The sequence below is a fragment of the Ictidomys tridecemlineatus genome, chromosome 3 (genome assembly GCF_052094955.1).
Source record: "Ictidomys tridecemlineatus isolate mIctTri1 chromosome 3, mIctTri1.hap1, whole genome shotgun sequence".
NCBI classification, from domain to species: Eukaryota; Metazoa; Chordata; class Mammalia; order Rodentia; family Sciuridae; genus Ictidomys; species Ictidomys tridecemlineatus.
Window position 1 is genome coordinate 23,662,960 of NC_135479.1, and position 60,948 is coordinate 23,723,907.

Consider the following 60,948-nt stretch of genomic DNA (forward strand, 5'->3'; position numbering starts at 1 on the left):
TAGAGGTGATCGTAGGACTTACCTCACAGGGTAGCTGTGAGGAATGAATGAATGATTTAAAAAGCACAGAATAATTGCTGTGGAAATGCTTGTTTACACAATAATAGAGTTTTTGTGTGTTGAAATCAAATCTCAGAACCCCAGAATCCTTTATGCCATTAATAAAGGGACCCCTCATGGGCTTATAAGTGCAATAAGGATGGAGCAGAAATGGTGGTGGAACTTCTTGAAGGTAGAAAAGATATAGTGAAATACCTCAGGTATCCACAAGAGGGCATCCCTATTAAAAACAAAACAAAACAAAAAACAGCACAGGATGGAGCCCTGTGGGATGCTAGGACTTCTCTTACTTCTACTGTACTTGAGTATTTTTGTTTTGGTTTAGTTTAGTTTTGGTACTGGAGATAGAACTCAGGGGTGCTCTATCTCTGAGCTACATTCCAGACCCTTTTAAGAAATTTTTTAATTTTTTGGCACTGGGGATTGAACTCATGGGCACTTGGCCACTGAGCTACATCCCCAGTCCTATTTTGCATTTTATTTAGAGACAGGGTCTCACTGAGTTGCTTAGTGGCTTACAGTTGCTCAGGCTGGCTTTGAACTCACAATTCTCCTGCCTCAGCCTTCTGAGCTGCTGGGATTACAGGTGTGCAACACTGCGCAACTGTGCCCAGCTTTATTTTTTATTTTGAGACAGGCTAAGTAGTTGAGGGTCTTGCTATATTGCTAAAGCTGACCTTGAACTTGAGATCCTCACTCGTCAGCTTCCTAAATTGATGGGATTACAGGTGTGCACCACTGTGCTAGGGTACTTGGGTATCTTTATCAAAGCAGGATCAAGCAAAACCACAAATGTGTGATGATGGCTGAAGGTACTGCCCAGTGATAATCAATAATTCATATATAACTATCTCCAAACTTGGGCTTTGTGCATTTAAAACATAACCTTTGTACCCCCCAAAGACTCAGATATCCCCAAATTTTAACACTGTCCCCAAATCTACCACTCTGAGGGCTGTTGTGATAGTGGGAGAGGGGGTGTCAGCTTCCTCCACATCTGAATATGCTGGTTACCTCACCCCGCCCCCATCACACCCATGGGGGTCAGGCCCCTCCACTAGTCTTACCACTTGGGCCCTCATAATCTGACTCTTAAGCCACCCTAGACTCCTCTCCAATACCTCTTGCTTCCCCAGCTACCTGAACCTGACCACAGTCTGGGCTGGGTCACCTGAATCTAGCTCTGGTCCTTACCTTTGCAATGGGATGGGAGACAGATGGTGAGATAGAAGATATCCGTCTGAGAAGGGTAAGTATTGAGGTGGCCTAGTGCCTGATTCAGCAGAAAACCCATGACTAACAAGGGACCCTACTGCTCCCCCTAGTAAAGAGGAGAGAAGGCAAAAGATTGGGAAGGTAGGTCACACAAACCCTCCCTCTCACAATACAGGCTCCAGACCGCCCCTCCTGCAGCCTGGAGGGATGTAGGCCTGGAGGGTCATATGGCAGGATCACTCACACGCCCTTCCGGCCCCCTCTCACAGCTCCCACAGGTTGGGCGGGGGCGTGCAGAAGAAAGACCAATGATGTCTATGGAAGACCTGGATTCTTAGGCCTGTCTCTGCCATTTTCTGCTGAGGATGAGTTTCCTCATGGATAAGTTGGGGAAAGGATGCCACCCAACTAAGGGGATGGAGTGGCAGATTGACTTCTGCATATAACAGAATCAGAATTTGGAAGGCAAGAGAGATAAGCCAACTGTAGGCGGGAACCAAACATGATTCCAAAAATTACCTAACAATTTAGTTGAGGCAAGAAGACAATAGTGAAATCTAAGGTCCATCACCATCCTCCCAAAAGATGGGATCCAAAAGGAGAGGATGGTTTCCTCACCATCAACCCCTGAGGCAGAACACCTCTTTACATCCGTCAGCTGACTGATCCCACGGAGTCCTGTCCCACCCGCCTCAGACATTCAACTTCTGGAAGGACAGGAAGACCCAGATTGGCAAACATGGAGGTCAAGAAGATGTGGACACCTGTCCCCAGGCATCACCTTCAGCGCGAGCTCTGGGACCGACAGAGAGTGGCCCAGGAGGGGATGTGGCTGGGGAAATGCGGACCGCGCGATGCCTTCAGGCAGCCAGGTGGGGCACGGCCTCCAGGAGCAGCAGGGCAGGGCCTGGCCCCTGGCCCCGGGCACTCGCTTGGGTGCAGCAGGCCAGCTGGCCGCGGGGCGGAGCCCGAGAACCAGAGATGCCTGAGGAGGGAGCTGGCGCGCCGCGGCCTTGGTCGCCTGTGCCCACGGCGGCGCTGGCCCGGGCTTCCCTGGGCTGCTTGGCTCAAGGCGCATGCGGAAGGCAATCTTCGGTGGCTGTGCCCGGACTCAGTCCCCCGCCGGCGGGGACACCTGGCTGGGACTCGGGAAGGAGGGCATTTAGAGCCCGAGCCGGGCGCAGGTGTAGCTGCGCAATCTAGGTCCGCTTGGGGACATCAGTACCGGGCGCTGCGGAGCCCGGGACCGAGACCTCAGCCTGCACCCCTCACCCTGCAGAGAGAGCGAGCTCCGACCGCCTCCCGCACACCCTGTCCCGCGCGTCCGTATTTCCTCTGCAGGTTTTAGGAGGGGACCGACTGGAGATATTTGAGCTGGGTACAAGGGCGCAGGCGGTTGTAGGAAGCGAGTGGAGGAGAAACTGGCTTGAGGAAGGTGCAGCACTGGCCACCCAGACCTCTGCGCTTGCAGGTGCTAGCTCAGGGCCATCTGTAGTGGGCTCTGGGTGTTTGTGGAGCTGCAGGGAAGCAGGGAATGGCCCCTTCTAACAGGGATCCTGATTTGCCTGGGGAGCAGAAATTGGTTCCCACAGCAGCCCCATTGCATTCTGGAGGTCCAAAGACCCAGCCCTGAACTAACTCACTCTCTCTCTGACTCAGCAGGGATTGAACTCAGGGATACTTAACCACTGAGCCACAACCCCACCCCTTATCTTTTTATTTTATTTTATTTTATTTATTTTGAGACAGGGTGTCTCTAAATTCCTAGGGCCTTACTAAGTTGCTGAGGCTGGTCTTGAACTTGTACTCCTCCTGCCTCAACCTTCTCAAATTGCTGGGATTACAGTCCTATGCCACTAGCCCTGGCTATGAGCCTAATTCTTTCTCAGTATTTCGCACCTGGGGGCCCCTCACTCCCTGTGCCAGTAGAGGCAGTATTCTATGAAACCCTCCCAGCCCTGGCTCTGACCACTCCCCAACCTGCCCTCCAGGCCAGAATCCTTTGGGAAGCCTCAGTTGAGTCTCATCATGCAACACATCTCTGGGCCTAATTCAGGAAGGGGGTTCAGTAAATTTTCTGACACTTAGAATCACAATTGAGAGAACCTAGTTTGTGCCCCTGGGGATGGCAAGAGCCACCATCGCTGGGTTGTATTCTGGTGAGAAGACAAGAAGACAGATAACAACACAGAAAGATAAGATGTCCTGGGCTGGGAGGATCATTGGCCTGGGTCTCCAGGGTCTTGATTTCTGCTCTTCTCTTGTGTAAAAATGGAGTCATAGTGTGTACCAGACATGTTATCACAAGGATTTGGAATTTGAAAAAAAAAAAAAGTCTTTTTAGGTGCCTGCTTCCCTCCCAGAGTGTCTCTTTCCTCTCTGGGATGTTTTCCCATCTGTCACTTGAAGCACTTTTAGACCATACCCAAGATAGTGCTGTAGAGATGTAAGTTATTTAAGTTGCATGTTAACAGTGGTGGGTCCTATGAAGTGGGCTCCTGACTAAGAAGCCCTGCTCCAGACCTGAGGTCAGATTTGACATCCCCCCTAGAGTGGGACCTCACTCAGAGTCAGTCCCTGAGCAAGTGACAGCAGGTGTCAGCCCACTCTGCTCCTAATTAAGTGCTCAGCTATTATATCTTAGGTACCTAAAATTAGAGTTAAATCCAGGACTGGAGGGGGGTTGTTCACTGTCATAGCAGTTATATTCTATTTGGTGCCTACAATGAATCTCCCAGACATTTTCCGTTACTTCCCCTCTATTCTTTATAAATATTTCTCAGGTAAATACTTTTCCCAGTTTACAGAAGAGGAACATGAAATTAAAGGAAATTCAGTAACTTGACAAAGAAAAATCATTTAGCCACAGGTTATGGACTTGGGACTCACTTTTTTCATCTCTATTTTTTAAAAAAAATTCTGAAAGGCTTATGTGATTCTTTATAGATTTAAATTATAAGATGATCACTTTTCCCTAATAGGAAAATAAAAGCAAATTGCTTAGAAACCCTGGGAAAATGAAAACCCACATAGGTTGTCATTTCTGAGATGTTAACCCTTTTCCTGAGAATGAGATCAGAGATAATCTAATCAAAGATTGTTCTCCCTGGAGTCTTCTGAGAGGAAATGAACAAGTTAACTCAAAAGGAAAGAAACTTAAGAAATCTCAAAGTGGAAAAGAGTTTTGCATTTTTAAATAAAATTCAACAAACACCAAAGGCTCCAGCAATCTCACTCCTGAACATTTATCCCAGAGAAATGAAAACTTATGTTCTCACGAAAACCTGAATACAATGTTCATAGTAGCTTTATTTATAATAGCTCCAAACTGGGAAAAACCTAAATGTCCTTTCATGGGTGAATGGTGAAATAAACTGTGATTCATCTATACCATGGAACACTACTCAGCAAGGAAAAGGAATGAACTATTATCACGTGCTGCACCTGGATGAATCTCCAGGACATTATGCGAAGGGGAAAGAAGCCAGTCCCAAGGTCTCCAAGGTTTTAGAGCTCCAGAAAAAGTCCCCAGATGTCTCGAAGGAGATGGCATCAGGATGCAGGATTTGGGGAGAGGGGATATTGAAGGATTCTTTTATCTGACCAAATGGCAGACCTTGTTCTCTCTCATCTAGGGAGGGATTGATTTCTCCCAGGAAGGGGACTCCTCCTATAAGGCCATAAAAATAGCAGAAAGCTTTGTTATGCTTTCACTTCAAACTAATCTTTTTGTGTGTGTGTGTGGGGGGGTACCTGGTATTGAATTCAGGTGCACTCAACCACTGAGCCACATGCCCAGCCCTGTTTTGTATTTTATTTAGAGACAGGGTCTCACTGAGTTGCTTAGTGCCTTGACACTGCTGAGGCTGGCTTTGAACTCGGGATCCTCCTGTCTCAGGCTCCTGAGCTGCTGGGATTACAGGTGTACACCACTACACCCGACTCAAACCAATCTTATTGGATATTGTGGCCCAATGTCTGTACCTATTTTATCTTTATTTACTTTTAATTTAATTTGTAGTGCTGGTGATCGAACCAGTGCCACTCTACCTCTGAGCTCCATCCTTAGCCCTATTTATTTTATATTCTGAGATAGGGTGTCCTTAAGTTACTGAGGCTGGCCTTGAACTTGTGATCCTCCTGCCCCTGCCCCCCAAGTCACTGGAATTACAGATATACACCACCACACCCAGTCAGTCTGTCCCTAATTAATTAATTAACGTTGTGGTTTAGTTTGGTTTGACACTGGAGATTGAATGTAGGAGTGCTAGAAGAAAATCTTTGTGACCTTAGGCTAGGCAAAGATTTTTTTTTAGAGACAACACCAAAAATCTGGATTCATGAAGTTAAAAAGTTGCTAAGTTGGATTTCATCAAAAATGAGCAGAAGTTTTAAACAGACATTTCACCAAAGAGGGCAGCATGTGAAACAATGCTTTACTACAGCTGTATCTGTCTTATTACATCTCTTTGTCTGAACTATCTCCTCTTCTACATCCTAACTCCTTTTCTAAAAGGAGATGCTATTTATTGCCTCTTTGCTGTGCCAGAGGAGGTTTATTTTCTTCTTATTTTTGTTTTTTGAAAACTTTTCCACGATGAGCATGCATTAATTGCTATCAGCAGCAAAAGAGACTTTCATTTTTAAAATCGACCACCTGTATGATGACCTCTGTCACTCATCCATCAGGCGCTCCCTTGCCTGTTCTTGTCACTTCCCTCCGGGCTTCCAAGCCCCACGCCTCCTCAAGTCAGTTTCTCTTCTGCTTTCTCCTTACAACGGCCCCCGGCCCGCGCGTCTTTCCACAGTCAGGCATCTTGAGGTCCCTTTCCTCTGGACATAATGACAAGGTTGTGCGAGAAATCATGTGGGATTGGGGCGCCCCGGACCCGCTCACTCTCTAGGGTGAAGGTTGCAGGCTGAGGTCACGGTCCCGGGCCCCGCAGCGCCCAGTACTGATGTCCCCAAGGGGACCTAGATTGCGTGAGCAGAAGGAAAACGCAGAGACGCAGCTACACCTGCGCCCGGCTCGGGCTCCAGGCGCGCTCCTTCCCGAGTCCCAGCCAGGTGTCCCCGCCGGCGGGGGACTGAGTCCGGGCACAGCCACCGACGATCGCCTTCCGCGCGCGCCGCGAGCCAGGCAGCCCAGGGAAGCCCGGGCCAGCGCCGCTGCGGGCACAGGCGACCAAGGCCGCGGCGCGCCAGCTCCTTCTTCAGTCTCTGGTTCTCGGGCTCCGCCCTGCGGCCAGCCGGCCTGCTGCACCCGAGGAGTGCCGGGGACCAGGGGCCAGGGGCCAGGCCCTTCTCTGCTGCTCCTAGAGGCCTGTCCCCACCTGGCTGCCCTCAGGCATCTCGCGGTCCGCATTTCCCCAGCCACATCCCCTCCTGGGCCACTCCCTGTGGGTCCCAGAGCTCGCGCTGAAGGTGATGCCCGGGGACAGGTGTCCACATCTCCTTGATCTCCATGTTTGCCAATCTGGGAATTCCTGTCCTTCCAGAAGTTCCTGGCCCCTTGTAGCTTGCTTGTCTTGAATGTCTGGGGCAGGTGGGACAGGACTCCCCAAGCCAGGCTCCTTAACGGGGTAGTGGGATCAGTCAGCTGACGGACGCAAGGAAGGTATTCTGTCACAGCAGCTGATGGTGAGAGGACCTTAGAGATGAGGGATGCTGCTCCTCCCTTTCCACCAATGCCAGAGCTCCCCACCTTTTTAGAGATGTTTTGTATCTTCCTATTGTTGACAAAAATACTGGGAAATTGAAGGCCCCAGCTGGAGTCTGCAGGCCCACACTCTAAACTCTGCTGTTTCTCTCCTGGAAGACTGGCTGCTGCCGGGGGAGGGTTCCCCAGAGTGGGGGCAGCACAGCCAGAGATGACTCAGGCCCAGGGTGCTCCTATGGAGGAAAGAGGCTGCCCTAAGCCTACAGGACTTTGCTAAGAGAAGTAGGGAGGGAAGTCAATGGGACCGGCCCCTGCAACCTCCCACCTTTTCTTCATTCTCAGGGGTCCTAGATGAGACTGATAGGAAACAGAGAGACTCAAGTGGTGGGAACATGAGTTTAACAAATAATTCTATAAAATGGGCCCACTGTGCTGACTGACCCCCACATGCTTTTTTTTCTTTAATTTTTTTTTTACCTGCAGCCCTGCCTGGCTGAAGTCCATTCCTCAGCAAACTACCTGTTATCTGCAGAAAAAAATGCAGGCCCTAAATGCCAGTAAAAAGGGACTTTTGTGAACATTACACAGGCTGAATCCAGAACTCAGGGAGATAAGGATAATTCCCCCTAACCATGAAATCTGTAAGAACAGGTTCTAATTAGAACCGGCCAGCATGAGTCAAAGTGACCTAGAATTGTCATGGCAGTGGGGACTTGAAAGTCTGATGTCATCCTGCCCTCAGTCATAAGTCAAGAGGTAGACCTGGTTGGAATTCTCTGAAAATTTCCCTGGAAAACTAGAGGGCAAGAGATGCGGTGCTGTCCTTCTCCCTTCTAAGAGGACCCACTCTCTCCCTTGAGAGTGTCCCCATTTCCCCTTTTCCATCCCTTCTAATAAACTCACGCTTGTTATTCTGAGTCACATGTCTGAAATCTTTCTGACTTAATCACAAGAATTGGGGTTTGAAGGGGGAGGAGTCTCTGCACTGCCTCAGTTTCCTAGAAGACCCCAGACCCGTAACAAGATCACAACAGCCATGACTTTGCTAAACTAGTAGTAGCATAATGGATACCTTCTTTCAAGTTCCCATTCTTATCCTTCCCAGGAGGGCATAATAGATGTCCCCACCTCCAAATCACACATACATACACGTATGCTCCCCCCTTATGCTCCCCCCTTCAGAAGCACACAGGAATCTTCTCCAGCCAAGCCCTGACATTTGGAGAACCCCAGACAAGAGTAGAAATGCAGAGTGCCTGAACAGGGGTTCTGTCTGGATCTAAGGGTAATGTTCTTCCTGTTTCCTATTCTATCTGCCTTTCTCTTTGGAAGTCCAAAGTGGGATTGAAGACTAAATTGAGCCGGGTGGGGTGGCGCACACCTGTAATCCCAACAGCTCCAGAGGCTGAGGCAGGAGGATTGAGAGTTCAAAACCAGCCTCAGTGGAGGTGTGGTGCTAAAGCAACTCAGTGAGATCCTGTCTCTAAATAAAATACAAAATAGGGCTAGGGACATGGCTCAGTGGTCAAATGCCCCCTGAATTCAATCCCTGGCACCCCTCCAAAAAAAAAGGCTAAATTGAGGGGTACCCACACCAGTGTGTGATGGGCTGGCTCTGAGGACGCAGAAGCAAGAGAGACGTTCAGGGCAACTTAGGAAAACACCTAAAGGCTCCAGGGGGTGGAGGACCTGGACAAGTTGTCCTGGTGAGTCTGTTACCTGCAGTGAGAGGTCCTGACCACCTTCCTGCAGACCATCTAAGCAGCTTCTGGAAGTGGGTTGGGGACACCTAAGTCTCCCAGAACAGGGGTTTACCCTCTCATGAGAATTTTCTGAGTCATTAAAAGGGTAATGGTAGAGTGACTAGCAGTTGGTAGGAATGTGGGCTGTAAATAGTGTCTGCTGCTGCCAATTATTACTGCTGAGTTCACCCCAGCCATGGCCATGGGCTTGGGAGCCTGACACTCTGAACAGATGGTTGAAGCAGGCACCTGCCAGGTGGTGCTCAGGAAGTGACTGAATTGGTCTTTTCTAGGACCTCAGGCGCCCTCTTCAGGATTCTTGGAGGATTGCACCACCTTGTCTAAGACACACTTCCTGCTCTTCTTTCTCCTTCTTGCTCCTGCCCTAACTCTTCCTTTCTCTTCTACTCACACATTTCCATAGCCCAGCCTGCCTATCCACCTTTCATTCTCAGGACAGGTTTCTCTTATTAGGAATCAACAGGGCCCAGCATGCCCAGGGTTCTGGCACCATAGAGCTAATGGTTTGGACTTGGCCATATGAACCAACCCCTCTTTGAAGGTTTGGATGTATCTTTCAGCAACTCCAAGATTCTGAGCACTATGTGATGATATAATGAAACATGGGAAGCGCCCTAGAACCCCCACTCCCAGGGCCAACCTCTTCCAGCCCCTGAAGCCACCAGTGGAATTGAGGTCAGACTTGAAGACCTTTCAGTCCTCAGCAGCTAGCTCAGGCACTGCAAGTCCCCCAACCCCACTGTCCTCACTACCTTCCATTTCCCCTAAACAGAGAGGATGGGTACCCTACACACCTCAGCTAAAGGCTGCTCCACCCTGCACTGCTTCTTTCCACCCACGCCAGCCTCAGGGTTGCTCCCCACCTCCCCTCAGAGGGAATATGAATGCCCGGACCCTCCACAGACTCAGCGCTCGCTTCCTTCTCTGGTTTATTACACACACACACACACACACACACACACACACACACACACACCTCCCTTTATTCAGAAGATGCAGAGAATTTGAGGGTTAATTGCAACTAATCTTGCAATTCCGATGTCCCTGTCAGCTATTCAATAGTTAAATTAAAAATAGATCCATATCTGGAGCAGTTGCTGGGGTGGTGGAAGGTCCAAAGTAAATGAGGTGAGGACTGTGACACCTCGTGCCTCTTCCTCCCTCTGCTCCCATGATTGTGATACTGAAGACAGTAACTGACTCAGTGTCAGTAGAAACAAAAGCAAGTCAAGTAAGCATGAATACATAGGCAAGGCTTTATTGGGACTTCTGCTAGAGCCAGAGGGAGACACAGTGCTATGTATCAGGCTGTTCTCATAAAGAACATCCACAGCAGGGCTTGGTGGTGCACACCTGTAATCCCAGCAGCTCAGAAGGCTGAGGCAGGAGGATCACGAGTTCAAAGCCAGCCTCAGCAATGGCAAGAACCTAAGCAACCCAGTGAGGCCCTAAATAAAATACAAAATAGAACTGGGGATGTGGTTCAGTGGTGGAATGCCCCTGAGTTCAATCCCTGGTACCTGCCCCAAAAGAGAACATCCACAGTCAGGCCTGGTGCTACATGACTGTAATCCCAGCAGCCCAGAAGGCTGAGACTGGAGGACTGCAAGTTCAAGGCCAGCCTCAGCAACTTAGCTGAGGCCCTAAGCAACTTAGTAAAACCCTATCTCCAGCGGGGGGTGTGACTCTGCGGTAGAGTGCTCGCCTCACATGCGTGAGACCCTGGGTTTAATCCTCAGCATCATATAAAAATCAGTAAGTGAAATAAAGGTATTGTGTCCAATTGCAATTAAAATAAATATTAAAAAAAGACACTGTCTCAAAATTTAAAATAAAATAAAAGGGCTAGGGATGTGGCTTGGTGTTAAGTGCCCCTGGGTTCAATCCCCAATGCCAAAAAAAAAAAAAAAAAGGGACAGCTGTGGGCTGTGGGATAGGCAGGGACCCAAATGTCTTGATGTCACCACATATGGAATAGGGTTTTGGTTGGTCAGGGCTCTTCATCACACCTCTTCATGTGAAGTGTGTCTCATTACCATCTTAAGTCTCCACTTCAGGGTGCAATTTTTTACTATGCTAATAAAGTAAAGGCTAACTGTAGGTGACTTTGGGAACTATTCTATACATGCGTTTGCCCTTTCTCATCTGAGGAGACCCTCGAAGTCTGCTGACCACTTAACTTCAGAAGGCTGAGCTGACTTCCCCGCATCCTGTTTCCAGATGTGTTCTCTCTCCCATAGCCTTGAAGATAGATTCACTTTTCAACTCCTAGTTTTCTGTAATGTCTGTTGACCCCATAAGATTGAGAGCTAGCTTGACTCTGGCATTCCCCCAGGAGGTTTACCCCCTTAAACCTAAGGGGTTCTGTTGGTAATGGGGGTCCCTGATTGTCTCACTGCCTCTGCTTTCAAGCTCTGTCCTTTGTCATCCGGGGAAGTGGGACCTGGCTTGACGCACTGGTGTACTCCAAGCTGAGTCAATATTTATAGTGGGGGTGGCGGGCTGGGGTTGTGGCTCAATGGTAGAGCGCTTGCCTTGCACATGCGAGGCCCTGTGTTTGATCTTCAGCACCACATAAAAATAAACAAATAAATTAAAGGTATTGTGTCCAACTACAGCTAAAAAATAAATATTAAAAAAAAAAGAGATTTATAGTCATTAAGCCCACATACCTCCATGTCCTCCAAGCAAAGACAGGAGGTCTCACTGTGTTCCGGGACATCTGGACTAGGCTGACATGGACTTGAGATAGGGCCTCCTTCTCAGAGCACTGATTTGAGACCACCCACTCTGGTCTTCCCAGCGCCCAGGAGTCAATCACTGCCCTTTACACCCATTCACCCTGTGCCATTCACACCTTGTGCAGGAGCTCTGGCACCAGTCCTGAGCCCCTAGTGGCAATGGCCCGCCAAACCCTGGCAGGATGATGGTGGGTATTAAGAAAACAGTTCTTCTGAAAGGACTCTCCTTGGGGCTAGGGTTGTGGCTCAGCGGTAGAGCGCTTGCCTACCACATTCGAGGCCCTGGATTCGATCCTCAGCACCACATAAAAATAAATAAATATATTGTGTCCAACTAATAAATAAATAAGTATTAAAAAAGGAAAGGACTCTTCTTCCCCTGCTGGTCCCCAGCAAGGTGACAACAATCTTATCTTCCCATCCCGACCTGCAACGTTATGTTGACACCTGGGCAGCAGGGCTGGGAGAGGATGCAGATCTAGATGGGGCAAGGCACAGAGGGCTTGGTTCCTGGGCGGTGGAGCTTCTGGTCTTGTGTCTCCACTAGAAAAAACAACTTTGGGATTTGACCTGTTTCAAACTTCAGTTCTTAAAATACATAGAAGTTGGACACGGGCTGCTGTCAGGTGCTGCGTTGCTCTAGGGGATGGCCAGGATCCGTCGTGCACACTGTTTTTAACAGATCCTGAATGTGCATAGGTTTTGGTTGGTTTGAAGATGCACTGAGATTATTTTTGACACGTGTCATCTGGACAAGTGTGCTCATTTTGACTTTTTTTTTTTTTGGCATTACTGGGGATTTTTTTTATATTTATTTTTTAGTTGTAGGTGGACACAATACCTTTGTTTGATTTTTTATTTTTAGTTTTTGTATGTGATTCTGGGGATTAGAACCCAGGGTCTTGTGCACATGAGGCAAGCACTCTACCAACTGAGCCACAACACCAGCCCCATATTACTGGGGATTTAATTCAGGGATGCTACACCAACAAGCTCCTTTTTTTAAAAAAATATTCATTTCTTTATTTTTGATACTGGGGATTGAACTCAGGGGTGCCCTATCACTGAGCCACATCTCCTCTCCTTTTTATTTTTTCATTTTGTTAAATTGCTGAGTTTGTCCTCAAGCTTGTGATCCTCCTGTCTCAGCCTCCTAAGTCGAGTGGGGGCTCTCTCTGGCTGGGGGAGAGGGAGAAGAAAGTGACAGTTCTTGTCACTCCCAGAGGAAGTATGACTTTGGGTGGGGCGACCCACCAAACCAGAGCGGGGACAGGGGGATGTGGCTGCGGTGGGGTGGGGCAGGGGTGAGGCAGGCTGAGGGGCTGAGAGAGAAGTAATGAAGTGTGGGGACCAGGCTGTTCACAGACGTTTTCCTTTACGATCCCAAAGAAGCCCAATGATAGATGGAAGCATCTGAACAGAAAGGCAAGGGCTACTGGACCCAGGTCACTCGGCTGTGGAATAATGCCTGAGTGGACCTCGATGGTGGACCTTCAGCCTGCTGCTCTCCCTCCCCTCCCTTCCTGAACTCTCATCGATCTTGGAGTTGGGGGGACACAGACCCTACAACAAATGCCCACACCAGGGGAACAAGGACCATACAGTTTTCTACCTGCTTGAAGATTTGGATTTTTTCCACCAGGACCTGGGCAGCAATGGAGGTATTTAAAGCAGCAATGAAGAGCCACACTTTCCCTTTTGAAATCCCCACGAGAGCCAGCATTAGGATGGAAGTGACTGTAATAGTCCAGACAAGTGTCCGAAAGGGCCCTATCTGAGCCAGGTGCACAAAGAGAGACACCGGAGGTAGAAGTGAGAGTGAGAGCTGCCATAACAAAGTTTCACACAGTGGGTGGCGTAAAACAGCAGACATCTGTTCTGTCACAGCTGAGCCAGAGGTCCAAAAGCAGGTGTTAGCCTTGGTTCCTTCTCAAGGCTCAGAGCAGGGCTCTCTCCCAGCACCTGTCCACGCTGCCGCCTGGGTTCTGCTGGCTGCAGTGTCCTTGATGTTCCCTGGTTTGCAGATGCCTCACTCCAGTCTGTGCCCACCTGCCCACACGGCCCGTGCCACATGACCTGAGTTTCCATGGTCCTCTTCCCTCTGTGTGTGTCTGTGTTCCCAACTTCCTCTCTTTTTAAAAGGACACCAGTCATTGCATGACAGCCCACCCTGATCCCATATGACCTCATTGTAACTTTCTATCTGCAAAGACCTAGTTTCCAAATGTGTCACATTCCCAGGAACTAGGGACCAGGAACATATCTTTTTGAGGGGACACAATTCAACCACCTGCAGTGGCCTTCTCTGGTGCTTGGACACATGTTTTTCAATGAAAGATCACAGGCCAACATCTGGGACAGTCTTTATTGGAGCTTGGAATGTCATAGCAATTCACCTGACTCAGAGGCAAGAAAATGAGCAGCAACAGTGGTGGACACCCAGCAGAGGGGACATCCAGACTACATTAAGGACCCCTGCTTGCCTGCAAGCAGGACACAGTACGAACACGCACATGTACACACACACACACACACACACACACACACACACTCCTACACAACTTTACACTCACACCTGCTCACTCCTTCCTCGTGGGCCTGAGGCCAGGCATCTCAGACAACCCCCCTCCCCCAGCCCACCCGCCTCTGGAGAGGACTCATTCACTTTGGGGCATCTGCGGAGCCGAGACTGAGGGGAACCACTTGAGGATCAGGGACCAAGGAGCTGGAAGCTGCAGGCGTTTTGCAGTTTGGGAGGAGAGGATGCAGGAGGGTAGGGATGGTCAGGGACCAGCCACAGGAAACTGGAGGAGACCCTGCTGGACTCTCTCCAGGGCAAGGGGAGAAGATGCTGGAGACAGGGCAGGTGGAAGGAAAAGCTGTCTCCTCTCCTTCACTTGAACCTCGCAGCAGGAGCCAGCGCCCTGGGCGCAGGAAGCCTGGGGGGCATCAAGGGGTCCCCTGTGTCCTAGGAAGGCACTGAAATGGGGAGCAGATCCTGGGAGCCTAGAGTCTCCTCCAAGCACTCCAAGGGGGACAAGGAAGGGGGTGACAGAGCGAGAAGGGTCGCACATGCCAGTTGTTGAGGCAACAAGACTGGGGAAGCATGGATTCTGCTTCTCACCCCAACAGTGGGGCTGGGCGTGTGCTGAGTTGCAGCCCTCTGGCCAGCAGAGGGAGAGGGCTAGAGCCAGGGCATCCCCTTTGGTCTCAAGGGCAGTGAGGGGGAGCCCGGCCTCACCCATGTGTCCGTGGTCGAGAGTGGGGGCAGGAGAAGTGAGGACCAGGGCCTCCTGCCCCCAGAGCCAGGGCTACCATAGCACAGCCCCATCCAGGTTCCCATAGCCCGGCTCGGCGCGCAGCCTCCAGTATGTGTTGTTGGTCACCCACCACTCCTTGCCACTGCTGTCCGTCTGCCGCCTGTCGGGGGGAGAGGGCCATGGGTGTGAGCAGGGGACCAGCAGAACAAAGGCAGAGCCCTGAAGCAATGCATCCCAAGGTTGCCCTACCCCACCCTGAGCGGGAAGGGGCTTCAGAGAGGGGCAGAGGCCGGCGCGGCACCTGAAGAAGCGGGCCTGGTGGACAATGTTGTTCTCCTCCATCACTCTTCGCCTGTCTCGCTGGAGCTGCTCGATCCTTCTCTTCTGCGCCTCTGCGGCCTGGATGTTCCCCTCCTCCAGGTATCTGATGACCCAGATGGCCATAAGTGGAGCTGCCAGCCCAGGGACTCCCAAAGCCTAGGCCTGTGTCTCCTTCCCAGCTCTGAGCTCTGTCCCCCAAACAGGCCCCGTTTCCCTGAGGCAACTCTGAAGCACCAGCTCTGAACTTGCCAAGGCCCTAGCAGTGGGGAGTGGGCCCGGGGCTCCAGGGACACCCTGACTGGCACTGACCTCTGGTCAGGCCGGAGCCGTGTGTCCGTGGACGGCAGTGTCCGTTTCAGTTCGGCTGTCAGTTCGTTCAGCTCCAGGGCAAACTGAGTGAAGCCGAAGTTTCGCTCATGGTCTGGGGGCATTGAGTCTGGAGGAGAGGCAAGGGGCTGGGCAAATGGACTGTGCCACAGCTATCCCCACCCCTGCCCAGCCTTCCCTGCCCATCTCACTTACTGGGTTTCCAGATGCACTGACCACCTGGGGGAGGACCCCGGTACAGCCCCTCGTGCCACTTTCCAAATAGTCGGTGGAGGACACGGCCACTCCGGCTGAGCACGGCACCCTGCACCTCATGGACGTTGGAACTCCAGTACTTGGCCTGGGGTGGAGAAGATGGGGTCCTAAGGGGGTGTCTCTTACCTTACCCAGGGTAACCACAAAAGAAGAAGCTGCTAGGGGTGAACAGGAACGGTCAAGGTGACATGTCTACCTTGCAGAAGGTGATCTTGCAGTGGCAGGAGCTGTCCTGTGTGTTTCGGATAAGCACCTCCCCATAGTGCTCAATCCAGCGCTGGCCACTCAGGATGTTGTGAATGCAGGATGTCACCTTGTTCCATTCAAAGTGGTCTCCAAACCTGAGAGAGACAGGGCATGGGAGGGGAGTGGTGGCCCTGGGGAACAAGTGGCCAGAGGCAGGAGGGCACCTGTCTCTCTGGAGCAGGTCACTTGAGTCTGTGGAAGGAACCTCCAGGATACTAGTGCCAGCTCTGCAGTGAGAGATGACTTATCTAAAAAGCAAAGTCACCTTCACAGAATGCTTTCAGTGAACTTGACTCCTTTACGAAGCTCCTCAGTGCCTAGGTAATGCATATAAAAATACAGACAGGCTCCCTGTCACTATGAATAAGCCCCCTTCTTTCTGACTTCAGTACCCCACCTATAAATTGAGCTAGATGATGCCACATCCTCCTCCCTTTATTTCTTATTTAGAGACAGGGTGTTACTATGTTGCTTAGGGCCTTGCTAATTTGCTGAGCCTGGCTTTGAACTTGCCATCCTCCTGCCTCAGCCTCCAGAGCCACTGGGATCACAGGAGTGTACCACAGCTCCAAATGTGCTTTGTGACCCATCAGTCTGGACATCCCTTTAGGTTCCTCTGTGTGTGTGTATGCACTTACTAGCTTGAAGACTCAATGCATTTCTCACTATATCAAGGTCAAAAAATTGTGAAAGACACTGAGTCAGAGGACTCTGTGGGCCCTCCCAGCCTTACTGTCCTAAGGCTTCTCCCTCCTCTTCCTTCCTTTATGGCAGCTGTTGCACATAGAGCGGTTAAACCTGCACATAGTCACCTGCAGCAGCAGCAGCTTGAAGCCAGACCGTCCTTCCTGTCCTGAATGCCCGCCCCATTCCCATCTCCAGCCCAGAGGATACCAGCTGCTGAGAGTCACAGTACTCACCTGGGCAGGCTGACATTGACTGTCCCCACAGGCACAATCTCCAGGGATTTGCCCCAGAACTTGTTCTTCCACTTCATGTCTGCAGTTGGATTGGGGGAGGGAGAAGGGACAGCAGAAATAAGGCCAGAGAGTGTCCCAGACCCTCCCTGGCTGCCCTTTCCCCAGGTCCACCTGCACCTGCCCCCTCACCTTGCCAGAAGACGAAGTTCTCTGACTCTGCGTGGCATGCCGAGATGGGGGGGTGGTGGGAGACCTTGGAGAGCAAATAAGTTCCCTTGAGGCTGTCCCTAAGAAGCTTGGGGTCTGCTCCTGACATCAGGGTCCCTCAATGTCCCTTACCCCCACCCCATTTCCCTGTGAACTAGAGGATCAGTTAGTTCCAGGTCTCTTCATTCCCGTCATCCTTGGCTACCACCAAATCCACATCTTTTTCTCCCCACGGAACCTGTCTGTTTTCCCTCCTCACCCACTCACTCCCCTTGGGAGCTCTCCTGGCACCCTCTCTATGGTGCCCTTGAGAAACCCGGCTCAGACGGAAACATTCCCCCAACCATGCCCAGCAGAACCTCCACCCCCCGGAGGACCCTCTGCCCTCATCTTCCCCTCCCGTGGACGCTAATCACACCGTGCCCTTCCACCCCACTCCTTTGGACACACCTGGCCTCGTCCTCACTTGGGATAGCTCCACATCTGGGACCTTAAGCTCTAACATCCCACAGCCACCCTCCTCATCTCTCTACCCAGTCCTGTTGCCCATGGCTCCGGCCAAGACTTTCCTGTCCCCAAGGGCTCTGCTCTGTCAACCCTATACTGCTTCCCTTCCTCCTACCCATGCCTATACCTTGTCACCTACTGCCCTCAACGACCTGCTTCCAGCACTCACCAGGAATGCCAGCAGCACAGTGTCCTCTGACCTCACCCCCAACACAACCCTCAGTGGGAAGCTGAGAATCGACGTGCTTCTACCTCTGGCCCCGCATCCTCCAGCAATCCCACAAGGACCCAGGCCCAAGTCAGCCCCTTTGGACGCTTGCACCCCCACAGCCAGGAAGAACAGAGCTGAAGAAGACAACTCCTCAAGCCCAGGGCTGCCCACAGCCCCTCCCAGGCCCTTCTCCCTGGGACCTCCGCCACACCCCTCCCGCTCCCTCTTCCACACCTTCTGTCCTTCCCTCTATTTTTCTTCTTCTCTCTGAATAGAAAGAATCTCCTGTTTCTCCAATCTTAAAAAATAGTAAGCCTTCCCTTCCTAGACCAGCACATTTCTCCTTGTACCTGTATAAAACATTTCTGGGAAGATGTTAGTGGCAGATGTCCCCTCCATGGGTTGGGAAGGGACACTTGTTTCCTATTGTATTGTGTAAAATATTCACCACCTTTTTTTTTTTTTTTTTCAGTACAGGGATTGAACCACTGAACTATATCTCCATCCCTTTTTATTTTGAGACAGAGTCTCACTAAGTTGCTTAGGGCCTCGCTAAGTTGCTTGAGGCTGGCTTTGAACTTGTGATTCTCCTGCCTCAGCCTCCCAAGCCGCTGGGATTATAGGCATGCACCATGGTGCCTGATACTGTCTTTTTAAAAACCCTTAAAATCTAAACAAACAAGCAAATTGTCTCAACCTTTCATCTTCCCTCTAGTGGTCTCTCTTTCTCTCCTTTTTCCCTCATGGTGACATTTTTTGGAAATAGCCTATATTTTTCTCTACTTTTTAAAAAATATTTATTTGTTTTTAGTTGTAGTTGGACACAGATCTTTATTTTATTTATTTATTTTATATAGCGCTGAGGATGGAACCCAGGGCCTCGCAGGTGCTAGGCGAGCGCTCTACCACTGAGCCACAACTCTAGCCCCTCTCTACTTTTCTTCAAACCTTCACTTAACATCCTCTGTAATCCATTCACTGCCCCACCCTTTCTCTAAAACCTCCTTTATTCAGAAAGCTACTGATGCCCCCCAGGTCCCATGGACCACCCATTCTCCTGCCCAGACACACCATAGAGAGCCTGGGTCTTCTTCCGCCCTCTAAGCTGGTGACTCTCTAGTCTACTAGCTCTGTCAACACTTTCTGAGGAGCTTCAGGCCCACTGACCAGTTCTACTGGACATCTCTCTTTGGAAGTCGAGCTCATTGAAGATGATGATGAGGCTACCTAGCCTTCTCCCTCATTGGCCACATCTCCATCCCCTACTCATAAGAATATCTGCTGACTACTGAGTCCTGTCAAGAGCAGCACATAAATAGTTTTTGAACTTAATATGCCATAGCCCAAGTGCAGGCTGTCATCAGCTCTTATGAAGATGACTTTAATGGCCTCCTAATGGCCTCCACCAACCAGCATAGATCACCCTGGTGTTTTTTACACAAAGCAGCTCTAAGAAGTCACTTTACTGTTTATATCTTCCACGACTCCCACTGTCTTCAGGATTTAGAAACAAATGAAAAGCCAAACCTCTCCTTACCTTCACCAACAGGGCTCCTCAGGACCTGGCCTGTCTCTAACCTTCCAGCCCTATCTCTAACCTTCCTGAACAGGTGCCACCTATTCCTTTATACTGACTGGAACGTCCAGTCTCCTACAACCCCCACCCACACCTCACTGGTACCCATCCTTCAAGATCAAGTTCAAGATCACCCCTGAGGTGTGCCTTTCCAAGTCTGCAGGATGCCCCTCTACACCTGTTTCAGGTCCACTTCCCACTTGGAGTTGACAGCTCCCTAGCACAGAATCCTCCACCTGCCTGGCACAGGGACCCTGCCCCATGCTCCTCTCCATGTCCTGGCCCCACTGGCCCCAGCTTCTGGACCCTGAAGTACAGGTCCTCCCCTGCCCAGCTCCTGGAGGCTGGCCCCCTCACCCTGGGCCCACACCTGCTCGCTGATGAAGCGGAAGCCCCGGTCAGGCCGTTCACATTCATAGGTCTCGCCCAGCACAGGGTTGAAGGGCTTGCAGCCTGCTCGGTGGTACGTGGAAGAGTAGGCAGAGACGGCGAAGGCCGCAATGTATACCTGCAGGAAAGCAGGGGCAGTGTCACCATGGTTGGTGACTCAGAGGAGGGCCCAGGGAAGGGACACCCCTCTCTGCAAGCAAAGTCTGGGGTCTTGAGATGGAACTTCAGCAGCAAGGATCAGCCCATCTGGGATTTCTGGGGGACAGGGTCTCCAGGGAGGAAGAAGTGGCCCTGGGGCAGGTACCATGCGCTCGCAGGGGTCAGCCATGTGGCTGGCCTGGTCCAGGAGGCTGCTGTACTCCAGCTCCTCGCAGAGCCGCTGCAGCGTGTTGAGCGGCTCGTTTAGCTGCACGGGCATCGACACCTTGGACAGGTCTTTGCCGATGTTGTTGCGCAGGATGTTCCACAGGCTCACGTCAGCCCCCGGCCCGCTGGCAGCTGGCAGGCAGCGGCGGCGAGGGGGCCCTGCAGCTCTCGCTGGAACACACCCTCCTGGGGCCCATCCCAGCCAAGTCACTCTCCCTCTAGATACTGGCATCCCAGACGCACAGGCCCACAGGCCAGTCCACCAGTCCACACAGGATGCCTCCCAACCCTGGGGGGAGTTGCTGGGTTGTAGATCTGCTCAGTTCCCAGGCCCGGGTCTCCACCCACTGTGGGCTGGCTGACTGGGATCTGCTGACAAGCTCCCAGGGGTTCAGGCAGGGAGCAGGGCTTCGAACCACCCAGGGGGACAATTCCACTGCCAGACACTGTGCCCCAGAAACCATGGCCAAGTTACACTCACACACATAGACACACAACCTTTTATAAACACAGAAGCAAATGTCCAGACACAGACTATTCAGCCCCTTTTATAGGAGACAAAATAGACTCCAAGAAGCAAAATGACAGGTCCAAAAGTACTCTAATAAAAAGTGGCAAAGTGGGCTGGGCGGGGTGGTACACTCCTGTAATCCCAGTGACTTGGGAGACTGAAGCAGGACGACTTCGAGTTCAAAACCAGCCTCAGTAAAAGCAAGACACTAAGCAACTAGCGAGACCCTGTCTCTAAAATACAGGGATGTGGCTCAGTGGTTGAGTGTCCCTGAGTTCAATCTCTGGTGCCAAAAAAAAGTGGGACCTTCTGCTCTCTGTCAGGCCTGTTTGTAGGCCTTCCCAGCCCATAGGAACAGAGGCCAGCACCAAGTCTGAGCCTGGCTCTCCACCCTGAGCTGCTTCTGGAATATTTTCCAGCTTGTGGCTTAGATTTTCTCAGCTCAGGGGTCATGCTGGGGTCAGCACCCAAAGTCATTAGCCCACCCATCACCACAAGGGACTGGTCTGCATGAGTCAGAGAGCCACAAGCAAATGCAATTCCTCTACCCACCCACACCCCACATTCACATGCCCGCCTGGCACCTCTCTGATAGCGCTCAGCTCCCCTGAGGTCCAGCACCTCTTCGGACAGGCTGGTGGTAATCTCGCTGGTGCATGATTCTTCCTCTTCCTCAGAGCCCTGGGCCAGAAGAGATGACAGGCTGGGCAGACTGTGTCTCTCCGGGCAGCTGGGCAGTGCCCAGGGCCTGGCAAGAATCTGCCCAGCTAGCACTCTGATGGGAAGGGGAAGAGAAGGTATTGGGAGATGAGAGCTCTGAACCCTAAGACATTGCCCCAGGAGGACTGGCATTGTGGACTGTGCCCAGCTGCCTTGGAGGGACAGCGCCTAGCCCTACCACTGGTGAGGGTAGGAGAACTAAGGAACCTGGCAGAAGAGAAGGAAATCTGCGGACTGCTGAGATTTAGGGTGTAAGGAGACCTGGAGTCAAGGGGGTGCTGAAGCTGAAATGGGTCACAGGGAGATGACTAGGGTGGGAATTGAGGCAGCAATGTCAGAGGACCCAAGGGGGATAAAACATGCCAAACTCGGTCTCCAGCAGAGATTTCTGAGCAAAACCATACAAGCCCCAATAAATGTGGATGTGTTCCCAGAGACAGCAGCCAAGGTGGTGAGAAAGGACTCAGGAATCTAGATCCTAGTCCCTCTGGACTCACCCGTACCTTCCCAATTTCCCTTCCCCCTCACTGCCGGCCTTCCTCCTCCCTCACCTCGTTCTCTGAAGAACTGGCGGAAAGGAGAACTTCACAGGCATCGAAGAACTCCGTGTGGGAATCAGCAAGGGACAGGATGCTACTCTGGGACAGTTGGGGGGTCAGCTCTCGCCCCTTCATGTACAGAGCTTCTTGCTGTGGGAGCCAAGGGAGGGTCAGGCCATGGTGGAAAGCCAGGCAAGATTCACTTTTGCTTAACACTCCCTTGAGAGGGAAGCACTATGGGGACATCCACTGAGTCTGCCATCTGCAGAGCAGGAGAGGCAGGGGCAATGTGCAGGACGCAAGAGTATAGAGGACCAACCTCAGCTTCGGGGGAGGTGACCCGGTTCCATAGTAACTGCGTGCACTTCCTGGCCACCAACTCTGAGCTCTGCTGTAAATCCTTTTCCTGTATCAACCCACTCCATACTGGCACCCATCCTGTGCAAAGGTGCATTTTTTACCTCCACTTTGTAGGTTAGGATAGTGAGGCTCAGGCCAAAAAGCTGGCACGTAGCGGAGCCGGATTCAGACCCACAGAGTCCAGTCCCAGAGTCTGTTCAGCCTGGCCATAACTGTGGGAGACTGGGCCCACCAATTTGATTGTTTGGGTCTCAGTTTTGTCATATGGTAGGTGAGAGCTCTGAATTCAAAACAAAGCATACTACTTCTGTAAGGATGGGTCAAGGGTGGCCGTGTCCATATTGCGTGAAAAACGTTGGAGCCAGGACTTCTGGACTTTGTTTTCAGGCTAAAACCCAACCTTGCCCAACACCCTGGCCTTCGCTCCTGTAGTGAAGAAGGTGCAGGGGAGATGGCCTGAAGCCCGCCCTGGCTCCTCACCTCCTCGGGGTTGAGGGAACTGAAGGAATCCGCAGTGGTGTCTGAGGAGATGGACAGTGAGTGGAGGCGCCTCTGCCCAGCTGGGGCCTCAGAGACCTGAGGAAGAGGGTGGGGGGACAGGGTGAGGGAGGAGAAAGTCTTCCCAGCCCTGCCACCCTCCTCTCTGCAGAGATGGCCTCTGCCAAACCCCCAGCCCCAGCGCAGACCTGCTGTTGGACTGGAGGCCTGAAGTCCTCAGCCTCAAGCCCTGGCCCTGACCAGCTGCCCTGTCCCCAAGGCTCACCCCCGTCCTTGACAGCTCTGAACCCTGGTGCAGGTCCCTCAGTCGGTCCCGTTCGGTGGTGAGGGCAGCCAGAACACTGCTGAGGGAAGTGTGCACTGTCGGGGGCAGGGCAGGCCATCAGACTCCTCGCCCTCTACCTCCTGCTCCTCACCACCCCCTAGATTGCACTCACCCTTCTGGGCCAGGGCCCAGAAACTGCGCTGCAGGTGGGCATAGTCTTGGGGTGGCAGCCCACGGGAGCCAGAGGAGTCCCGAGACTCCAGGTAGCGAGACAGGTTGGGAACAGAGCCATGGAGACGACCAACCTGCAGGTGAAAGAGAGGGAGTAGATGGACAGCTTCCTCCCGGGGATCCCGCCCCGGCAACTGGGGCCCTCACGCCACCTCACCCGTCCAATGGTGTCGTCCTTGGCAAAGCTTTGTGTGCACCACATGCGGCTGGTCCGTTTTCCTTTCTTGGGTCTCTCAGTTGTCACTGAGGCCTTGCAGGTTGAGGAGGGAGAAGTTTCACTCACAGGGTGGGGAAAGGGGGCAACCCGGGAGAGGCAGACACCACAAAAGAGGGCACAGATCATGCTAGGCACCCAGGTACCATCCCCAGGGAAGTGACATCTCAGAGGAAGAAGCGAGGGGGGGGGGAAACTCCAGCAATGGAGAGGAAGGGAGGCCCGCCCCAGGGAGGTGATGGGGGTAAAGCCCTGTCTCCTCCCCCATCCTTACCTGGTGTGTGGGAATCACAGGGGCAGAGGGGATCCGGTGCAGGGACTCCAGGCTCTGGAGGAGTCTGTGTAACTCCTGGAGCTTCCCCTGACACTCAGAGAGTGCTGATGGAGAATAAAGGAGGACACTGCTCCAATGCCAGCCAGACCCCCCATCTGTCCCTCAGCTTCCTTTCTCCTCCAAAAATGTCACCAGCCACCACAGAGACCCTGACACTGCTCCTCTTCCCTGCTCAAGATCCCAAAGCTCCATGGTGTGGCCTCCCTGGTTTCTACCCTGTCTGCAGACAACCCCTCAGCTCCTCTAGCCACACAGAGGCCCTAGGCCCTGCCACTCTTCTCACTGGGTGCACACTTCCCTCCCCAGGCCAACACCACACCTCCCTATTGCAGGAACCCGATTCTAGAGGACATCCCCGCCCGGCACTACAGTTCACTGTCCTCCTTGTCAGGAATCCTGGTCATGCATCCATGTTTGTCTATGGGCCTAGGACACAAGCCCCACCATCCTTTGTAAGATTAGGGCTCCTCCAAGTAGGTTCGAGGAGACTCGACCACCTTGGAGGCAGAGGCCATCTCCCCCATCAGACTGGGGCTCCCTGGGGTAGGGATGGAGATACCATTTTCCCCTCCCTGCTGGTACCACCTAGACCCGACAGCATGGGTCACACCCACAGAAGCACTTGAGAGGGATCCCTCACCATGAGAGCAGCGGTCTAGCCCGTCACTGTCCCTCAGCCAGGAAGACACCTTCTCCCGAGGTCCAACTCCAGGTAGAGCTGAAGTGCTACCTGCTGTCAGAAGCTGGGTGCCAGGAGCCTGTGTGGTGAACCAAGGGTCAGGAAGGATGGTGCCCACCTCTGTGGGTCTCACAGTTCCCCGGAGCCACCATCTCTGAATCATCACATCCACCCTGCGGCCCATCATACCTTCCGATGAGTGGTGCTGGGCAAGTCCAGGCGCTGGGCCTGGCGGTGGGCACGCAGCTGGGCCACCCAGCTTTGGAACAAGTCCTGGGATTTGATCTGCAGACATGATGGAGAAGGGAGAGTATATTTGAAGGGAGGGCTACTTGCCAGGAGCTATAAGGACTCTGGTTGCAGGCAAATAGTGTCTGTCCCTATAGTGCCCCATTAGTGCAAAGCCCCCTTGCAAGCAGGTGAAGCACAGTCCCCTGTCTGAGCTCTTCGCCCCAGACCTGTTCACATAACAACCAATAGGGGTGGTCTGCTGTTTGATACAATGGCAACTTTCTTCTTTTCAAATTCAGGAAAAGACCTTGAGCTCCACAGACTCTCAGCCCCTATGTCTTCATGCCCAGCACCTCTGCTAGGCAGAAGGCCATAATATTCCCTGGTTCCCAGGATGTTACCTTGAGATGGTAGATGTTGTCCTCAGTGTCAAGGTCAATGCGCTGGGCCTTTTTGTTGATGGACATGACTGATAGGCGGACATCAATGGAGCCATGGAACTTCCCCTTGGTGATCTTGAGTGGAAGGTTGGTGAGAGAACTGGTTTTAGTGTCTCTGGGCCACAAAACTACCATCTCCCTAATACCCCTCTAGGCTCAAGGGTCAAGCAGTAATTCACCCCCAGGTCCAAGGCACACTATCAGGGGGGGTTGCCAATCATGTTCTATGTACAGAACCCTCCAGTAGGTCCAACCTCGCTCTGAGTTAGGAAGCCACAGAGCAAGGACAAATACTCTCACCCTGGGAATCTGTCTGGAGGAAGGTGGACCCCTCCCCATGGAGAACCTGGGAGTGCAGCCTTCAGTTCCTTGTTGCCAGTTTGAGAAAGGTGAAGGGGGAACGCTCTCATTTCTTGGGTAGTTTGTACCAAGGCCTCATCCAGAGGTCTCATGTGCACTATGCCCTTATCAAGAGGGCAGCTCTACCTGGAGGCAAGCATGCTCCCCATCTTAGTGAGGAGGAGGCTGAGACTCAGGGAAGTACAGTTGTCCCTAAGGTGTCTTTGAGAGAATGGTTCTAGAACCCCCATGATATCAAAATCTGTGGATGCTCAAACTCCTTATATAAAATGGCCTAGTATTTGCATGTAACCTATGCACATCCTCCTGTGGGCTTTATTATTTTTGTGTGTGTGTGTGTGTGTGTGTGTGTGTGTGTGTGTGTGTGGTGCTGGGGATGGAGCTGGGCAAATGCTCTCCTACTGAGCTACACACCAGCCTTGCTCCCATACACTTTAAATCATTTTCAGATTATCGATAATAATTAATACAGTGTCAATGCTGTGTAAATAGTTGTATTGGTGTTTAGGTAGTAGTGACAGGAAAACAAAACTGTACCTTTTCAGTACAGATATAATTTTAAAATACATACATTTTGTGGGAAGGGAGGGAGGAAGTGCTGGGGGATGATATTGGCCAAATTATATTGTATTATCACGTGCATGTATGAATATGTAATTTCAAACCCCATCATTATGTACTAATATCATGCACCAATTAAAAAAATGTGGAAAGAGAAAAAAAAAAAGTACATGTATTTTGATCTGCAGTTGGTTGAATCAGAGAATGCGGAACTAAGGATCCAGAGGGCTGATTATAACTGGCCAGAGGCTGCTCACTCAGCAAATGGTGTACCTGGGACTTGGACCCTGCTCTGGGTTATTCCAGAAACCCACTGCCTGCTCAGGGCATCCTGGGGCAGATTCCTCCCAGAACCCAAGCCAGGGCCCTGACTCACATCTTGCCGGGTGGTTGCATAGTGGAGGATCCCATCCTCGAGCACAAAGTACCTCTGTGAAGTCGCCCAGGAGAAGTAAGACCGCGTGGCCCAGAGGACAGAGAACAGAGAAGAGCAAACGCACATAGGCTTTTCTCCTCCATGTGCAAAAGCCTGCGTAGCCAGGCAGCCTCCCCATGCCCTGCACAGCCTACCTTGTGCCAGCCTTTCAGAGGCCACTTTCTCTTCTTGAGCAGGTGACCTTCCTGCCTTTCAGGCTTGACACCTTCTGCTCCCAGCCTGCCCCGAGGCTCCTCCACTACCTCCCACAGCTCAGAGGCCTGCAGTCCAGGGCAGAGGGAGGGAGCTACTGAGCCCACTGCATTGCCTCTGCCCCTCGGGCCCAAGGTAGGCCCACCCATTGCTGTTGCCCCTCAGACCTGCTGCGTGCTGCTAGGCTTCGAGGACTGAGTGCTCTCAGCCAGTGAGGGGGTGTCCCTCTCTTGGAAGTCCATGGAGGAGGGAGAGGCCACTCCCTGCTGAGGATGTAGAGCAGGTCAAAGGGGAAAGATGTCACCTGAACCTGAGGGGGCCCTTGAAACAAGAGAGAGACCCCATTAGTGCTGCCCTTGCTTTCACCTACCCACCTCTGATCCCTCCTGTGCCCTCTGGGAATAAGGGCTCACCTGCCATGCTTCTCCCCCACACCCTGCATCTGTTCCTATGCCACCCTGGGCGGGTCCCCTGCCTACACCCTCGGGTTATGGATGCTGCTTAGAGAGGTGAACCAGCACACTGCAGACAGGTTGGTGCTGGGAGAAAACCTTAAAAAGTGTGCCCAATCCCAGCTTGGGCACACATCCTGGGGCTCCCGGAAACACTAGGTGCTTTCTTGGCAGGATTCCCTGCAGGATGGTGATCAGAGGTAAAGCAGGGAAGTGAAGGAAGAGGCTCTAAGAAGAGACAGAGGGACTCAGATACTGGATAGGCAAGAGTTCAATCCAGCTGTCTCTTTCTCTAGAAACCCTCCACCCCCAGCGCAATGGTGTGGAGACTCCTTTGCCACTATCACCCTGCAGAACACCCATCAAACCCCGATTGGTCTCCATACCCGCAAGTTCTTGGACTCCTGTTTTCTGCTTGGGGAAACTGAGGCCTGAGATAGCCCCTATTTTCCCTTGTGCCTCCTCCCACAAAACATGCCTGTAGGATTCCCACCTCAGTCCCCTCCAAAGCTTCACTATCCTCTTACTACGGCTCCTGAGAAGTACTGCCCACCCAGAGAGAGCAGGACACTGGGCTGATGGAGACACTGTGGGCGGCAGAAGAGGTGGCCAAGAACATGCCAAGGTCCGCCCAGGACCCGCAGCAGTGCCTACAGGCGCCCTTGGCACGGGCCCTGGTCATCCTGGCTCCACCAGGAGATCAATAATGCATGAGGCTGTGTGAGTGTGTGTGGGGGAGGGGGGGAGGGGACTGAAGGGGTGAGGATGTCCTAAGGCTGGGGAAGCAGCTCGGACCTTCTTGTGGAGCTAGTAAGCACCTGAGGAGCTGAGGCCCCGAGGGGACAGGGATGTGGCAGGGTAAGAGTGGCCAGGAGATCGGGGCTAAGGGCCCAGGGTGCAAGATGCTGAACGGAGGGGAAACTCCTGCATTCTGCCATTGAAAGTTCCCAAACTCTTCCAGTGTTTGGGTATCTCTGTGCCCTTGTCCTGGCCTCTGGGATCCTGACCCCTCACAGCTTGCCTGCAGAGGGGGAGATTCTACCATTAGGAAGGAGGGGGTCCAGGGGAGCCAGGCAGGTACCCCCTTGCCACCTCCATTCCCAGCCCTGGATCCAGAGGAGCAGACCCACCAGCTCCAGGTGGGAGGAAGCCCTCCTTGGGAGTGTCAGCTTGTGTCGCGCAGCCCCCTTACCCCAGGGTCCATGGACGCCAGTGCTCCTTGGCCCGCGCACCGCTCTGCCTCTGAGTCACTGTCTCCGAGTCACCGGCTCCCTCCTCACAGAGCTGAGCAGTGGCAGCAGCTGCTGCAGGAACCAGGAAGGAAGGAGACGTCGGAGCCTCCCCTCTAGCCGGATCTCCCCACCTTCCCCTCCCCCCTGTCGCCTCCTCCCGCCAAGCTCCGGGCGGCCGCTCAGCTCTGCCCCCCTGCTCCCCGGAGGACTCAGGACTGAGTGGACCAACGTGGTTTGGGAATGGGGGCATAGTCCCCACTAGGCACAGTTCCAGACAGATTAGAGGACTGGGGAACTGCTGGCCTCAAGCCAGAGTGGTAAAGGATTTGTTCAGACTAGTGTGGCCTTGACCCAAGGGAGCGCCCAAGGCCATTTCCTTATTAACCCTGGCCTCTCATTTTACATCTGAAAATAGATTGCAAAATTTGGAGCTAGGTAAGGTATCAGGTTGACAGGGAAGGGACAGATGCCCCACTCCCGCCCCTGACACAATAGATAGTGCCAGGAGCATAGTCAGCAGTGCAGTCAGGGGTACAGGGGACAGTCCATTACCCCACACTGAAGCTGCTCTCGGGGAACAAAGCCCCACCATGTCTCTCCAAGAGGGTTCAGAAGTGCCCCTGAAGTGAGACAAAACCCCAGAGCAGTGTCTCTGGGCCAGGAGCAGGTCTGGGGCAATAACCCACCAGATACTAAAAAGGGAAGGCAATTTAGACACCCTCACCTGCCTTTCTGAGCACCTCTACCCTTCTGCTAGAGGAATAAGTCCAATTGCTCAAATCTAATTAAAAATTGGCTCTTGAGAAAGATCTAAAATTCATTCAAAAGGATTGACAGATTGACAACTTTAAGTACAATGAAGCAGCTTTTTGGAAAGAAGTGGGTTTTTAATGGTGGCGACTCAGGCAGGTGAAGATAGAATGTGAAGTTCTTTTACAGCCCCAGAAATCATGTGGGTTACTTATCTACCTCACCTTGTCCCCCTGTGGGCTTGGTCACAGAGTCCTGCATCTCTTAGTTACCTGCTGTTCTAGCTCCACAAAGAATCTCAGCACTACTCTAGCCTCCCCAGGACAAGGAGTGTTGTTAATAGCTGGCAGCGTTCTGGAGGCTGGGAGAGCCACTAAGCAGCCCTGGGCAGCACTAGCCAGACCAGCTCTCACATCTAGGAGCCTCAGGGGTCTTTTAATTCACTTCACAGTAATTGGACATTCCTGGGCACCCAGGACAAAATTGGGCACTGTGAGTGGTTGGTCCTGGTCCAGGCCATGGAAACACTGCTGCAGATTATCACTGCCAGATATACCTATCCAGGACCAAGGACATTGTGGCATTGCTCCAGTCTGGGAAGGAATGCCGAAGAGCCGCCCTCCAGATACATTCTTGGTTTCACCCAGGATGTGCTCCTATAAGGACAATAACAGGCCACTAATTCAGCTTTTTTATTAAGAATTTTGGGTTCCTCAAGACTGGGGGAGTCCTGCTAGAGTCCCCAGAACCCTTGGGTCAACAGAGAACCCAGCTACCTTAGTCCTTTTGTGCAGAACCACTTGAGAATGTTTTCTACTGGACACAGCTGTCAGCTGCCTTCAAAAGGACAAGCATGGAGGGGCTGGGGTTGTAGCTCAGTGGTAGAGTGCGTGCCTTGCACGTGTGAGGCACTGGGTTCAATCCTCAACACCACATAAAAATAAATAAAGGTATTGTGTCCATCTATAACTAAAAAAACATTTTAAAGAAAAAAAAGGACAAGCATGGAAGAGATGCCATTTATGGTGAGGGAAGAGGAAAAATCTTCTAGGAAGGGAAGTGAGGAGAGTCAGAGACGACCCTGAAAATAACCTTGTAAACAGCGAAACAGAGTCTGTAAAATATTCTTCATTTTATCACAAGCAGTGCTCCAACCTCTACAATATGGCACACACCCCCCAAGGGTGGAGCGTTAACATCAGAGCTTACCCCAAACCCATCTGGTGTCAAAATTCTGGGTGAGGTCATCAGAACAGAAAGTCTGATTTGAGTCCCTGTCTGCCATTTACTAGCTATTTGACCTTGTGCAGACTATTTAACTTCTCTGACTCTTCATCTTCTGTGAAATGGGGACAACATGGTGAGGAATAAACTGATATGTATACAGTCTTTACTTAGCTGAGCTACTGTGACAGGTTGTAGCCCCAAGAAGGTGGGCTGTGGAGACATATGCAGTAAAGAACTGTGGTAAGGAGGCAGAGGCAAGATCCTCATCTTTCCTGGCTCTTTGCCTTGTACCTGGAGAACTGACAGGCTTTGCACTGTCAGGTCCCAATTTGGGAAAACTAAGGACAAAGAGTGATTAGGGGCTGGGGCTGTAGCTCAGTGGTAGAGTGCACTGGCTTAAAAATAAATAAAGATATTGTGTCTATCTACAACTGGAAAAAAAAAAAAAGACAGTAATTAGCAGCCTCCATTCTGATATGGAATTCTTGTGTATCTCCAAGTGGCCCTGCCCCCAAGGAGGTCTTTGTTAATAGAAGTCAAGTCACATGACACTCTCCCACCCCAAATTCTTCCACAACTCTGACAGAAGACAGCACAGTCAACAGGAGCAGAGTATATTTATGGGCATGGCTTGGCAAAACAGGCTGGCTAGGAGTCCGGAACAGGGTCAGGAGGATCAGGCTTCCCAGTGGCCAAAGTGGAAGAGTCCCCCTCTTGCTGCTGTCTGACATGCTGACCCAACAGGGCCGTCAGCTGGACGGGCTGGTGCTGAAGCAAGAAGTGAGTCTGGGCCATGAGGAAGGCAAGCCCTCCTACCAGCTCCCCTTGCAGCAGGGACAGACTGGGCAGTTTGGTGTAGTTGATGAAGCCCTGTCTGCTGAGAATGGTATCATCGATGCAGCCACCTGGAAGAACAGAGAGTCAGCTGGGCTCCCCACAAATGCCTGTCTTCTCTAGAAATAATGTCCCAACCCTAGGAATTTGCTCTCCATTGCCCCTCTCTCCCCTCCCAGCCTGCCCAAGTCTGGGTTCCACACCCACTCCCATCAGTAGAGATCTTTACTCTCCCTTCCTTCCTTCTGAAAACTTGCATCATGCATCCAATGGCCCCAACCCCCTGAAGTCAGCATTTCCTAAACTTTCTTAAAAACAGAATCATGGAGTGGAGGGAAAAAACAGGGAGTTATTTGATAGAGTTTCAATTTTACAAAATGAAAATTAGGGGCTGGCTGGGGCTGGGGCTCAAGGGGGTAAAGGTCTAGTCTAGCATGTGTAAGGCAATGGGCTCAATCCTCATCACCACATAAAAATAAATAAATAAAATAAAGGTATTGTGTTCATCTATGACATATACCTATATATGATGAAAAGTTATGGAAGCCAGGACTGGTGGTACACACCTATAATCCCAGCGACTGAGAAGGCTGAAGCAGGAGGATTACAAGTTCAAACCCAGCCTTGGCCCTAAACAACTTAATTAGGCCCCTCTCAAAAAAAAAAAAAAAAAAAAAGTTATGGAGATGGTGATTGCACAATATTATAAATGTATTTAACATCACTATACTTTTTAAAATAGCAGGTGAAGATGTGAGGGGAAAAAAAAAGAAGTGGGTCACATTAGATTGGGTAGAGAGAAGTGATGGGAGGGGAGGGGAAGGGGGGAATGGAAGGACAGCAGAATAAAATAGACATTATTACTGCTGTGGGTATATATGTGACTGCATGACCAATGTAATTCTGCAACCTGTACACTCAGAAAAATGAGATATTATATCCCATCTGATTCAAATGTATGATATGTCAAGATCATTGTACTGTCTTGTGTAACTAATTAAAACAAATTAAAAAAAAAGAGAGAGAGAAAAAAAATATTTAGCAGGGGGGCTGAGGCTGAGCAGTAGAGTGCTCATCTCACATGTGTAAGGCCCTGGGTTTGATCCTCAGCACCACACAAATAAGATAAAGGTATTGTGTCCATGTATAACTAAAAAAAAATACTAAAATTAATTAAAATAGTTAACAGGGTAAAATTTATTTTATTTTTTCATACTGGGGATTGAACCCAGGGGTGTGTTACCACTGAGCTATATCCCCAGTCCTTTTCATATTTTATTTTGAGATAGGGTCTCACTAAGTTGCTGAGAGTCTCACTAAATTGCTGAGGCTGCCCTTGAACTTGCAAACCTCCTGCCTTGGCTTCCCCAGTTGCTGAGATTACAGGTGTGTGCCACAAATTCTGGCTCCTAAAATGGTAAATTTTATATTATATGTATTTTACAACAGAAAAATTTAAGGAAAAAAAAAGAATCACGGGTGGTACTATAAATATGGTTTTTCCTATAAAATTCAAATTTCCTAGGGACATGGGCAATATTCTTTACAGATAAGCACCCTAGTGAGTCTTAGAAGAATCTGGAAAAACTGGTCATTGGTCCAGCACCCTTTACTTCAGATATTTATTTTAAATACCTTTATCTGTGTGGGTTTCAGCACCCACTACATCGCAGACTCAAGGTGTCTGAATTTGCCGTCTCCCACCCCAGAGCCCCCTTTCTGACTTCCTTAGTCTTCCCTCTAGCACAGAAGTGGGGCTGTGAGACAACAGAGGTGTCAAATGACAGTCAGCCCTCAATAACCTGCCTTTGATTCTGGTCCCATCCATGACAGCATGTTCCCTGTAGAGGCCTGGCCCACCTCACTCCCAGCCCTAACTGGCAGGAATGTTTGCTCACCTAGCAGTGGTAGGAAAGGCACACCCTTTAAGATGCGCACCATCTCCTTGACCTTGGGCTCTTCGCTGACCAGCAACATGTTGTGTCCCACAAAAAGGGGCAACAGATTTTGGTACTTGGAATCTTCCAGAAAGGGTTTCAGGACCTAGGATGGCAAGAAAGAATGGCTGATGGGGGGAAAGTAGGGACAAGTGACACTTACCTTAGTCATGGGCCACATCAAGTGAAGGTGCAACCCCTCAGCCCTTAACTGTAGCTTAGGCACCACCTGATTAGGAGGTGGTTTGTCTAGGCCAGCTAAGGGAGGAGTCAGAAGCAGGCTATGGAGGGAGCAGAGCCAACCTCTGTCTGGCAGGCATGAAAGCAAAGGGTGGAAAAGACAGGCCTTGTGACAGAGTCACCCCTACCTCATTGGGAAAGACTTTCATGAAGATCTTGTGTTTCCGCAGCTGGTGCCGTATGGCAAGTTTGTCCTCTGCACTCAGGGCCACATTTTGGCAGACGGCTATCATTCGGTTGTCTCGGAAAACTGCTGCTATCTCCCGACGGAGGAGCCGGATGAGGCCTGTTTCCTGAAAGCAAGAAGGGATGCTGAGGAACATCAGCTGTCTATCCCCCTGGCAGCTCTCAATCTCTCCCAGATAGGCACTGGGGCTTTCGGCGATGGCCAAATGTGCAACACATTGGGGATCAGGTGAGGTAGCTGGGCACCTGACTCAGTGAGGTATAACACCTCCCACTGTAACCCTTCTGTTTTCATTAGCTAATCACAATCTTCAGAGTAGTGCTTTCAAACCTAAGAACTCTTGACCTCCCCAAACAGGTCAGCAGGCTCCCTAGTCAACACTGTTTGACAATAATATTGTGAAAATTACTTCAGTTATCAATCTGACACTGTATTCATATTAAATTATTTTACCAGTTATAAATACAAGATGAGGATATAGTTGGGTGACAAAGCTTGTGCTTAGCATGCATGAGGACCCAGGTTCAATCCATAACACCAATTAAAAGGAAAAAAAAAAGAGTCGGGTGCAGTGATGTGCACCTGTAATCCCACTGCTTAAGATGCTGAGATAGGAGGATTGTGAGTTCAACGCCAACTGTGGCAAAAGTGAGGCACTAAGCAACTCATGAGACTCTGTCTCTAAATAAAGTATAAAATACAGTCTGGGCTTGTGCTTGCCTAGCATGTATGAGGCACTGAGTTCAATTCTCAGCAACACATATAAATGAATAATTAAACAAACAAATAAATAAAGGTCCATCAACAACTAATAAAATATTAAAAATAAAATATAATAAAGTATAAAACAGGACTACGGATGTGGCTCAGTGGTGGAGTACCCCTGAGTTCTATCCCTGGTACCCCTGCCACAAAGAAAAAAAAAAGAAAGAAAGAAAAATACAACACAACTTTTGCACTGTTAGTTTAAATGTGAGACAAAACATTTTTCACAGAACAAAACTTAATTTTCTTTTTTTTTTTAAAGAGAGAGAATTTTAATATTTATTTTTTAGTTCTCGGCGGACACAACATCTTTGTTGGTATGTGGTGCTGAGGATCGAACCTGGGCCACACAAATGCCAGGTGAGCGCGCTACCGCTTGAGCCATATCCCCAGCCCAAAACTTAATTTTCTTAAGAAAATGTTTCTCAAAATTGAGAACCTCAGGACCTAAGAATACACTTACATATCTCTACTACACTGTTTAAGATTTTCTATTTCCCTAAAGCAAAGAATCTAAAATTTATTTAGCTGGGGATGTAGCTTGGTAGCAAAGTGCTTGTCTAGTATTCTCAAAGCCCTGGGTTTGATTCAGCACCACAAAAAAACATTAAAAAAAATTGAAAATAATAAAATATATTTAAAAAGTGGACAACCTAGAAGTCATGTGCTTTTTGCAGAATTCCGTGAAAAAAATACAATATTGTACTAAATGTAGGTTCCAGACCTGCCGTGTTTGATATAGTCGCCACTAAGGCAAATGTGGCTATTTATATTTAAAGTAATTAAAATCAAACACAATTAAGAATCAGTTACTCAGTCACACTAGCTTTATTTCAAATGCTCAGTAGTCACAAGTGGCAAGTGGCTACCATATTGGACAGTGCAGATATAGAACATCTCCTTCATTCCACAAAGTTCTATTGCATGTGCTATTTTAGATTCTTCTACAGTTAAGAAGTAGCATGCCCAAATGGCCTAAGAAAAAAGTATGGGAGAAAAATTCCATACAATTTGACTGAACTGAGAGGGAAATGCTGTGAATAGACTTTAACTGGATTGACCCAGGTGTGGCAGCACATGCCTATAGCCCCAGCTACTTGGGAGGTTGAGGCAGGAGGATCACTAGAGCTCATGAATTCAAGATCAGTCTGGAGGGATGGGTTGTAGCTCAGTGGTAGCACACTTGCCTAGCACTCAGAGGCACTGGGTTCAATTCTCAGCACCACATATAAATAAATAAAATAAAGGTCCATTGACAACTAAAATAAATAAATAAATAAGATCAGTCTGGAGAACATGGTACATAGTGAGATCTCATCTCAAAAAAGCAAAACAAAAAAATAAAGGTCAAGTAATATTTAAGTTTGTTTGCTTTTTGTTTTAAAGATGCAAAACCAAACAAAAATTTCCTAAGTGCTGATGGAAAAGGCCCAGTCACTAAAGTGTGGTTTGCCAAGCAATGCTCCATGGGCTGACCCTACAGGGCCATTGTTTTCACAGGCAAAAACCCAGATGCTAGGTTGTCTTCTCATTCACCTTTGAGGAAGCTGCTCAATGACTCAGAGCATCTCTTCCATCTGACCTAACTCCCTCAGGCTGCAGTTGCTGATGTCCTTCTCTCCTGCAAGAGAAGACAGCTACCTAATCCTTAAGAAGCAGCAGACAACTAGAATACTAGAATTTATTAAGTATACAAAACAAAAGCCACTAAAAAGATACAAATTCCCAGGGCTGGGGTTGTGGCTCAGTGGTAGAACACTTGCCTAGCATGTGTGGGGCACTGGGATCGATTCTCATATAAATAAATGAATAGGATAAAGGCAAATAGGATAAAGATAAATTTAAAAAAATTAAAAAGATACAAAACTCCACTAGTCTTCCTATTTTTTTTAAGGACAGAATGATTCTCTAATTTCTTTAGGAAAACATGGAAGTGTCAACTCCTTTTAAGACAGGAGAGGATTGAGGTGTCACTTAGTGGTAGGGTGCTTGCTTAGCATGCACAAGTCCCTAGGTTTGATCCCTAACATTGCAAAAAAACAGAAAACAAAAACACAAAGATAGCAGAGACCTCTCCCCTCCCCCCACCTGCCCAGGTAGCTTTCACATGCATTTTTTAAATGCCATTACTTTATTTATTCATTTTTATGTGGGCTGAGAAGCAAACCCAGTGCCTCACACATGCTAGGCAAGCACTCTACCACTGAGCCACAACCACAGCCCCCACACACACATTTTTAGAGACAAGAACAGAATGAAGGAAATCCAGGAGGCCATCTAATCCATAGAACCCACAGGCAAATGTAGAATCAAGTGCAGATTTCATCTTAAAGTACTTGGGCCACAGGATCAAGTAGAAATGAAACAATGATATGAGTGACTGTGGTTTGGAGTCCCACTTCACTATGAGAGAAAAAATCATTTTAATCCACTATCCCACCACCAAGTGATGTGTATGCAGTCTCCTCCTTACCTCCTTGGGAGGGCTGGGGGGAGGTGGCAGGCACCTTGGATTGATGGCAGGTTTGGGGGGAATATACTCAGTCACAGCCATCAGCTTCTGACGTTCAAAGTGCATCACACGACGGTGGCGGGTTACGGCCTTTGAGCCATAGCGGACAGTCTGGAGGGTGGGCAGCCGGCCTGAGGGAGGAGATGGTAACACAGTGAAATACAATCTTTTGGAGGCCCTAGTTTGCCCAAATGGAACAAAAGCACACCCTCTAGACAGACACAACATGGCTCACAGAGATAGACAAGGAAGTGCCTGCCAGAAATCCTGAAATCCCAAACCTTCTTTTTTAGTGCTTGATATCTTGAGGCTCTCATTTCTCCAGCTTGTTTTTTATGCAGAATTGGGATAAAAAATGAGAACAAAGGAGAAAATATTTCAAACACATTAAACAAAGGGGGAAAGGGCTCAGCAAACCTTTTCCTAAATGGACAAATAGTAAATATTTTAGATTTGGGGGCTGTACTATCTGTCACTTATATTCAACTATGCCAAAATGTGACCATGGACATTTATGTAAAAAACAGATAAGGTTTGTTCCAATAAAACTTTATTTATAAAATACAGTGACCAGGGGCTGGAGGTATAGTTCAATGGTAGAATACTTGCCTAACATACTCCCGAGTTTAATCTCCAGCACCACAAAACAAAACAAAAATAAAAAACCTCAGTGACTAGCCTTGCCATGATATGCCAACCCCTGGTCCAAGTCAGTGGTTTTTGAAGTATAACCTACCCTCACTCAGCCATCAACATCAGCATCCTCCAGTAATTTGTTAGAAATACCTGCCCTAGACCTATTGAATCACAAACTCTGGGGTAGGGCTTAGCAAAGTGTTTTAGTAAAACCCTCCTGGTGGGGGCTTGAGATATAGCTCGGTAGTAGAAAGTTTCTCTAGCACAGGAAAGGCCCAGAGTTTAATTCCCAGTACCACCAAAAAAAAAAAAAAAATAATAAGTTCTCCTGGTGATTCTGATGCATGCTCAAGTTTGAAAACCATGCTCAAACACTGCCTGTGAGGGCTGTTCCTATCATTTGAAGCAAGGGTGGGCACACATTTATGACCAGTATGCTACCTGACCATTATGCTACTCTTCCACATCTCTCTTCCCTTCTCTCTTCTTGTTGACAAGCAATGCTTGAGAGCACCCCTCAGAAAACAGAGACACTTAAAGCCCTGAGCTAAAGTGACCCCTTCATCCTCAACACAAGGGCCAAGCCTAATGTTTCCCAATTTCAGCCCCTCCCAAGGCTGAGATGGGACCTCAGAAAAAGGGTCTGCTAGAAGATAGCTCTGACAGACAGCATGGAGACCTGCTGGGGCTAGAAGTTTATTGCCAGTGGCCACAAAATCTAATTGTTATAAGTGGCTTTGGAATCGGATGAAATTGAATTTTAATATTTCTTCAGCCACTTACTAAGTGTGACCTTGCCCAGTCACTAAACTGGTCCAAAACTTGTTTCCTCATCTGTAAAGGGCAGATGGTAATCCTTTCCTTACAGGATGCTTCAAAATCTAAATGGGATAATATGTGTAAAACATTTATCACAGTTCCTGGCCTATAAATGCTCTAATTAATTCATTAAACAATTATCTGCTGCATGCCACTAAGGTCAGAAACCATGCTGCCTGCTGGCTATGCTGTATATATGATTCTCTCCTTTCAGAGCTTAACACAGGAGATAAACGAATAAATAAAAGTAAAATTACAGGCTATAATGGGACGAGGGAGTCAGTAAACAGGATACAAGATAAAGAATTAACTGAAGAAACCTGCTTTACAGAGGTCAGAGGGAAAACTTGAGGAAGAGACAATCAGGCTTAGAGCTTCAAAAGGAGGCATAAGGCAAAAGTTCGGGCAAAGACTGGTGCAAACAGGGGAGAGAGCTAAGTGGTGGGGTAAAGAAACCCAAGGTAGGGGGATCGGGACGTAAGGAATAAATGCTTTTGTTGGTGACATCGTTGCTATGATAATCTAGAGTCACAGGGAATTAGATGGGATAAGACCCGCGATCTAGCAGGTGTCAGGGATCACCGGGACATCTCTAGAGTCAGAGACAACCGGAAGTGTCAGAAGTAGAGGAGGGGAGACGAGGGTTGGAGAGCGCTGGCCAAATACGCAGTGAGATCTTACGGGCCGCTCCTTACCCGCCTGGGGCAGGAGACCCCCTCGCAGCATTCCAGCTGCAGCCGCAGCCATCGCCACCGGAAAAACAGACAGAAGCGGTACGGAGCCGGAAGAAGCTAAGGATTATGGGCCAGCGAACCCTGGGGTCGGAAGTGGTGGGCAAATCTTCCGGATAGAGCCGTAATCCGCATGCGCAGAGCGGCACCCTCCCTTCTCCACTTCCTCTCTAGCTGGCGTCTGGTATCCTAGCAACGATACGAACTCTAGGAAACCGCCCCTTTCTCATCCCTCCTACCCACAACCGCCCAATTTGCTGCCAGCAAAGTCTTTCCACACCCCCACAAACTCCAGACCCTTCACCCCTATTTACTTGTCTTCGACTACATCCCTAACAAGTTGTTCTGAGTCAACCCCTTTCCACTGTCTCCCAAGTCTAGGATTCTCTCACCCGCCATTCTCGGTTTGGCCATCCTTAAGAACAGTCCATCCTTAGGAACTTCTCCGCTCCTCTTCGTTCCTCTCTCGCCTCAAGCTAGCAGCTGTCTATTTTACATCATGCCTGGGGGTAAGTAGGGAAGTGGGTTGGTAAGTAGAACAGTTGGACAACGGTAGGGTCAGCCTCCAAGAAAGAGGAAAGACGACAATTGGACTCATGTTTTCACAGCTAAACTTGCCCAGAGTCCAGAGGAAAAGGATGTCTACATTACTGAGGCCCTTATTACTGAGCGGAACTTGACCTACCCTGAGGATGAAGATCTGTCAGAGAAGATGTGAGTGCGTGGGGGGGGGGGGCGTGCACATAGTGACCAGTTCGCTGAACCCTACAGATTTGTCCACTCATCCTTGTTTCTTACTTACTCCCACTCCAATCAGTGATCGTGTCCAATGGTTTTCCCTCCTTAAAATCGTTCCTTTTAAAGGCTGTGGCTGTGGCTTAGCGATAGAGTGCTTGCTTAGCACGTCTGAGGCGCTGGGTTCGAGCCTCAGCACTGCATAAAAATAAATGAATAAAATAAAGATGTTGTGTCCAACTTCAACTAAAAAAATTTAAAAAAAAATGTTCCTTTCAGTCAGGCACAGTGGTGCAGTAGTCTCAGTAACTCAGGAGACTGAAGCAGGAGGACTGCAAGTTCAATATCTGCCTCAGCAACTTAGAGAGACCCTATCTCAAAATAAAAAAAATGAAAAAGACTGGGTATGTAGTTCAGCAACTCTGGCCTCTGGATTTAATTCCCAGTGCAAAAAAAAAAAAAATCTGCTTTCCAGCGTCCTCACTCAGCTGCCTTAGATAAGGCTGTCATCCCTTCTCAGAAATCTTTTTATTTATTTATTTAATACTGAGATTGAACCCAGGGCACTTTATTAAAGTTTTGCTAAATTGCCAAGGCTGGCCTAAAACTTGTGGTTCTTGTATGGCAGAATCCCAAATTGCTGTATTGGTGTGTAGTACTGTATGGCTTAAAATTTTTTTTCAGTTTTCAGTGGACACAACATCTTTATTTTTTTATTTTTATTTTTTATGTGGTGCTGAGGATCAAACCCAGGGCCCTGTGCATGCCAGGCGAGCGTGCTACTCCTTGAGCTACATTATTTATTTAAAGCAATTCTTTTTTTTTTTTAAGAGAGAGAATTTTTTTAATATTTATTTTTTAGTTTTCGGCAGACACAACATCTTTGTATGTGGTGCTGAGGATCGAACCCAGGCCGCACGCATGCCAGTCTGATTCTCCCCAGTGCCATCAACAGAGATAGAGGTCTCCTAGGCAAGCCAGCTTCATGACCTGGACATCACTTCATGGGTCAAGAAGCTGTTCTTGACAATGATGAGAGTCACTCAGCCATCTGCCCCTCCTCAAAACATCTCTTCCCCTCCTCCTCTCTCCCAGCTCTCCTGCTGAAACCATAGAGGTGAGCTTTGTCACATGACTCCACCCAATCTTCTCCCAGGTTTCACACCCTTGCTGAGCTGCAGATTGTCCGCCTGGACCGAGAGGGGATTACCACTATCAAGAACTTAGAGAGTCTCCAGAATCTTCACAGTCTTTATCTACAAGCGGTAACTCTTGCAAGCCCTTGCTCTTCCTTTCCCCTGACCCCTTGTGGACTAGGTCTGTCTAATCCAAAAGCATCCAAACAGGTCATCTTATGCCTTCTTTGATGTTCGGACAAATAGGTCTATGTTCGAATCATTCCCAAATAAATCAGGAATTCTCCTCAGTTGAAAGATTGATCCCTCGGAAAGAGATCTTGAACATGCCCTTGAATTGTTGCTCCTTAATCAGACACTTCTTTTGGTCTAGTTCTTCTTGGTATCTGCCCTAGACTTTTCATATTATACAGCCCAAGCCCATTCCTGTTTTGAAGAAGAAGAAAATTGAAGATTCCTCTACACCTTTTGGATCCTTGAAGGCTGCTAGACATTGGTGGTGGTCTTCAGACTCCCCCAGCCTTCATATTCCCAGCTCCCTTTCAGTTTCCCCACAGAAAGTCTTCAAATCAAATGATTTTTAAAAAATTTTTAAATATTTATTTATTTATTTTAGTTTTCGCCCACAACATCTTTGTTTGTATGTGGTGCTGAGGATCAAACCCGGGCCGCACGCATGCCAGGCGAGCGCGCTACTGCTTGAGCCACATCCCCAGCCCAAATCAAATGAATATGTGCTCATTTTCCCCTTTTGGCATGCAAGTCACCACCAAGGCTTTTTTTCCATTTTTCTAGTGGCCCTTGATTTCCTTCCCTGATTCCAAGGTCCCTCTTTGGCTGTGGGGTCAGAAAAGGGTACTTCAAACCAGTTTATCCAGCCCCAAGTTTATACTTTTAACCATCCATCCAAAGAAAGCCAATCATCTCCCAAAGATAGTGACAACCAGTCAGGAGTGGGGTTGTTCCCAAAGTGCAACATCTCCAGCTTTAAGTGCAGCTGTGATACTGGGGCTTTGTCCCCTTACAGGGCTCCCCACCCAACTGACAGCTTGGTTTCCTCCATTTTGGTTTCTTCCTGCAGAATAAGATCCAGCGAATTGAGAACCTGGCTTGCATACCCTCCTTGCGGTATGTGGCTCAGGTGGGGGAAGGAGTAAGGAGTGGGAGGGGAAACACGGCAATACCCCAAGAACCTGCTCAGAGCTTTCCAAGCCTGGCTCTTGATCAGCCTTGATCAGCTCTTTCCAAGCCTTGCTCTGCTTCCTCTACTCCCATAGGCCATGTGTCCCCACTAGTCATCCAACTGCCTGACAGGGGGCCCAGGTGTCTGGAGTCTTCCTTTCTTCCTCAACAGTCCTGTCTCTGCCCCCCACCCTTCCTTCCCTAGTTTCTTGTCTCTAGCAGGAAACAGAATCAGGCACGTGGAAAACCTCCTCAACCTCCCATACCTCCAGTTTCTGGACCTCTCTGAGAACCTGATAGAAACGCTGAAGCCGGGTAGGAACACCCTAGCCCTGGCTCATGGCACATGTCCTGTGTGGGGACCTCCCTTTCTGCCCTCCTCCGCCACCTCCCTGTGCTTGTGCTCAACACAATCCTGCACATACACTTCATCCTCGGAGGGTGCAGAGTTGGTATGAGAGCCTCAATCCCTGTCTCTCCATGTGCAGATGAGCTCCCCCAGAGCCTTCTCATCCTCAACTTGACTGGCAACAGCTGTACCAAGCAAAAGTGCTACAGGTGAGGGACTGAGGGTGGGAGGAACAAGGTCCTGGTTAAGTTCCACCTACTAACTCCACAAGGGCTCCTTCCCAGCTTGCAAACCTGGCATTGCCCATGGCCCCTGCTCCTCCAGCCCAACAGTTCAAGTTTGCTCCTTCCCCATTTCGTTCCCATGCTGCACAGGAGCCAGCCCTTAGCTCTTTGGGGCTCACCTGAGGCCCCACTGCTAGACCATGAGCTGCTACCTGTCCAGGTGTGGATGCTGTGACATGTGTCCTTGTGTCCTCCCAGGTTCCACACCAAGGATGCCTTCCTCAGTAGCCTCTGCTCTTACTGCCTTGCAGGGAGATGGTGCTAGGAGCCCTGCCACTGCTCCTGGACCTGGATGGGCAGCCTGTGTCGGAGCGCTGGGCCTCAGATGAGGAGGACAAAGCCTCTGATGGTGACGATGAGTTCCCGGAGCTGAGTGGCCCATTCTGTTCAGAGCGAGGTGACACTGTTTTCCATGGCTTGCAGCCTCCCCAGAGCCCAACCTATGGGGTCTGGAGGAAGCTAAGAGGGCGGTGGTGTCTGGGGAGTGGCCTCAATCTCAATCAGCATCTGCCCCATGGGTGGTAGAAAGTGCAGCCAGGCCAGGTCCTTGTCCTGGGCATGCAGAGGACTCACTCCTCCCCATTGTCAGCCTTGGGCTCCTCCCTTCTAAGGATGTGTGGTGCGGGATCACCCAGAGACCTTCCAGAACCCAGAGGGCCCTCCTGCTGAGCCCTAGGCTCCAGCCACCACCCTGGCCCCTCCCAGGCTTCCTCAAGGAGCTGGAGCAGCTGAGCAGACACCAGGAGCGCAGGCAGCAGGAGGCCCTGACAGAGCACCTTCTGAGGATGGAGATCCAGCCCACCCTTACTGAGCTGCCCCTGCAGCACGGGGTGCCCGAGGCTGGGGAGAGCAGCCCTTCTGTCACTCCAGAGCAAGGAAAGGAGTCACCCCCTGAGGCTGCCTCTTCACTCCAAGCCTCATCTCCCACCAAGAAACCATGCACTCTGGTTCCCAGGGCCCAGCCAAGCTCTGTCCAGGCAAGGAAGGGGGCCCCAGCAGCAGCAGCCCCCAAAGCCTCTCTGGTTGGGTCCCTTAGCACAACCAAAACTGCAACCAAAAATACCAAGAAGTGACGTGTGGCCTCCCTATGTGAGCTTCCTCTTGTCCTCTTGCCCCTCACCTGTGGCAGGAGCCCCTCCCTGGTAAACTGTCTCTAGGCTTTTCATGTCACTTGGTGGCACCTCAGGGGAAGGAACCAGTAAATAAAATAGCAACCTAATTCTAAAAAACTAATTTCTTCCTTCCTTCCTTTTTTTTTTTTTTTTTTGGTTTGGTACTAGGGATTGAACCCAGGTGTGCTTAACCAGACACATCCCTAGCCCTTTTTTTGTATCTTATTTATAAAAGACAGGGTCTCCCCGAGTTGCTTAGGGCCTTGCTAAGTTGCTGAGGCTGGCTTTGAACTTGTGATCATCCTTCCTCAGCCTCCTAAACCACTGGGATTATAGGTGTGCACCGCCATGCCCAGCTAAAGAACAAATTTCTAATCTTCCAAAAGGCTGATATCCCTCAGGGTCCCAGTTGGCGTCACAGCTCCTGAGTGTGCAGGAAGTGGGTGCTGCCTCATGGAGGAGGCCATCTCTCAGGGTACACCTCACTGCCCCTCCAAGGGTGTGTCCTTCCCAGTTCTAAGCCAAGGACCCAAGCCTATGGTCCTAATTGTCCCCAGACAGTGCTGAGGGTGTAGCTCAGTGGTAGAGTACTTGCCTAGCACATGCAAGGCCTTGGGTTCAATCACAATAAATAAATAAATGTCCTCACAAATAGAAGCCAGCTACCACACAAGGCATGATCTTTGATCTTAATGTGCACACACATATGCACCCACACAAAAAAAATAACACATACCCACACCATTAGGGATGTTTCCTCCCTGTTCTCACATTCCCTCCACAAATTTCATGGCTAATCCCTATCACCTCTCTCATTAGAATGTGCTGGGTAGAGCTAGGTGTGGTGTGCACACCTGTAATGTCTGGGATTCAGGAGGCTGAAGCTGGAGGATTGCAAGTTTGAGGCCAGCCTCAGTAACTTAGTGAGTCCCTAAGCAATTTAGCAAGACCCTGTCTCAAAATAAAAAATAAAAAGGGCTGGGAATGTGATTAAGTACCTCTGGGCTAAATCCTGAGAGAGGAAAGAAAATAAGGAAGGAAAGAAGAAAGGAAGGAAGGAAGGAAGGAAGGGAGAAAATTAGAAGGAAGGAAGGGAGGAATAAAACAAAAGAAGGAAAGAAGAAAATTTTAAAAATGTGTTGGTGTAGCAAATTTAGGTCTGCCCTTTGCCCTCACCAGCCTCTTGTGCCCCACTGAACCTGGAATTCAGCTCACTGAACAAGAAAATAAACCACATTTATTAAGGCCAAGACTGTATCAGCCACACAGAACAGGCCAAGGGGCAGGAAGGAATTGCCCCAAACCACCATCACCTCAGGGCAGCTGGGGCTAGGATCCTGCCCCGCCCTGGGCCAGGAGGAGCTAAGTGCTCAGCTCTGTGTAGGCCTGGCTCTCCCTCTCCACGAAGGCCTGGAAGAGGCCACCCAGCTCCTGGTGGGCTGGGGTCTGCTCACCAGCCAGAAGCCCCTGTGCAGCCTCCAAGCCTTCCTGCTCCAGGTCCCGCTGCTTCTGCCGCAGCTGCTGCCCCTGCTCCTGCTGGAAAAGGCCAGAGCGGGAAATGTATCTCAGGAGGAGAAAGCCAAGGTCACCACCCTGTCCATGGCAGCTGACTCCAAGAGTGGGGCCTCTCTCCCAGCTCCTTATTTCCAAAGTGCCAGTTGGTGTGTATGCCCTATCCCCTGGGGTTACCTGCTCACTCTCCATCAGCCCCAGGGCCACCTGCTGTCCACGGTAGAGCATGTGACGGCGATCCACTTGAGTTTGGAATCGAGGCAGGGTCCGAACAGGATCCTGTGCTCCAAAAGTGGGGGACAGCACCTGGGGGGCCTGAGTCGCCCCCACCCCAAAGATGAAAGGTTTGAACACTGACCTAATGGAACATGGACAGCAAGACTGAGGTGGCTCATCTCCTGTCGCCTCCCCTGCCTGGTACGCAGCACCCCAAACCCTCATTCTTCTCACCTGGACGGGTCTGGTGTGGCTGTGAGGAAGTGGACACAGGGCCGCGTGGGATCCCGAGGCAGGATGGACACCATGCTGGCTGTGGTTCGGAAGCCTCCAGAGTCCATACAAATGCCACTCTCTTTGTTTCTGAGAATGCCCATCATCACCTCTGCTGTGATGTTCCCTGCCAAGAAGGAAAGCGTGAGGTTCCCAGCAGAGGGAGAACTGTGGCCCTCCTGGGACCCCACCCACCCACCCACCCACACTCACAGACCTTGCCATTTCTGTAGCAGTTCCCGCCCAGCCCGGAAGCGGGCCTTGGCAGCCTCCATGCGCACAGGCTGCTGGGTCAGAGAGAAGACCTGAGCAAAGTCAAAGGCGCCCTGCCCACTCCACCAGCCCTGGGCCTGGGCATGGCTCCGAAGTTCTGGATGTTCAGCTGAGATGTCCGTGCCAATGCTCAGCTGGTTGGAGATGTTTCGAGCACCCGCTATGGAGGAGATAAGGGAGTTGTTCATTTATCATGAAGTACCCATTGTATGCCAAGCTCTGGGCTAGGTGCTGAGAATATGATGGCGACAAGAACACCCTACCCTCATGGGGCTACAGAGGTAGAGGAGACAAAATAATCACAGAGATAAATGCAACGGCGAGGAGGTACCTGCTTGCATGTAAGGAAGAGCCTAACTACCCAGGGAAGTCCAGGAAGGCTTCCCAGAGGAAGTGACAGGCTGACCCACAGGAGGACTTAACCAGGTGAAAGGAGGGGAGAGTCCCTATAAGGGTTCATTTCCCATCTCCTTGGATGTCCCCAAAGGTTGGCACCTGGATGGTGTTCCTCTCTGTCCCACCAGCTCTACCACCTCCAAAGGGGAACAACTTTGGGAGGTGGGCCCTGGCACTAGGCCCCTCACCCTGGATCCTCTGTGCAGCCCACAGTCTCCCAGCTGTCTCCAGCACCCATGCCTCAGTCCGGTCAGCCAGTAGAAAAGTGTTGTGGTAGCAGAATGGCATGGGGTCCTCCCGGCAGCTGCCCCCCTGCCCATAGCACTCCAGCAAGCCTGTGATCACATGCAGGGCCTCCTGGGCAGTGCTGCCCCGTTCTAAAGCCAGCCTGGCAAAGAAAGGTCAGGGGACAGAAGTGGCCCAGAGATATTTGGTAACAAGCCCAAGTCACATAGCAAACCCACTGGCATTGGTCATATTAAACACAATTATGCCAGTGGTTTCTAAGCTGTGCTCTGAAAATTCCATAGGAAGGCCTGAAACAGAGAAGTGCCCTGAGCCCCAAACTTATCCTCCATCAGAGCTGCTCTATCAGTTTTATAAACCTGGATTCTACATGAGATTTCAATTGAAAAAAAAAATTTACTCTTATTAAAAAAATGTAAACCAGTGCCATCCTATTTCTGGGCCAGGACAGGCTCCTTATCAGACTGAGGAGATGGGGCCAGGAGAGAGGAGGGGCAGGGAAGCCTCCCCTGGGAGGGCATAAGGGCAAATTCAGCAGAAAGGAGTCTGTCCCTAGGAACCAGATTCGGGGAGGGAGGAAAAGGGAGATGGAGGAGGGAAGCATCCACACCTGAGCAGGTCCATGCCCAGCAGGGCTTCCCCCTCCCCAACTGGCTCCTTGGTCCACACAGCTTCGTTGCCAATGCAGACACCATGCTCATTGGCACCCATCTCAGCTCCCCACAGCCAAGAAGGACGACTCAGAATCACAGCATGTGTCTTCGACACCTGTTCCACCTCAATGTAGGTGCACTGGAGGCAGAAAGAAAGGAAACATCCACTCAGAAAGGGCCAGAACCTACACTGTGCAGGCACTTTGCCAATCACCCAAGGTATTGTCCTTGGGAAGGTCTTATTCCCATTTTACAGCTGAGGAAACTGGGGTCCATTGGCTAAATAATAGGCTTATGGTCCAGGTTGGTAGACTTGAAGCTCATATTTCTTTTTCACCACATCTGACAACCTCCCAAGTGTAGAAAGCAGAGGAAGAAGGTCTTAGAAGAATGCCTAGAACTGCCACCCTTTTCAGTATCTCATAAGGCCTTACCCACCTGGAGCCGGCTCCCAGGGGGGTGAGTGCCTGCTGGTACAAACACCACCTCCTGCACCTCGTCCCGGGGTCTGTCTGAGTTCTTTGCAAAGATCACAGCCTGAATGGCAGAGGCCGGAGGCATGGAGACCAAGCAGTCGCAGGAACAAGGGGTGTCATGGATTGAGGACGACATCTGTGGAGAGTGGGGGACGACTGTGTCCCTTTCATGCCACCTTTCCATAATCCTGCCCACGTCTCAGGCCTAAGGCGCTCTCACCCCCAACATGTGTATACACAGGGAAGACACTGAACAGCGCGGACACTTGATGCCTGGGACCAAACAAACCCAGCACATGGCTTGGAGTCAGCTGGTGGCGCAGAGTCCTAGTCTGAGTGTCCTGCCCTGGTAGTCTGGGATAGAGTGGTACGGACTCACTGGCTCTCCCACTTCTCGCTGGTGTCCCACGCTCATGTGCATGCCCAAAGACCCGCCCCTCTTCCATTCACACCCTTTCCATCCCCAGTACCGTATACCCCTCACTCTCACAGCCTCCAACGCCCCCAACTTGGTCACCGGAGCCTCCTCCTCCGCTTCGTGTCGGGTGGATTCCAATGGACGGAAGCTTCTAGGTGACCTGGAAGGCCTTTGGCCCCGGAGGCGGAGCCAGAAGATCGCACCTGCGGTTCCACTGTTTTCCACCTGGGTGCGCGCGAACACCACTTCTCGGAGCGCAGCGGTTTTTCAAGTCCTGCGGGACTCCTGCAGCTCATTACCCGGGCGCCCCTCATCTGATGGGGTCGCTGTGGGGAGCTAGAACTGGGAGTAGAAAAGAATCTGCGTGAAAAGGGAAGCTTCCTAAGAGATCGGGACTGCTGGGGCATTTGGAAATTAAGGAAGAATCTCAGTTACTTGAGTCCTATCTTGAATTCCAAAGTCACAATCCCAATGAGCTATATGAGGGGTCACAAGCTAGTAGGTGTAGAGATAATTCCTTTTTATAAAAAGGCACAAGGACACATACGCATATCGTCCCACCCCAAAAGTTCTCTCCTGCCCCATAATGCTTTTAAGAATATAGCTTTGAAAGGAAATTTAAAATTTTTCTAGTCCAAAGCTTTGGTGTGTTTTACATATAGTGAAACTGAAACAGCAAAAGAAGCGTCTTGGTCAAGGGGAACAGACACATCCCAGTACAGAGATGGATCATGATCCCAAATATTCTTTTTTTTTAATATTTACTCTTTAGGATACAACACAATGCCTTTATTTTTTTATGTGGTGCTGAGGATCGAACCCGCGCCCCGTCGGGGCTAGGCAAGCGCTTTACCGCTGAGCCACAATCCCAGCCCCATGATCCCAAATATTCTGACTTCCAGTTCATTTTGCACTATAAAACATTTCCATAAATCCAGTGGGGTGGTGCAAACCTCTAATCCAAGCTACCTAGGAGGTTGAAGAAGGAAGATCTCTCAAGATCCAGGCCAGCCAACCTGGACAGGACAAGGAAACGGAAAGACCCTCTCTCTCATAAAAAAAAAAAAAAGGTCTGAAGATCTAGCATTTACAGTGATAGAGGGTTATATCCTTAGAGTAGCCTTTGGGAAGCCCTGGGTTCAATCTCCAGTACCAATAACAAAAATAAAATTATCTCCATAGCCAGAATTTAAGCAAAATTCGTCTCACACACTTTTGCTTCATGGAGCCCTCCAGGAATGTGGAATGGGGTACATTACAGACTAGGTACTTCCCGGGATTGTATTGAATCTGTAGGTCCCTTGGGGTAGTATAGACACTTTAACAATATTAATTCTTCCAAACTATGAACACAGAATATTGTTCCATTTGTGTATGTGTGCGTGTATTCTTTGATTTCTTTCATTAATGTCTTAGTGGTTCAGTGTATAGATATTTCCCTGTACTTTGTTAAATTTATCCCTATTTGTGTCAGGCGCAGTGACGCTCGCCGGTAATACCAGTGGCTGAAGAGGCTCAGGCAGGAGGATTTCAGGTTTAAAGCCAGCCTCAGGAAAAAGCAAGGTGCTATACAACTCAGTGGGACCCTGTCTCTAAATAAAATACAAAAGGGCTGGAAATGTGGCTCAGTGGTCAAGTGTCCCCGAGTTCAATCCCCGGTACCAAAAACAAACAAAAAAGACCTCTATGTTATAAGCTATTAGTAAATGGAATTTGAAAGGAAAGTGACTACAACACTCGGAGCGACCAAGAGATCTTTATTGCAGCAATGCAAAAAGAGGAGAAAAGAGAGAGAGAGAAAGAGAGAAAAAGAGCAGTGGAAGAGAGAAGTGGGGTGAGAGAGAGAGAGCGAGATGGGAGGGGGACCAGCAGGAGGGAGTTTTTATAGCCAAATCTAATGGGGTCTCTGGGTCTGTGAGCTGCCTTGTTGGTGTACAGTGATTGGATCATACAGTAGTTGCTAAGAGTGTCATCTTCTGCCTTCAGACCTAGGGGGCAGGGGGCAGATGTGGGTTTCCATTGCACCAGACGGGTGGGGATCAAGTGTTCAGCCTTGAGTAGGATTGAGTATTCAGCCTTGAGTGGGGTTGAGTATTCAGCCTTGAGTGGGGTTGAGTGTTCAGACTTGATGCAAACTGGTGATAAAGGACCAGACAGAGGGGGGTTTGAGTGCCCAGGTTATCCTGCAGCTAAATTCATTCAGCCTGCCCTACAGACAATTTAGTTCAGCCTGCCCTGCACCTAACTGGATTATTGATTTCTTTTCCGGATAGTTTATTGTTTGTATAGAAATGCTACTGATTTGTGTGCGCTGACTGTATCCTGTGACTTATTAATTGATTAGTTCTAACAGTTTTTTGTGGAGTTTGTTTCCCAAGATTCTTTTCAAGCCTACACTGCTAATGTGCTGAGCGGTCAGGCAAGCTAGGCTTTTTGGGACGGTGAGGGTGGTTTTTAGTGCATCGTTGGGGAGGGGCTGTGAGGATGCTATTGGTTGTCATTGCAGCAAACGTCAAAGCTTTGCGTCCCCCAAACCGGTTCACCTTCTGCACTTCCTCGGATTGCCCGCTGGGTGGCGAGAGCAGGTAAGAGAAGAAAGAGAAAATAGACTAGGAGAGAGCATAGCGCAGCCTCAGGCTGCAGTTGGTAGGCTGCCTTCTCCGCTGTCAGATTTCCCTTCCTGACTTCATTTCCCCACCCTACAGGGCTTTTACTTCACTTCCCAGGAGAGGAGCCCGCCCAAAGAGGTCACCCATAGGGTCAGCCCCGAAGCTATTTCCCTAATTTCCTCCCAGCAACGCCAGGATCATGCTGTCTCCGCACCACATCTGAGGGGTCAGAGGTGGACTTGGGCTCCAGTCAGGGGGCCCAGGCCAGCCAGGCAGCATTGCATACCAGCAAGCAAGCATCAGCCCCACCAAAGGCCCCCGCTAAGAATGCAGGTCAGCGGGAGGAGCTGCAAGGGGAGGAGGAGCAGCCTCAACCCTGCCCAAACAGGCCTAGCCGGCCCCACAGCTGCCCTCCTATCCCTGGGGGCAACCTGTGGAAAAAGGAGGGGATTCTGGGCTGGGGATGTGGCTCAAGCGGTAGCGCGCTCGCCTGACATGCGTGCGACCCGGGTTCGATCCTCAGCACCACATACCAACAAAGATGTTGTGTCCGCCGAGAACTAAACAATAAAACATTAAAAAAAAAAAAAAAAGGAGGGGATTCACCAGGCTTCTGGGGTCTTATTCCCCCAGAACCAGGAAGACAAAAAAGGTGTCCAGCAGAAGTGCTGCAGGTATGAGGTCACAGAGAAACACACCTGTTCCTCCTCTTCCCAAATTGCTCCATCCCAGAACAGATAGAAATAAACAGTTGCCCCCCCCCCAAAAAAAAAGTAAGTCTGGTTTCCTCTATAACCCTTAAATCATTCCAATACCCCTATCCCAAGGTTTATTCTCCTAAACTTTGTGGACCAGAATCTCAGAAACAAGGATAGAAGGGGTCAAGTGAGAGTCAATTTGGTTGGAGAAATTAGGTTAGGGAAAGAGTGGGGGAAATAGGAATCCCACTAAGGGAAAATAATACATTTGGCAAGAACAAGGGTAGGAAGTGAGAAAAAAAAAAAAAAAACATAGCCTTACCTCTTTGGGGCCTAAACCGGACCCTCTATTTACTTTCCTATTTGGAGGGCTCCCGAGTCTTGAGATTTTTACTCCCTTGATGCGAATTAGGCACCAGATGCCTGGAAAAGTGTATATGGATGGTATTTCTACATCCCTCTGAGTGAGGCACACAGTGGGCCCAGTGAGCTGTCTGTGTACACTGCAGTTGAGTAACCGTGGCACGGCTCTAGCTGCTAGTTGCAGTAGCAACCTTTCCCTCAAGACTTTCCAGCTGGGCAGGAGCCCATCAGATATCTTGGCTGCCTTTCATCGCCTTGTCCCTGATAGGGATCATCTAGGTGAAGAAATTGCTGTCAGTCACCCCCACCTCACTCACAGCCAGAGGGCCCGGCTGACATGCACGCACCCATGGGGGCGGGATGAGGGGCCAGAGGCTGGCTCTGGCTGAGAAGGAAAGGAACCGGGTTCTTAGGGGAAGGGAAAGAGGGGACTTATAGAGAGAGGAAGAAGGAAATATCTAGAAACCTACACAGGTGAAGACCAGGGAGGGACAGCTCAGCAGTAAACCCAATGAGAGTCCCTCCCTCCCACTGCCCCTCCAGGGCAGGATCAGACCCCAGCTCTGACCCAATCAAATGGATGGAGGTGAGGCTGTCCAGGGGCTGCAGGATCAAAGGGAAGTCTCCACCCTGCCCTGCAGCCCTGATCTGGTCTTCACTGCAGAGGTACACCTTGTCAAAAAGGAAACCAAGCTAGAAGACAAATGAGGCAATGATGTGGTTGATGACTTTATTGTTGCATAAAAAACACAGGCTGTTTCTTCCTCTTCCTCCCCCCTAAATGGGTTCACAGCAGTTAAAGAAAAATAAATTCCTACATTTTCCTCTAGGGGGGCTGCCTAGAAGAGCAGGCAGCCAAAAAACCTAGAACTATAAAAGAGGGGAGCAGAAGAAAACCTATTCAAAGCCCCCACCTGCATACCTTAGGACTCAAGGCCTCTTTAAGGGGGAACATCCATGTCCCCCTACCAATATCCTTTTGGGAGTTCCCCTCAGAATGGTCACTTGGTAGCACAGGGAGGGGGTGGCTGGTTTCGATGGGTGGAGGAGAAAGGCATCCTACACCCACGGTGCCCTCCTTTCTCCCCCCTCCGCCTGGTCAGGCAACCTGCAGGCGCAGTCAACTCCCTTCTCTCCCTTAAAGCTCTCACAAGGAAGGGGCCTCTGGTTGTGACCGAAGGAGGTGGGGAAAGAGGGAGAATATAGAAAGAACCTTACTTCTTAAACTACTGCAGGCTCATGAGTCCCACAGGGAAAGTCACCCTGTCCCTTTCAAGGGGAGCCCTTTCTACACAAACACATATTTCCACCCAGATCCCAGCCCCCACTTCCCATATAGCTCCCAGTCCTTGGACTGGGCTCCAGCATCCCCAAGGGAGGAAGAGATGCTGTGGGTCTATGCCCTAGACCTCGGACAGGTGAACAAGTTGGGGTCTCAGGAGACCCCAGGCTCAGTAGAGAAACACACACATATACACAGTGTACACACAACACACACACATGCACACACACACACATGCCCTAATATTAAATAAAATACCCTTTGCTTATAACTTAAAAATCAATACACAGCTAATCCCTGCAGAGGGCTCTGGGTGGAGAGAGAGGAGCAGGGGAAAGGGGATGTCAGAGAGACTCAAGGCCCCTACCTCTCTCCTGGGAACTCCCCCAGCCCCAGGGTCCTGTGGCCTGCCAGACCCTCCCCCATATCTGTTTCTTATCCCTCAGCCTGGCTCAACTTCTGCTGGGCTTCTCCCCTCCCCACCCCCATGATCAAAATCCAAATGTATTTCTACTATCTAAAGAGAAGGGAAGGATCTGGACAATTTCCTGGAATCCCTTCCAATGGGAGAACAACTCCTTCATATGGAAGGAAGTCTCCCCCTCAAGATAAGGGGGAGAACTCTATAGCAGGAGCAAGGAACTCAGAAGAGTCAAGCTAACAGAGTGGGGTCTTAGTTCTTGATGGACAGGAGAGGAAACTCAGGGGCACGATCCACCACACTGGGTGGAAATTGTTGGGTCCCTCTGCAGGGACACCCTCACCTATCCCCAACCAGCCTAAGTAACTCTCTCCCTTCCATCCCAAGAGGAAGGCAGATGATGGGGACCTAGGATAAGGAACTACATCAACTCTAGAGCTGGTGCTACTGGCTGCCTTAAAATCCTACCTAGGGTAATGAATGGGGCAGGTGGACTAACTGCACCTGATTTTTTAAATGACCAAGAGTTAATGACTGAACCAGAATTAAAGAGGGTAAGGTTAGTTTCTTCTATCTGCAGTCCTCCCCCATTCCTATCTCTCATTTTAGAAAGAGACTTCTCTGCTCACCCTACCTACCATCTAACTCTGTCATCCACCCACAACTCTGACTTAGAAGCTGTCCCCTCTTCCTTTGTGGCCCTATCCGACCAGGTCTGGAAGGGTTAATAAGGAGGCACATCAAAGGAGTTATTTCAGCAACTCTCCAAGCTAGATAGACACTCCCTCTAAGAGGGACCACCGGCCTCCCCCACCTCATCTCAGCTCTCTCCGGAAACCCTAGGGGCAAGAGCATGAGAAGGGGGATGAAAGGGACCCGGGCCGCAGGGCGGCTCCGGAGGCGCTTTTATGTCGGGGTTCCCAGGCGCTAAGGATGTGTTCAGACAGGTAGCTGCAGCACCCTGGCCCCACTCCGGGGGGACGCACCATCTCCTCCAGCCGGTCCCCTCCACCCCTAGATGCAGCAAGGGGTGCCCCATTCTAGCCCAACCTCTGGCCCAGGGACCAGTAAAATAGTGAGGAAGAGAAGAGGGGCATGTGCAGCTCCTTGCAGCCTAAAACAGTCCAAGGCGACCAGTCCAGCCCCCAGAGACCAAAAAACCCCTACCGCCTGTCTCCCAGTCCCCGCACCACTTTTCCTCCTCCTCAATAAATAACCACCTTCCCCTCTTAATCAAGCCGCCCACTAGGACGTCAGATCTAGGTGCTCTCTTCCGATGTCCCAGGGACACCGGCAGGGAGGCGGCACCAGAGGGCTTCAGTTGGAGGGGGCCGAGCTGCCCTCAGACTCTCGTTTGCCTTTGCCCCCTGGGGGCTCCACTGCACCTCCGGCCTTGGCCTCTCCCGGGGCCGCTCCCGCAGCCTCCTCTTTGGCGCCCTCGTGAGTTTTCATGTGCTTGGCCAGGTGGTCGCTGCGCATGAAGACTCTGCTGCAGACCGCACAGGGGAACTTCTTGGTTCCAGTGTGGGTCTGGAGATGGCGCTGAAGCTCATCCGAGCGCGTGAAGCGCTTGCCACAAAAGAGCCAATTGCACACGAAGGGACGGTCGCCGCTGTGCCAGCGCAGATGCGCCTTCAGGTGCGACGTCTTGGCATAGGCCTTTCCGCAGCCTGGAATATGGCAATTGTGCAAATGCTTCTTCTTGCTCCCATCCGGACCGCATGGAGCCCCCAATCGCTCGGCCTCCAGACAGTTGGGACAGCGACACACCGTCTGACCTGAGCTGCGGGGCACCGACCGCCGGGAGCCTTTGGGCCGGGCAGCCGCATCCAGACTGGAATCTAGCCCTTGGGACTCTGGCGCAGCCGCTTCCAAGGCCTTAGCCCCGTCGGGTGGCCCCAGAAGGTGCTGCGCTCCAGCAGCTGGGAGGAGATGGTGAGGGTGCGGATGGGGCGGCGGCGCACAAAGCTGGTGGTCTCCGACATAGCCCCCCAAGCCAGCCTGAAGCGCCCCCGGGTGGCCAGGTGAGGCCAATGCGCCCTGAGTGTGGGGGAGGTCCATCCAGCTGGTGCCCGGATGAAGGTCCCACCAGGAACCATCCTCTGTGCCTGGGTGCGTCGGCCGGAACCACGATTCGTAATGGTGTGACATGTCCGGCTGCAAGAGCTTGGAAAAGGGTCCCGGGGCCAAGGGACTGTCGCTTTCCAGATCCTCGCAGGTTACCCGCGAGGAGGCCCCCGGCAGCTCATATCCCTGAGAGAAGTCGACCTCCGGGCCCAGCGGGAGGCTCTGCAGCTCTCCAGGCTGCAGTGGGGAAGGGTAGTCCCCAGCCTCGGGGCTCGTGTGGCCCTGGTATGTTTGGAGAGGCTGCAGGTCGAGGCGCGGCGGAGAGGCGTGAGGCGCGTCGGTGTGCTGGCTGCCCAGAGAGCCACAGACAGCGGTTAGCATTGCCGGGATCCGGGGTGGGTGGGGGCAGGGACGGTCAAGGGCACCTCAGATGGAACCTAAAGGAGACAAAGAAGAGGTGAGGAAAATAACGGGCTCTTCTGTTGTAACCCTGATTCCCTCCCTGCGAAGTGTTCCTCTCTGGTATCCAGGTTAAAAAATAAAATGAAGAGGGGAAGGGGTGGTCTTTGGGAGAGGACTAGAGATGGGTTAAGAGTTTGGGAGTACAGACTGAGAATGTGAGCCTCCAGGAGGGCAGAGGAAGACCCTTCCTCTAAGTGACCTCTCTTATAGGTCCCTGAAGTTGGGCTGGTCCCAGGGTGCTAAGTTAAAATGCTAGAACAGTCCTCACCCTAGCTACTCAGGTCAGAGAAGGGGGCAATGGCATTTCCCCCTGCAGATCTGCTGCCAAATGGAAACACTAGACCCATCTCAGCTTCCTCGTTTTAACTCAGGACACAGACAGGGAGAGAAGGGTGGCCTGTTTTTTGCAACCCAAAGCTTCAGGTAACTTGCCCCTCAGGAAAGTGCTGAGTTTTGGGAGAAAGAGCCCTCATGCCATCACAGGCAAGATGAATGAAGAGCATTGGTCTACACTACTCTTCTCAGCTTCCTGCCTGGCTTGGTTGACTGGGCCCTTCCAAACTCACTCCACTCTCTTCCCTCCAGCAGGGACTTTGCCTTCCTCGGGTGCAGCTGTAGTGCCAGTTTCCAGGGGAGTTTCCCCCATCAGAGAAAGCCAAATCTCCCTTCTCTGTCTTGACCCACACCAGTGCCAGCCAACTCTCTTGTTGCTACTTATATCCCCTTCTCCAAGCTAGGGGAGACCCAGCTATGAAGCTGGGAAGTTTGGATTCCCCAGAGAAGGGGATCACCCAGAAAGAGCTTGTCAGAAAACTCAGGAAGGTACAATTGCCACCCCCTTAAGGTGGTAGAGTAAGAGGTCAGCGAGAGGAGGGCAGCAAGAAAAGCCACAATCACTTAAGATCAAGAACTGCCAAGATGATAAAAGGAGTGCATCCGAGGCCCAGATAGTTTTGAGAAGCTCCCCCAAATGATTCTAATGTAAAGCCAGGTGTTGAGAACCATTGCTCCTGGCCAACCCTCTTGTTTTAAAAAGGAAACCAAAGCCATTTTTGAAGCAGTGGCTTGAACAAGGATGTCCATTTATTGCTTCAGTCAATAAATATGTACTGTGCAGAACCTCTGTGAACCAGTTCTCCTGGCTTCTGATTGTTACTCTTTTCCTAAACTTTTAAGAATCTAAGGACCCTTTCCCCCTTTCTCAATCACACATCTGTGACTTGAAGGTCCCCCTCTTATCATCTCTCCTTAAGATGAAGGAGCTTTTTGCCTCCTGTGTGGGCCTTTTCTGATGGTGGAGGAGGAAGCCAATGATTTAGTGTAAGGTCTTCTCCTCTTGCCACCCAATGCCTCTGGGACCAGAGAGGTGGCATTGATTGTCTGGGAGAGGCAGGGAGAAGAGGGCTGGGGCGCCTACTCAGGCTCTGGCTGCCTCACCACAAGAAAGGAACAGGGTGAAGCAGCAGGAACGAAGCCTCAGGCCCGGGCGGGGCAGCCCAGAAGGGGCTGGGCGGGAGCAGAGAGGCTAGGGACCCTAATAGCTTTTGGCGCCTGGGAACTGCCCCAGGGGCTGGGGGATGGGGAGGCTAGAACGACCCAGACTCCAGAGTAGCCTCTCCCTACAGAAAGCTTGAAAGCACAGGCCTGGTGCGCAATGGCCTGCTACCTAGGTTTCAGAAAAGGAGAGAACAGAGCGCCCACCATCGCTTTCCGCTCCGCAATTAGGGAAGGCGAGTAGAGACACCATTAAGTCTCATTTACCCGGCTGCTTTCCCCGATGTCCGACACTCAAGCGGCCGGGACTTTGGAACTCTCCGTTTTCAGTGTGCCAGTACTCTGGTTGTCCCAGTCGCTCCAGTTTCCCCAGTTTGCAGCCGCCTCTCCCATCCGCCCGAATTTCCTTCGATCCGGGCTCTAAGCTCCCCAGATCCTTTAGGGCTCCCCCCGCCCTCCCGAGTCCAGAGGAGGCTGCGGCGCGATCGGAGCGAGTTTTTCGCAGAGGCTCTCCACAGAGCGCACCCTTGGCGGTCCCGACCCGGGCTCCTACCTGGAGGCTGAGCTCAGGCTCCCGGCAGGCGCGGCTAGCTGGTGTGCTACAGACCCGCGCTCATGGGCCCCGTGTGCAGGACTGCTCTCTGTGGCGAGAGTCAGGAGCCAAAGGCTGGGTGGGGGCGCGACGAGACCCGGAGATCGGCAACGACCGAGGCGGTGAGAGGCGGTGAGAGCCCGCGAGAGGGCGGAGGGCGGGCGGGAGCGAGCGAGTAAGCGAGCGAGCGAGACCAGCTCCGCCCGTGACTCACCGCGCTCTCTGCCTTCATCCTCTCCCCTGCGCTCCTTTTTCCCCAGAACTCGCGGCCCCGCCCACCTCACCTGCGGCCGCCTTTAACCCTTGCGGGCTCGGCGGGACCAGAAGCCCAGCCCGGCTGCGAGGAGGGGGCGGGCAGGCGAAGGGGAGGGACGGCTAACTAGGCCGTATCCCTCCGGTTCCCTAGCTCCTCCCTTGAACCCTCCACCCCCAGTGCCAGGGTCCCGCCCGGGGTGTTTCCCAGGTTCTGAGACCCGCCCGAACGAGTGGAAAATTGCCCTCGAGCAGGCTTGGTCTGAAGGAGGACGGCTCAGACCCTGGGGGAGTGGAGGGGAGCATGTCCTGGGAGTTTTACAGAACTATCCTTAGGGCGCCGGTTGCTTTGGGTGCCCTTGACCCACCCGCTGGGGCCAGACAGCGCTGTCCCATAACTGAGAAGAGAAGGAAACAGGATTGAGCGCCAAGTATGTGTCCGGTCCACAATCATGCCTAGGCCGTGGGAAATTTGTCTTGGCTGCGCTTCTTCTCCACTTTCCCACATCCTCCCCGGTCCTTTTCCCTCTCGCTTTCTAGTTCTTCCTTTCTGGTCACTCACCTTTCTGGATGACCGCTTACCCCCCACGACCACCTCCATCAACTTCTTCTTAGCTCCAAAGTTTCTACCTGCTCCCACTTGTCTCCCAGGCCCCCTCTGCGATCACCCTCCACCTCCCTTAGGCGACAGCCCCGGCGCTTCCTAACCCCACTCCCTAACACGCCTCCCCCTCCTCTCCGTCCGGGAGGTGCTGTGCCTCCGCCCGTCACACTCGCGCTGAAGCACCGGGCTCTGAAGCCTGGATAGAGGCGTCTGAATGGCGCTGGGAAGGGCCATTTCTGGAAAGAATTGGGCGAGCCCATGTCATCCATCAGATCTTCCCGATTCAAACCTAGATGTTTAACTTTAGGGAAGGGTCTTGGATTCTTTTTGAGAAAAACAAAAGCACACACACACAATACATTTTCGTAAAATTTCAGGGCGTTCTCGGCATACACTTAAGAGATCCAGATCGGTCAAGATCCTGAGACCCATGAGGTGGGGTCCCCCCCATCACTCCCCGTCCTGCTTGTCTGTGCTCGGAGGTAGCTTGGTGCTCCTTGCCTGATTGCTCGGTGCTCTGTTGCCCCCTGAACCCAGTGGCATTGATCTTCTGAGGTGACCTTCCCCCCAGCAGGGGATATATGATCAATTTCCCTATTTCCTTCGTTGCTGGATTGACTTGCCCTATGCTCTTTGCCGTCACCTTTTCACATTTTCGTTTTTTACAGCCAAATCCTCCTTTAGGCTGATTTTAATCTCATCTCTGTCTCCTCCATTCCACGCTCATTGGTTTACCCTTCGTCATTCTTGTTTAGAACACACTAAAGTGTGACCATAGTTCCATGTTTAAATCCACAAGCTATTTAAAAATCAATCAATCTGTGTGCCTACATGCGTGCATGGTTCTCCCCTAAACACGCACATGTTCTTATCTAGAGACATGTCTGATTCTTTTGTGCATCTCCTTCTTTTCTAAAGCTCAGTTCCCTTATCTGGACAACCTGGGTACAACAAGTTGGAAGGGTTTCCCCGGGGCTTAAAGGAATTGTACCTAAAAATACTAAGCCCAGGTGCCCCCTGACCAGCACCGGGAAAGGGAAAGATATCCTTGTCCTCATCATTAAATAAGTCTGTTCCCAGAAATGTTTGTTGATTTCATATATATTCATAAGGATCTTTGGATTAGAAGCTCATGAACCTAAATTCTACCCTCAGCTCTGCACTCCTGTACTTGCTAAACTGACCTTGGTGGATCAGGTTACTCTAAGCCTCAGCTTCCCCAGTTGCCCTGCTGTGTGAAGGAAAGGCATTTGGAAGCCAGCAAGCACTTCCTCAGCATCAGGAATTGAGATTTCTGATCAATCGGGATCTTCTTCTTCCCCGTACTTGGGACCCGCAATGTAGATTCACAAGAATCTTGCTGGCTGTCGCTAAATTAACCCTTTTTCAAGACAGTTATATCTCCATCCACTCAGCCTGCAAATCCTGGCTGGTTGTGTTTGCGTCCCATTTCAGAGACACCTTTGAAGCACAGTTAGGGATTCATCATGTCCAGACCAGAGTCCCCGACCTGACTTCCGGTGACTCTGATTCCTAATTTAAGACTGATTAGACTCCTTGGAACTTCCGTTCTTCCCCTCCCAACTGCCTACTGTTGCCTCATTTACTGCTTTTTGTGGAGCTAAAGTTGGCCTTGGGGGTCTGATGTGGATGAAAGGACTGAATCTCTCCCATCTATAGGCACCAGATGTCTTCCCAGTGCTGTTCACCTTTCCTGGAAAGCGACAGGGAAAAGCATGGCAGACACCCTACCCGACTTTCACCCTAGCCCCCCTTTAACTCTACTTCCCCACACCACAGCTCCTTGGGGTTCTCCAGAGCAATGACCTTGCATCTGCCTGTGACTCACATGAAATTCAACAGTAACAGTGTTGTCCCTGGAGACTTTCAGTCATTGTGACTTCCTGCCCTGTTACTGCCTTTCTT

General features: G+C 50.8%; 5 protein-coding genes across 10 annotated transcripts; 1 reads left to right on the plus strand and 4 right to left on the minus strand.

Annotated features, from left to right (window-relative positions):
* Positions 1-13,789: 13,789 nt before the first annotated feature.
* Osbpl7 (oxysterol binding protein like 7) lies at positions 13,790-28,408 on the minus strand. The gene is made up of 23 exons (XM_005321743.5): positions 28,240-28,408; positions 26,763-26,916; positions 26,538-26,663; positions 26,344-26,397; positions 25,008-25,121; positions 24,565-24,660; positions 24,337-24,454; positions 23,637-23,740; positions 23,306-23,398; positions 23,090-23,222; positions 22,918-23,012; positions 22,635-22,730; positions 21,807-21,944; positions 21,120-21,216; positions 19,963-20,210; positions 19,639-19,776; positions 16,957-17,020; positions 16,768-16,846; positions 15,798-15,942; positions 15,542-15,686; positions 15,329-15,455; positions 15,000-15,122; positions 13,790-14,858 (listed from the first exon to the last, which is right to left on the minus strand). The coding sequence occupies exons 2-23, from the start codon at positions 26,835-26,837 to the stop codon at positions 14,750-14,752; spliced, it is 2,517 nt and encodes an 838-aa protein (XP_005321800.2). The 5' UTR covers positions 26,838-26,916; positions 28,240-28,408; the 3' UTR covers positions 13,790-14,749.
* Positions 28,409-30,854: 2,446 nt separating this feature from the next.
* On the minus strand, positions 30,855-39,037 carry Mrpl10 (mitochondrial ribosomal protein L10). Its single transcript, XM_005321742.5, has 5 exons — positions 38,882-39,037; positions 36,693-36,862; positions 33,396-33,560; positions 32,989-33,133; positions 30,855-31,161 (listed from the first exon to the last, which is right to left on the minus strand). The coding sequence occupies exons 1-5, from the start codon at positions 38,931-38,933 to the stop codon at positions 30,905-30,907; spliced, it is 789 nt and encodes a 262-aa protein (XP_005321799.2). The 5' UTR covers positions 38,934-39,037; the 3' UTR covers positions 30,855-30,904.
* An 8-nt stretch (positions 39,038-39,045) lies between these two features.
* Positions 39,046-43,836, plus strand: Lrrc46 (leucine rich repeat containing 46). Its single transcript, XM_005321953.5, has 8 exons — positions 39,046-39,426; positions 39,526-39,631; positions 40,809-40,917; positions 41,870-41,916; positions 42,176-42,285; positions 42,459-42,528; positions 42,855-43,000; positions 43,309-43,836. The coding sequence occupies exons 1-8, from the start codon at positions 39,417-39,419 to the stop codon at positions 43,674-43,676; spliced, it is 966 nt and encodes a 321-aa protein (XP_005322010.1). The 5' UTR covers positions 39,046-39,416; the 3' UTR covers positions 43,677-43,836.
* Positions 43,837-44,930: 1,094 nt separating this feature from the next.
* On the minus strand, positions 44,931-48,377 carry Scrn2 (secernin 2). Of its 6 annotated transcripts, none has more exons than XM_078042144.1 (8): positions 48,251-48,377; positions 47,723-47,896; positions 47,242-47,423; positions 46,574-46,773; positions 45,934-46,149; positions 45,678-45,843; positions 45,405-45,585; positions 44,931-45,251 (listed from the first exon to the last, which is right to left on the minus strand). In XM_078042144.1, exons 2-8 carry the CDS (start codon positions 47,894-47,896, stop codon positions 45,078-45,080), a joined length of 1,293 nt encoding a protein of 430 aa, XP_077898270.1. In that variant the 5' UTR covers positions 48,251-48,377; the 3' UTR covers positions 44,931-45,077. The 6 variants fall into 6 exon arrangements, with proteins under 6 accessions (XP_077898270.1, XP_077898272.1, XP_077898271.1 ...); XM_078042146.1 differs by having other exon boundaries at positions 48,238-48,373; XM_078042145.1 differs by having other exon boundaries at positions 48,231-48,372.
* Positions 48,378-52,580: 4,203 nt separating this feature from the next.
* Positions 52,581-56,040, minus strand: Sp6 (Sp6 transcription factor). Its single transcript, XM_078042150.1, has one exon. It carries the CDS (start codon positions 55,997-55,999, stop codon positions 54,869-54,871), a length of 1,131 nt encoding a protein of 376 aa, XP_077898276.1. The 5' UTR covers positions 56,000-56,040; the 3' UTR covers positions 52,581-54,868.
* Between the last annotated feature and the right edge of the window lie 4,908 nt (positions 56,041-60,948).

Bases quoted from the DNA above. Each gene is read 5' to 3' on its own strand.
- Osbpl7 (XM_005321743.5), bottom strand. From the start codon at position 26,837: ATGGACTTCCAAGAGAGGGACACCCCCTCACTGGCTGAGAGCACTCAG. The intron at 23,223-23,305 runs GTGAGGTGGCGT...TTTCACCTGCAG, and splicing joins AGGACGACACCATTGGACGG to GTTGGTCGTCTCCATGGCTC. The intron at 19,777-19,962 runs GTACCTGCCCCA...GCTTTCCTGCAG, and splicing joins CTGACCCCTGCGAGCGCATG to GTATACATTGCGGCCTTCGC.
- Lrrc46 (XM_005321953.5), top strand. The intron at 42,286-42,458 runs GTAGGAACACCC...CTCCATGTGCAG, and splicing joins GATAGAAACGCTGAAGCCGG to ATGAGCTCCCCCAGAGCCTT. The intron at 43,001-43,308 runs GTGACACTGTTT...GGCCCCTCCCAG, and splicing joins CCCATTCTGTTCAGAGCGAG to GCTTCCTCAAGGAGCTGGAG.
- Mrpl10 (XM_005321742.5), bottom strand. From the start codon at position 38,933: ATGGCTGCGGCTGCAGCTGGAATGCTGCGAGGGGGTCTCCTGCCCCAG. The intron at 33,134-33,395 runs GTAGGGGTGACT...TTGCCATCCTAG, and splicing joins TGAAAGTCTTTCCCAATGAG to GTCCTGAAACCCTTTCTGGA. The intron at 31,162-32,988 runs GTGAGCAAACAT...CTGTTCTTCCAG, and splicing joins GCCTTTCCTACCACTGCTAG to GTGGCTGCATCGATGATACC.
- Sp6 (XM_078042150.1), bottom strand. From the start codon at position 55,999: ATGCTAACCGCTGTCTGTGGCTCTCTGGGCAGCCAGCACACCGACGCG.
- Scrn2 (XM_078042144.1), bottom strand. From the start codon at position 47,896: ATGTCGTCCTCAATCCATGACACCCCTTGTTCCTGCGACTGCTTGGTC. The intron at 46,774-47,241 runs GTGTGGATGCTT...TTTCTTTGCCAG, and splicing joins CTGGGCATGGACCTGCTCAG to GCTGGCTTTAGAACGGGGCA. The intron at 45,586-45,677 runs GTGAGAAGAATG...ATGTTCCATTAG, and splicing joins GCCACACCAGACCCGTCCAG to GTCAGTGTTCAAACCTTTCA.